We start from the raw sequence: 72,089 nt of genomic DNA, 5'->3' as shown, positions 1-72,089 counted from the left end.
AACAGCACCTCCCACACCTTTCCCTTTTATCAGCAGTCCCAAGGCGTGGCTTCTCATTGCCTTCTACTCCTCTCACTGAATTGCCTCATTGACTTTCTCTGTTCTGCTTTGCTGGATTGCCTCCTGCTTCTAGCATCCCTGAATAGATCCAGCTGTGAATCCTCTACGTTGTGCTCACATGGCTGAGTCTGATGAGGAACATGATGGGAGGGACCAGTCTGAGAGTCCTACAGTGCATCAGAGCCTCCCTCTGACACCAAAGGTTCTCCAAACCCCTCCTCCTCCTCCTCTTCAGAATCATTAGACTCAGCTGCCAGTACCACAGGCTGACGCTGAATCATAACAAACACCAAAGGTCAACACTTACCCCAAACTGCAGGCAATGAACTCTGAATACCCCTCTGTGGGTGATTATTGTCTGTGCCTCAGCTGTGGCATCGTCAACTGGCAGCTGTTGGTAGGCTTGTGCAAGGTCGAGTTTGGTGAACAAGCGACCTCTTTGAAGTGATGTGAGAATGTGACTAACCACTGGCACTGGGTAAGCATGTTGCTGTAGTGCCTTGTTGATTGTACACTTGTAGTCTCCACAGATATGGACTTCCCCATTGGACTTCACTGGGGTCACTATGGAAGTCTCCCACAGCGTGCTGTCCACTGGTTGGGGCACTCCCTGTTGCACTAATTTGTCTAATTCTGCATCAATTTTTGGTTTTAGCGCAAACGGCACTGCACGGTTTTATCCTGATTGGCATGACAGCCGGATCAAGATGAAGGGATATGGCTGCCCCTTTATATTGTCCTAAGTTAGGACTGAACACATCAGCATACTCTTGGCATACTGCTGCCAGGTCAGCTGTTTGAGTGCGATTTATGCCAGTTTGATGCCCAGGGCCTCGAACCAGTCTAATGCTCTTAGACTTGTACATTGTCCTTCAACGACCACAACCTTGGGGGGGGGGCCTCAAACCCTTTGAACCTGACTCTCATGGTGGCTTCACTTTTCACCGCAATGCAGCAATTTTGAAAATCTGTCAGAACAAGGCTTGACAGTTTGAGTTGAACTCGCTTCTTGCCTTGTCTTCAGATGTAACTGAAAGTCTTGTACGAAGTGATAGACTGAGCTGACACTGTGTCGAGCTCCATGGATCAAGGAACCCCTTGTATTTTGACTTGAAGTCTCAGCTTCTCTTTAATAGGGCGTTGGGCTCCCATCCGCAGAATGCTTCTCCTCCCAGAACAGTATCTGACCCTGTTCTGCCCCAGGGCCCATATACCTTTCTGCTGGGCATCTGCAGTCTGAGCATCTCTCTGGCAACCTCTACAGACTCTGCTTCCCACAGGCACGGCACACTGCTGTGCGAAACCTGCACTCAGTCCTTTTGTGTTGGCCCCCACAGCTTGCGCAACTTTGAGGACTAGTTACTTGTGCTGTAGGACGATGTCGTCTAATGGTTTCCCTCTGCAACCGGTTGATCTCATCATCCTCTACCGCATCTTCCAGCTCAATGGACTCTTGGTGCATGGCCACCTGGCTGGGGGGTGTCTTTTGAGGCCGTAGAGCCTTCATCGCTCCACTGACGGCCTCATCTGCCATGATCTCCTTCAAGGCATCTTGGAAGGACAGCTTTTCCATGGCAAATAGGTAAATCTCTATTCATCAGCCTGCATCCTCCAGGTCAGGAAAATTGCAATGGAATGATGCTTGCCGGAGTGCGGCCACGAATTCAGCTACCGATTCCCCTGCCTTTTGCTCTCTCTGTTCGAAGGCATGACGCCAAGCGATTATGGACAGCTTGGGTTCAAAATGTTCTTTCAATCTTTTTTTTAAAATTCAGCATACATTACTGATTTGATGCTGGCTGGCGCCACCAAATTTTCTGCAATGTCATATGTGGCCATGCAGAGCAGGGTCGCCGCTTTCAACCCATCCTCTCCGACCTGGTTGGCCTGCAAGTAGGTGTCCACCCTGCAGACGTAGGAGCTCCATTGTTCTGGGTGGGAGACGTCGAACTCATTGAGTCTGCCCACCTTTGCCATGGTGGTTTAGTGGTGAGGTCTTGGACACTGCCTCTCTTGCTATGAAGGAAATGAACTGCCTAGATCCTGGGGATGGATCCCTCAGAACAATGTGCCTCCAGTTTGGCTTACTGGCAGACAGAGTTGGGATGTGGTCCTGCCAGAGCTCTGATGCCTGAGCTAAAAGCCTGTGACTTCAATTCTAATAGGCATCACTCCTTCGGCAAGATTCCACCTTCGTCACCACTGTTGCATAGTGGGTTCTTGAAGGCATTGACCAGACCAATCTAATGCAACATGGTTTATTGTAAGAATAACAGAACTGAACTCAACCAACAAGACTGACAGATGCCACCACTAGGTGACGACTAATCATATTTAAAGCTGGTTTTCCCGCTCAAATATAAACTTCAGTTTCCCTCCAAAACAATTGGAGACACTTTTAAACAAAAACACATTAACGGACAATATTAATGCCTGTCAGAAGCCTTGGCAGCCCGTCCAGAAAGATACAAGAGAGACTGTAGAATGGTGTGTCTGCTCTGGGTGAGATTCTTCTGATCTCTGTTAAGAAAATATTTTGTTCTCCCTTAATACTGGATTTGGATGAGAGTGGGATTAAAAAAGAAAGACTTTAAAGACTTTAAATCTTCCACCTCTGGACATGGCAGCGATTAGGCTGTGAAGTTATCAACAGGTTGGAAATATGAAGAAATATGAAGAAAGATCTATTATTCCTCTTTAAGTAAAACTATAATGGAGAGGAGGGACTAATTAATTGGACTGTATTTTTGCTTTAACAATGTGTGGAATAAGAAGGTGAACAATTCTAGACTCTATAAGGGGAAAGTTTAAAACTTCTCATTTAAAGGAGGTAATGAAGGCTAAAATACAGGAAAATAGAACAAGTCCGCCATCTATTGGTCCTTACTGGCAGAGAAAGACAATAAGAAGTAAAAGTGGCTGACCTTGAACATGAAATGTCGCTTGGAGTAGAAGCTGTAAATAATTAACTTTGGCACTTGCAACTTGTTTAGTCTGGAAAGCTGGAAGAGAGAGTGGAAGTAGTATGATTGTGTAAACCTAACAGCTTTCTGGCTTTAATAGATAAAAAACTCTCTAGCAGGTTGAAATTGATAAACAGTAGGAATTTATTTTCAGCTTGAAAAGAAGAATACCCTTGCCAGACTCTAATGGATTATAAGTGATTTTTGATGTGATACCTGTTGAAGAGGGAGAGAAAAAGAGACTAGAACTATCATAGAGAAACTCTTGGATTATTTTGTGAAAGACTACTGGGGATACAGCTGGGCCATTTGTGGATTATAAATAAATTTTGATATAATATTCTTTAAAGAAGAAGAGAAGAAGAGTTGAAGATGGTTCATGAAGGACACTTTGGTCTACTTCATAAAAGATATTTAGTGACATAGCTGAGACCTTGTGGTCTACAAAGAATTTCATATAGTATTCTTACATAATATTATTATAAGAAGAGAAGTGTGTAGAACTATAATTAATAGAACTTTTGCATTAATATATTGTAGGTTCTTTGGACAGAGGTTGTAATAAGAGTGAAAAAGGGATTTGGTAGTGAGATTGTGGACATACGGAAGTTATTGAACTCATTGAATTTATTGGGTGTGAGACTGTTGAATAGTTGGGAGATGGTTGGTTATTTTATTTTAATACTTAAAGATGAAGAAAACTGTGTCAGTCCCCTCAGCAGCAGCAGCTTCGAGCCTGGCCAGTCAAAGATCCTTGGATAGTATGTTGCAGTAGGAAAGAATAAGCGCGATGCAAGCGGAAACAAAAATGATGTTCCAATCGATTCAGGAATCAATAGCTAAGGTAAGAATACAAAAAGTGAATGCAAAGTAGAAAATATTCAACAAATAACAAATAATGACTAAAAATGAAGAAAGAATGAAGAAGATGAAAAATCAGACCAAACTGAGAAATTGGACCAGAGATTGACTCAGACTGATAAGAGTCTTGAGGAAACAGTAATTTCCTTAGAAATGGGAAAGGCTGACTTCTTCCTGAAATTTCAAAATATAGAAGAGGAGAAAGGGGAAGATCTTGCTGACAAAATGGGAGGGCTGCTGGCAGAAGTGTTGGACGTGACTAAAGAGAAGGCATTATCTGAGATGGATGAAATTTTTAGAGTTCACACAGGTTATGAAAGAAGGAACAAACTCCCCAGAGAAGTTCATGTTAGATTTTTTAAAAAGACGACCAGAATGGAAATAAAAAGGGAAGCCAATGGTCTACAAAGAGAAAGAAATAGTTATTTTAAAAAAGATACCTAGAAGAATGAAAGACATAAGAACACAATATCAATTACTGGGAAGAAAACTGATTAAATATGATATAAATTTTAGATGGTTGATACCTGAAGGATTATTGATGACCTGGCACGAGAAAAGATACAGGCTAGATTCAATAGACAAGGCAATGGAATTTTATGACCATCACTTTGGTAGGGAGGAAGAAAAAGAGCAAAGAGAGAAAATGGATGATAAGGGACAAGGAGAAGTTATTGGAGAGGAAATTTTACAGTTAAAAGAAAGTGAAGCAGAACAGAAAGAAAGGGCAGAGTGGGAAGGGACCCATGCAAAGGAACACAGAGAAATAAGAACTACTAGGACGACTTTTCACTTATTTATAAGTGAAATGATGGAAGAAGAAATCACCTTAGTATCAGTGACTGTTAATGGACTGAATTCCACAAAAAGGGGAAAAAACTTCAATAAATTAAAAAAAATTAAATTTAGATTTGATTTGTCTTCAAGAAGTACATATTAAAGATGAACAATACTGTATAAGCTACTGGAAAGCCCCCAAACTGGGAAATTATATGCTTCTTTAGCACAACAAGGGATGCAGTGGTTCAGTGGGTTAGGATGCTGAGCTTGTCGATCAGAAGGTCGGCAATCCCGAGTGCCGCATAACAGAGTGAGCACCTGTTACTCGTCCCAGCTTCTGCCAACCTAGCAGTTCGAAAGCACGTAAAAATGCAAGTAGAAAAATAGGGACCACTACGGTGGGAAGGTAACAGCGTTCCGTGTGCCTTTGGCGTCTAGTCATGCCGGCCACATGACCACGGAGACGTCCTCGGACAAGCACTGGCTCTTTGGCTTTGAAACGGAGATGAGCACCGGCCTCTAGAGTTGGAAACGACTAGTATGCATGTGCGGGGGAACCTTTACCTTTACCTTTTTAGCACAACAAAAAAAAGATGGGTGGCTCTATATATTAAAGAAACAATAAAAATTTTGATGGTGGAAGCAATAATAAATTATAAACAGACACTATTAATAGTAATATATTCACCAAATAGTAATCAAGTGGTCCTTTGCTAACAATTACACAAGAAAATTTTAGAAATGGAATATGACAATATTTGTATCGTGGGAGACTTCAATGCAATTGTTGATGTAAAATTGGAGTATAAAAGTAGTAAAATAAATAAAAAAACTAGGAGAACCTTACCAAAGACTTTTTTTTAAATGGTGGAAGAAATAGGAATACAAGATGTATGGAGAGAATTAAAACCTGAGAAAAAACAGTATACCTTCTATTCTAATAGGCACAAACCGTGGTCGAGAATTGACATGATATGGATATCATTGGGGCTACAAGAAAATGTACAGGAAACTGGAGCCAAATTCCTGGGCAGACCATAATGCAAAAAAAGTTAAATGGAAAGGACAAATAAGAAAACCAAGATGGACATTAAAGCAGTCAATATTAAAAGATAAGGAGAATAAAAATGAAGAAATGTCCTTACAGAATGCATGGGACACTGCCAAAGCCAAGCAAAAACAAAAAGGGTTGGAAGAAGAATATAAAAGATTAGAACTAGAGTTACAGAGAGAACAGCAAAAATCAAATCTTAAAAATCAAATGGGATTAGTAAAACATAAACTAAATTTATTAGTGAAAGAGGAATTGGCACAAAAAATTAAGTAGCAAAACAGATTTTTTTTGAAAATGCAAATAAGCCGGGAAGATGGCTTGCTTACAGACTTAAAAAAGAGAAAGAAAAAAAGCTGATAACAAAGATTGAGAGATGAGGTTGGTATTATTCAATACCAAAATGAAACTAAGAAAAAAATAATAAAGGAATTCTGTGAAAAATTATATAGCCGAGAGAAAATACCAGAAGGTAAAATAAAACAATACTTGGAAAAAGCTAAATTACCAAAAGTGCCTGAAGATGTGAAGACCATGTTGAATGAAAGAATAACAATGATGGTGCTAACAGAAGCAATTAGGAGACAACTGACTGGATGAACTATTGGGGTGGGGTTTGCTTGTTGCTCTTTTAATCTATTGACCTGAGTGAGAAACCCTCAGATCCTGCTTTCTATGCCTGCTGTCAGCTTCTCCTAATAAAAGTTCCCTTTGGAATGGAAATATTCCAAGACTCCTGCTTTCTTGGGATAAGGTTTTGAAGTGGGTCCTTACAATTAGATACATATGGGAGCATTGAAAGGTGTGCTCTGGATGAATTTGTTGCTGGTTAAGAAGCAACTGAGGTAGCAAATCCTCCTTCAGGGATTTCTTGCTTTGGTTTCAGCCCTTTTGTTTCTCTGGAAGAACTTTCAATTCTCGCATCAATGCAACTGCTGTGAAGGCTTTTTTATTATTCTGGGCTTCGGTTGATCAATCGTGGTTTACATATGTGTTCATTTCCTTCCTTCCTCAGCAAGGAAAGGGTGCTAATTTGATCTGGGCAGTAGCAGCAGTTGGTGCTATTAGCAGCTGCTGGGGTTATTTCTCATAAGCTTTTTCAGAGCAAAGCTGGACAAATGTGGCATCCACCTTTGGCGAATAAGCTTCTGGAAATAGAAATTAAACCTGTAGAGTGTAGAAGTTGTGCTACCCTGCTAAGCTTCCTCCGGAGAACAGCTGCATTGCCAGCCCCTTGTTTGTGGCAAAGCACTTCATGCTAAGATGTAGCAATGTGGCTGCTGAAAATTGTACATCAGCTGTTGACCCACCATCCTTACTAATTAAGAAAAACCTCTGGAGATTTTTTTTAAAAATTAAAGATTATGAAAAAGAAAAGAAAGGCAAACAACAATGGAGGAAAATAGAGAAAAACATGAAGGGAATAAACAAGGGACTTAGAAGCTTCATAGAATAAGATTAGAGTTTAGTCTATTGGTGTAGTCACCAGGCTAGAAATCAGGAGACGGTGAGTTCTAGTCCTGCCTCAGGCATGAAAGCCAGGTGGGGAACTTTGGGTTGGTCCCTATCTCTCAGCGCAGCCCTCCTCACAGGGTTGAGGAAGGAGTACAGATATGTTCGCCACCTTGAGTTATTTATAAAAATAATAAAGGAGAGTAAACTAGTTGATTTTAAGTAAATAAATATATAATTATTTTGAAAAGAAAGAAATCAGAGGTAAAATCCTATCAATATATAAATATTAAAAGTAGTGGTTATAAAAAAGATAATAAAATTCTACCCAAGCTATCAAAGAAGACCTATTCTGATTTAATCTGTATTTTTGAGTTAGAATATTAAGAAATTATGTTTATTAACACCCCAAGTTTTGATATGGTACAAGCAAAAATATACAATACAATCCAAAAATGTTTTCCAAATTCTCTTTTATGTCAGATTTATTTTTGACATATTCTTGACATATTCTTGATATATTCTATTGAGGCGAAGTAGTGGTCAAGACACTCGGTTTTTGGCTGGAAAGCCGACAGTGCAGGTTTGAGACCTGAGCTCCATGTGATGGGTGCACTCCTATTCTTGCCCAGCTCCTGCCAACCTAGCAGTTCGAAACCAAGTGTCAATCAATTAATCAATCAGAATAGAGCTGGAAGGGACCTTGGAAGTCTTCTAGTCCAACCTCCTGTTCAAGCAGGTGACCCCATACCATTTCAGACAAATGGATATCCAGTCTCTTCTTAAAAACCTCCAATAATGAAGCATCTACAACATCTGAGGGCAAGCTGTTCCACTGATTAACTATCCTCACTGTGAGGAAGTTTCTCCTTAATTCCAGGTTGCTTCTCTCCTTGATTAGTTTCCATCCATTGTTTCTTGTCTTGCTTTCTGGTGCTTTTCAAAATAATTTGACCCCTCTTCTTTGTGGCAGTCCATGAAATATTGGAATACTTCTATCATGTCACACCTAGTCCTTCTTTTCTCTAGAGTAGCCGTACTCATTTTCTTCTTTGTGGCAGTCCATGAAATATTGGAATACTTCTATCATGTCACACCTAGTCCTTCTTTTCTCTAGAGTAGCCGTACTCATTCTAAGTATGTTTTAGTCTCCAGGCCCTTAATTATTAGCTGCACTTCTCTGCACTTTTTCCAAAATTCAAACATCTTTTTTGTAATATGGTGACCAAAACTGGATGCAGTATTCCAGATGTAGCCTTACTAAGGCTTTATAAACAGTTGTCAGATTCCAGTTATATTTCATTTCTATCTATCTTCCCTGATTTAAAAAACCAATTATTACTGTTTCCTGGATTCTGTCATACTAAAAAAGGGGAGGAGGTATGCATGGGGTTTTTACTACTTTCACTTCCTTTATACAATACAAAGTAACCTTTTGTTGATTCACTTCAGGTCTGCTAACCATAACAATGTAGCCATCTGTCTTTCATCCCATGCATCTCTGAAGCTCTTCTCCAGGGGTGTCAAACTCAATTTCATTGAGGGCCGCATCAGCATTGCGGTTGCCCTCAAGAGGCCGGGTGGGCGTGGCCAGGGTGGGCGTGGCCTACTGGGTGGGCGTGGATAGAGTGTGTATGGCCTACTGGGTGGGCGTGGCCAGCTCTACATTGTCCACATCAAGGGTGCCTATGGGGGCCTGGGCAGGCGTGGGACAGATCTGAGGGTCTCTGGCAGAAGGAGGGTCTCTGGGCCAGGGCCAAGGCAGTGGGGGCCGTTCCCTCACTGTTTCCAGGATGGCTTTGCGGGCCACATGAAACCACTTCGCGGGCCAAATCCAGCCCCCGGGCCTTGTGTTTGACATGTTTGCTCTTCTCTTTACCAACAGAGGGGGAAAGGGGTGGGGGAAAGATGCAACACTAAGCTTGTAAGCCGCCCTGAGTCTTCGGAGAAGGGCGGGATATAAATGGAATTAAAAAAAAAAAAAAAAACACTTGGAGCAGGGGCAATAAGAGAATTGGATGATCGTGCTGAGGGAGCCGGACTGATGTTATCTGTACTGAAGTAACACCTAGCAATCTGCCAGTTTGGATCAGCCGGAAGAACTGCGGGTGGGGTGGGGGCTGCTTGGGAACACTTTAAAACATTGAATGGTGGGGAGAGTTCCCCAGATCCTGTCTAGCATGCCTGCAATCAATTCTCTTAATAAAGACTCCTGTTGGAAGAAACTGCTTCCAAGAGTTCTGTTTTCTTAAGATGTAGATTGAAGTGGGTCGTTACACAGTACTAATACTTCATGTGATTTTGATTCTATGTCTCTATACAATCAAGGATTGTATTAGCTTTTTGAGCTGCTACCGCACACTGCTAGCTCATGTTTAAGTGATCGTCAACTACGACTCCAAGGTGCCTTTCACAGTTACTGTTTTTGAGCCAGGTTTCACCTAATCTGTACTTGTACCTTTGGTTTTTCTTGCCTAAGTGTAAAACCTTGGTTTTCTCCACATTAAATTTCATTTTGCTGAATAGGGCCCATTGTTCAAGTCTGTCAAGATCCATTTGGATCCTGTCCATGTAAATGCAAGTAGATAAATAGGTACCACCTTGGTGGGAATGTAACAGCGCTCTATGATGTCATGTTGACCACATGACTATGGAAATGTTTTTGGACTATGCTGTGCAGCCATGTTGGGACATCTGCTCTGTGTGTCCTTGAGATGGAGGTATTATCTCACAAGAGCCGATGGATACTTGGATTCCATTCCACCCCCATCTCTTTTACTGTCAAACAGTGAATGAAATAAATGTAGGTGAAAGTGTGAGTCAATCTTGACATGCTGACCCCCCAGACCTGAAACAACACCTCCCTCTCCTCCAACAGAATGGCAGACACAAAGGTGGATCTGACATGCAGCCCCCCTGAACAGTGACATTAGTCCTGCAGAAAAGAACAAAACAAATTGGGAGAGAAAATGTTAGAAGAAAAAAATCATTTGGGTTTGTCAGGGTATTGGGTATGAAAGCATTTGTCTTAGAATAGAATAGACCTGGAAGGGACCTTGGAGAACCTATACTATCTCAGACAAGTGACTGTCTATTCTCTTCTTAAAAATCTCCAGTGATGCCCATGTTTTCTGGTGGCAAGCTGTTCCATTGGTTAATTGTCCTCACTGTTAGGAAGTTTCTCCTTAATTCCAGGTTGCTTCTCTCTTTGATCAGTTTCCAACCAATTCCAATTTAATAAGCTTAGAAGCCCTAACACGGCGGTTTTAGGTTCCGTGTGCTTTTTGTCAGCTTGCTTTTTGTACAAGTCATGAGCCTCCTCCAGAGATCTCCCAAAGATGCTTTTTCATGAGGCAGCTGGACTTTTTTGTTTTTCTTTTGTTTTGCTTCCCATCCCAGAAGCTTCTTCAGCTCTGACTGGATGGTAGGGAATGGAAAGATTTATACTCCTGTAGATAGCTGTTCATTTGCATTCTTTTAGCGAGTCATTAAAGCTATCTGGAGGCTTATCTTTCTCTCCAGGATCACCTGAGTAGTGGAAATAGGTGTGATGACCGAGGGCATGGCACTGAGGCAACACAGTCAGCTGGCAGTTCAAACCACCCTTTATTTCTCCAAATGTTCCCCAAATGCTCCCACGTTTCTGGCAAGTTCCAGAACAAGTCACAACACACACACACCTTCAGCAGCTTCTGGCTGCAAGTAGGTTCAAAGGTTTTTACTCTCTCAGGCAGGAAAAGTGTGTGCATGGAACAAGCAATCCTCTTTCAGGTTTTGACACACACAGTGGCTAGAATAGAACAGTAATTTACTGCCCAGCACCAACCCCCAGGAAGGCACCAACTCCCTTGAAGCCAAAGACGCTAATGAAGAAGGTGAAGATGAAATCGTGAGCAGCACAGAGAGTGAAGGGGATGGAACTCTGACGAAAGAGAAGCCACCAATGATCCTCTCCAACAGCAAGAGTGAGGGAGAGTGAGGGAGAGTGATGGTGAGTGGACCTATCAACCACCTTGAAGTTAGGTTAGACATCAGGAGTGAGGGGGATGGTAAAGGCCCTCATAGACTCAGGCAGCACTCGTTGCCTAATTAGTCAAGCTGCAGTGGAGAGGCTAGGATTAGATATGAGGAAGCTCAAGAAACCTGTGAAGTTTGAATAGGATAATGGCATGCTGATAGGGGGCTTCCCATTTGATGGAACTGGTGCAGCTAGAATTGGGGGAACCACCAAGAGACTATTCGCTTTATGGTCACCCCAAACATGGTAGAGGACATGATCCTGGGCCTGGCTTGGTTAGCCAAGTGGGGGCCCCAGATCTATTGGGAGAAAGCCTCTAAATGTATGGTTATGAGGAAGAAGGCCCTGTGCCCTCTGGAAATGGAGACAAAGTAGCCTGAGAGGGAGGGGGCGTGAAAAAAAACCCCTGAGTCCAGCAAGGGAGCATTGGAGGAGGGAAGGAGCTGCAATCCATCCCGAGGGAGTACCAAGACCTCATGGAGGCATTAGTGAGAGAGAATGCAATGTCCTACCCCCTCACTGCCCCACAGATAGTGCTATCGAGATCCTGCCCATGGCAAAACCACCTAAACTGAAAATGTACTCCATGACTCTGAAGGAGATGAAGGGGCTGAGGGAGTACATTGATAAGAATTTAGCAAGAGGGTTTATCCAAGTGGTGAAATCCTGAGCAGCAGCACCAGTACTATTGAAGGAAAAGAAAGATGGGTTGCTGAGATTATGCGTGGATTTCCATGGGGTTAACAGTGTGTGTGTGTGTGTGTGTGTGTGTGTGTGTGTGTGTGTGTGGAGAACATGTACCCCCTCCCTCTCATGAAGGACATGCTAGGACATTTAGCCAAAGGGAAAATATTCATGAAATTAGAATATTGAGGTAGGCATACTACTGAGTGAGAATTAAGGAAGGTGATGAGTGGAAGAAAGCCTTCAACTACCAATTCAAAGTGATGCCATTTGGACTACAAGAGGCTCCTGCTGTGTTCATGCAACTCATAAATGAGATGCTACATGAGCATCTTATAAGGGGGTTCTAGTGTATCTGGTGACATCCTCATTTACATTGAAACCATGGATAAGCACGTGAAGCTCATATGACAGGTGCTGAAAAAGCTTTTGGATGCTAAGCTGTATGCTAAACTGTCAAATGCAAGTCACAAATCTAAACTGGACTACTTGGACTACCTTGTGTCATACAAGGGGATAGAAGTGGATCTGGGGAAGGTGAGGTCCATTTTGGAGTGGCAAGGCACTCACCCGCAAGCGGCTGCAAAGTTTCCTGGGGTTTGCAAATTTTTACAGGCAATTCATCCCCTCTTTTTCCACAATTGCCTTACCAATCATTGAGTTGTTAAACACTGGAAAAGGGGGAGGGAGAAGCCCCAGCCGAATCAGCCTTTGAACTAGCAGCATTTGAAAAGTTAAAGGGGCTCTTCACCGCTGAACCAGTGCTGAGACACCCAAATCCCGAAGAGCCTTTTGTGATCCAGGCAGATGCCAGCGATGTGGCTGTAGGAGCCGTCCTCCTCCAATGTAATGGGAAGGAAAACTTATAGCTTTGCGCATACATATCTTGCAAACTTAATGAGACAGAACGACGATGGGCTCTGTGGGAGAAAGAGGATTTTGTGATATGGTGGATGCTACTAACTTGGAGGCAGTTCCTGGAAGGAAGCAACCCCCTTTGAAATGTGCACTGATCATAAAAACTTAGAAACCCTGAAAACCCTCTGCAAACTTTCACCTAAACAAATCACATGGATGCAGTATTTCAAGAGATTTGATTTTGAACATTCCAGGAGGGAACAACTTCCTGGCTGATGCCCTGTCCCAATACAAAAGCACTCAGCAGGAAGTGGTGAGTTCGTCATTCCCGATAGGCAACAAGTGGTGCAAATGACAACCAGATGGCAGGGGAAGAGGAGGAGCTCACCCCCCACTGATGCATTTGCCCAGCAGCTGAAGTAAGAGCTGCAAACCAATGCACAGTTTGTGGCTCATTAGAAAGAACAAATTATGAGGGAGGGACTGGCATGGAAGGGAGGAACAAATTGTATGTCTGAGACCCCCTGTGACTGCAAGTCCTGCAATGCAGGCAGGCCACTGGATTCCTGAAGACACTGCATCTCGCCAATCATCAGTTCTGGTAGCCAAAGATGAAGAAAGACACTGATTTGGGGAGCTGTGCTGTTTGTGCGGCCAGCAAAAGATTACCACGGAAGAGTCTGGGGCTGCTGCAGCAAGTGGCTGATCCGACCAGACCCTGGGAAAAGATAGCAATGGACTTTATAGTGGAACTACCGGAGAGCAGGGGGACCACAGTGATTTGGTCTGTGATAGACCTGTTTTCCAAGAAAGCCGACTTCATTGTCTGTGCTGGACTCCCCTCAGCCCAGAAACTAGTGAACCATCTACTGACTACATGGGGTGCATAAGCACATAATTTCAGATTGCGGGGTGTGTGTGTCCAGTTTACTGCTAAGTTCTGGAAAGAGTTTGTAAGGATGATTAGGTCCTCCCAGAAGCTCACTTCTGCTTTCCACCTGAGTACGAATATGTCAACTATCAGCAAACGAATTGGACAGAGCTGTTGCTATTTGTGAGGCGGCATATAACAACACAGTGCACATTGAATGGATGTATTTATTTAATTTGCAGAAGTCTTAACCCGGCAATGGAATTCCTTTTGTAGTAGCCTTTGCTAAAACAGAAAGTGTAGATCGTGCTCATCACTTTCCTATACAGGTAGTCCTTGACTTATGACTGGTCACTTAATGGTTGTTAGACATTATGACAACCTCCCATCCAAAGCTACTTATGACCCAGTTTCAAAGTTACGACCACTGTATAGGATGAATGGAAATTTACCTAAGTTTTATTAGATTATTAATACATATTAGAGGGTTTATAAGCTATGGATTAACTTTAGCCAACCTTAACCATTGTGCTTTTGCCTGCTAGAAGCAATATTTATTTAATGCACCCCAGTAAGAGCTAAAGAGGTCAACTGCAGACACTCTGTAGGCTGACCACAAATGTCCCCTTCATAGAACAGCTGGCAGGTTGTGGTGCTAATGTTTGACAAGACACCTTGCAAGAGGCCCCATCACTTGAATAAAGGAAGGTGAGGGGATGGTTTACTTAATCAGTGGTTAGGGGCATTGGACAAGGGTCCAGAGCCAAGCAGAGTTTATTGTTAGCATACTAAAAACATGCCCAGAGATAGGTGACTTTTGTGATAGTGAAAGAGGATTAACTAATTAATATAGTATGGGATGGTTTTGCTTTGCGCCTGTGTGTGACTGTCATGTAACTTCATAACCAATCTATTCTACTTTTTTCCTGTGGTAAATTGTATGAAATAAATCAGTGAAATGATTGCCTCCAGAAGCTGTGGGTTCTCCTTCACTGGAGGCTTTAAGAAGAGACTGGACAGCCATTTGTCCAGAATGGTATAGGGTCTCCTGCTTCAGCAGGGGGCTGGACTAGAAGACCTCCAAGGCCCCTTCCAACTCTGAAGTTCTGTAATCTTGTGATGGAGTTGCTTGTCCTGACTTGGCAGAGCAGCCCTGCAGACCTTGCCAGCAAGCAAGAGGGTAAAAAGAAGGAAATATAAAAAGAAGGAAAATATAACCTTGTCAAAAAGAAGGGTTCTGTAGTGCCATCTTCCTGGCTCTGTGCCTGAGATGTGAAAATGGGAAATTAACCTCATAGGGGCCAAATTTGACATATTCTATTTTTATTCTTAAAAAATAAGAAAAGGTAAACAAACATTCCTTCATGAAAAATCATAGATAGCATCTGAATGTCCAACAGCAAAATATACAAGGGAATACCTACTGCAGTGGATGGGCCAGTCTGTTTTTTATGTCATGCACCAGCTCTCTGGAAGACATTCAAGAAAGGCTTACAAGGAACAGACACAGAAAGTGGCACAAAAAACGTCGCTGGGGTTATTTCTCCTGATTCTCCCAAGGTGCTTCCTCAACCTCCTGGCCAGAAAGGAGTTTGGTTGCACCTTGAAAGTTCTTTTGATCCAGCAATGTCCCTGAGAGACAGCCATGTGGGTGATGAAAGGAGGCCTTGGGGTGGTGGTACCAGCAAAGTCAACCTGCTGGTCAAAATCCAGTTAACCATCTGGATTTTTGCCTGACTTTCCTGGCTTGGCTTGATCTGAGCCAACGCTGAGGTCCAGGGGAGCCCCCATTCCCATTTGAGCTGCATTGTTCCTTTCCAGGAAAGAGCTTCTTTTTTTGCAATTTAGTCTTGATGTTTTTGAATAGATATACAATTAATTAAGAGCGTTCTGTGTGCCTGTGGCTACATGACCACAGACATCTTCGGACAAGCACTGGCTCTTTGGCTTTGAAACAGAGATGAGCACTGGCCCCTAGAGTCGGAAATAACTAGCACACATGTGTGGGGGAACCTTTACCTTTACCTTACAATTAATTAATAGCTAATTAATTAATTAGTGGTATAGGGTCTCCTGCTTGAGCAGGGGGTTGGACTAGAAAACCTCCAAGGTCCCTTCCACCTTTGTTATTTGGATCGTATTCTGATTTTTATTTTGAGGCTTTTATTTTAAGATGGGAGTCAAGTGGCATACATATATGATAAACAAGAAAGAATAAAGGTTTGGAATTTATGCATTACATTATCACATGTTTTAATTGTCTTTTACTTGTATTTACATTTCCTTATATAGGGTGCAATCTGGTACTTCTGTGTGCCCAGAGCGGGCACCTAAAGAGGCCAGGAAAAAGCTTTGACAAGGCGGAGAGCAGATCAAATCCCCTTTTGCCTTGAGCCAGACCCCGGACCTCTCTTCCCCACACATTTGCCCCAATAGGGAACATTTCATTCCAAAGGGCTCAGTCAGCGACCAAGAATGATCTCCTCCTCCTCCTCCTCCCCATCTGCCCTTCTCAGGAGTTGCTCCAAAGACAGCTGGCTCCAGAGGGAAACCTCCTCCTGGGAGACGGAAGGGGCCATTTGTTCAAGTGGAACCCGAGAACAGGAGCAGCCGGTGGGCTCTCAGCAACTGTTCTCCATTGAAGAAGAGAAGAGACAAGGAGGCATGCAAGTCCTCTGTCCTTGGTCCAAACTGCCCTTTCCACAGCACACCCAGGGCCTGGCCTTGGCTCCTCAGTCTCTTGGGCAGTCAGGGGGGTAGGAGCTGCTCTCCTCCCAATGGGCTCTTTAGCTGCCAAGTTCCTCCTGCCCACCATCAGCAGCCTTGCCTTCCTCCCCACCATCAGCATTGCAGCCCAAAGGCAGTTTCACATGGAGGCCATGGTCTACTTCTTCACCATGTTCTTCATCTTGGTAAGTCCTCCTTCCCACTAAAACTTTTGAATAAGAATTCTCATTCATAAAAAAGAGAGAGGGTGGCTTTGTATTCTTGCATGAAAATAGTATAAGTAATGTCGGTGTGCTTTTCTTTCTTTTTCCCATAACATATTTGGTTAGACCCCACCCCCACCCCAATTGCAATGCATGTCTGAGGCTTGTTCTTTTTGCTGTAACAGACTAAGATTGTTAAATTCTGGAGACAATGATATATTATGAACCAAGTCCCAGTTTAACCAGGGATCTTTGCCTTTCGGATCCTGAAAAAAACAAGTTGTTTAACAGCTTGAAAAAAAATCCTTTACACACAAGAAGAGAAACAGAATGCCAAGGATAGTTTTCAAAGAAAATGTTGGTGCCAGCAGAAACAACCAAGTGTTGCAGGACTTTCATGGGCAAGGTTTCAGGTTCTTGTGGAAAACATTCTATCTCCCTCCCTCCCTCCCTCCTCTATTGCTCTACAGCATATCAGTTACAGCTCTCTTCCAAGACAGTAATTTGCGCATCTGATAGAAATGGAAGGAAATACTTGTGGTTCCTGCATAGCGCTGACCACTTTTTCAGCATCTATACATCTATACTTTTTATCCAATGAATCTTTGTTGTTTATCTGAGTGGATGCCAATCAAAACACCAAGCTGTTTATTTCTGAACAATGCCTATGGTGCAGTGTGCCTAATTAAAGTATTAAAAAAGTCAGGACAGGCAAGGAGCCAGAGGTCCATCAAGTCTGGCATGGTTTAACATTTTTGTTTCGGGTCATTTCAGAGAACTGGTTTCAACTTTTAATGACATAAGTTGCGAAGAATCTTAAAACTTACTTCTGTCCTCTGAGACTATAGCCTTTGTCCACAGATGATTGGGATTTTTTCTGCAATGACACCAGCCCACTGGAATATCCTGACAAAGTAAAGGGGGAGGGTTAATTGTCTTTCAAACAAGAGGATTCTGTTGCAGCTTTTTAAAATTACAATTTTTACCATAGAAATCCTGGAAATAAACAAGCAACTGTTTCTCAACAGGTCTGCCATGCCTGTGAAGGCCCTGGGCTAATCTTCCTTTGTTTCATGAAGTATGATCTGCTGCAATACTTTAGCATTTTTGGAACCACATTATCCATGTGGGTCTCACTGATAGGTAAGCAAGAATGGCTGCTTCTTTTGAGTATATGTCTGGGGGGGGGAGCATTAAGGAAATCTGAAGAGGGGAATAATCAAAACTGCATAGGAAATCTTTGAACCTTATAATCTCTCAGCTTTTCAATATCTAGCATTAAGAAAAAGTGCTCCAAGACCCCCTCCTAATAAAAATGGCTACTAGAGAAGTCCATGTCCCCCTTATTCTGGATCCAAAGCCATTGTGCATTAATTAATCTCTTGATAAGACCTCTATGGTCTAGATAAGCAGATTTCCTTAACATTAACAGCTCTCTCCAGATAGTTTGAACTCGTGGAAACACCCTTTATCATATAGAAATACCTTTATTGCATATAGAGTAAGATGACTTGTACAGCATTTCCAAGATATTTCCAAGGTATCTCCAAGGTATCTCCAAGGTCAGAAAATGGTAATATTCCCAGCGACTGCATATCTGCTGTTGTCACATGTTAGCTGGACAATGCAGGATGGGATTCTCTCCAGAGACAAAGGAGGAGGAAGTCCATCCCAGAAAGGGGAGGGAAGAGGAAATACATCATAGGGTGGGAGGGTCTGACTGCCCACATTGTAGTTTCTCCAAAACAGCCATGTGGTGGCAGCACACTCCCCGTCTGGTATTACATAATACCACCATATAAACCATATAACGGTAGTTATACAAATGCAAATACATGTTTGTAGTTTGCTAGTTGTCATAAATACCTCAGAGATATAAGTAATAAACCTGAGATAGACATAAAAACCTGAGAAATATAAAATAAACATGCATACATATGAGGCATAAAACCTGATAATTATAAAAATCAACATGAGATATATGAGGTATAAAACCTGAGAAATATAAGATATAACATGCATACATATTGCAATAATAAAAACTGCCATTTCAGGCTGAGGTTTTGCTTGTTGTGTTCAAGACCTGAAAGATATAAAAGAACATGCTTACATATTGCAATAATAACAATTGCCATTTCAGGCCTCAATAGTCTGGATCAAGTTGAAGGCACTTTTCTTCTTGAAGGCAGGATTCAACAAGGAAAGGCGACAAGTTCAGTCTTCAAGGGCAAAAGCAGGACAAGTTCTGTGATGGTCTGATGAAAGTTTTTGGTGCCCTTCGATTCTTAAGGTCGTTGGTCCTTAAACAGAACAAGGTCTCTAACTTGAAGATAGGGTAAAGATGAAACATTGGTGACTGGAGCGTGACTTTGTTGCTCCCCGCCATGCTGCTCCCTGCCATAATTTGAAGCAGGGTTGGATACAGGTGGTTGCTCTGGATTGCCTGGAAGTGGATCAGGATGCGTAGCTGTATCGTGTTTGTCGCTATCACATTCTGTGCACTTGAGAAAGGCTTTACAATTTTTAACAAAATGACCACCTGTAGTATATTCCAAGTTTTATTCTTTCTGCTCTTGTATAGTCATTGCTCTAAGCTGGTGACATTTTCTAAGAGGGTGAGGCAGTTTGTGAATAGGACAGTGATGATTGGGATCTTTATCCCCACCACCTGAATCGCTCCATTTAGGAGGAGATGGTACAGGAGGTGAAATGCTACCACCTGAATCACTCCATTGAGGCGGAGATTATTCGTCTTTCTTGTAGACACAGCTCCACGTGAGTCTTTGTGTTGAGCTGCTGTGTTAACATACCTTGGTGATGGTGCAGGCACACTGGATTCAGGGTAGTTGAAGCTGGGGTCATTGTTCGTCCAGGCATGGTGACTGATGAACCTGAAAAAATATGAGAATGGGGGAAAGAAAAGGAGTAGAATGAGTTCCTCTCTGATGTTGAAGTTGAGATCAGCAATAGCAGGTTTGAAGGTTGCTTTGACCTTCTGGATGGTCATTAAACTTTGAGGGGCTAGAGTTGAGAAGCTCCTGTCGAATCATGTACCTGGCATGGTCAGAACGATCTGACCCCTCACTCCTTGATGCCAAAGAAACTTGTTGGGCCCCTTGGGTATGGAGGTTCTCTGGTGAATAAGGATGAGGTGCACCAGGATAGAGTGATGTTGTAAAGGCATTCAGCTGCGGTTTATTCTCTAAAGCTTGTGCTGGCTGTCGATTCAACCATTGATCATTGCTAAAAATTATGTTGTCATCAGCAAGAGGTGATGCAGTTTGAAGTGTTGGCGCACCTGCTTCTGGGTGTTGAAGAGGTGCAGGCTTTTGCAGGCTTGGGGTCTGTGTGCTGTCTGTAGGAAGCACAGCTGACGCACCTGCTTCTGGGCATTGAAGAGGTGCTGGCCTTGGCAGGCTTGGGGCTTCTGTGCTGTCTGTAGGAAGCACAGCTGACGCACCCGCATGTTGGCATGGAGAAGGTGTAGGCCTTGGCAGGTGCGGTACTTCTATGCTGTCCGTAGGAAGCACGGCTGATGCACCTGTGCTGTGTTGTTGAAGAGGTGTAGGCCCTTGTAGTTCTGTGGTCTCTGAGTGGTGAGTGAAAAGTGCAGAGAATGCACTTGTGTTGTGGTGCTGAAGGAGTACAGGCCTTTGCAGTTCTGGGGTCTCTGTGGTATTTGTAGGCAGTGTAGAAGATGGCTCTGCATTGTTGCAAACATTATGCTTTAGCATGTATTGGCTGGTGCATTCCATCGGATCTTCCACTACTATAGGGATGGAACACTCCACATCAGTGTTTTTCTTTGCTGCTTGTTCATAGACCTTCAGCTTTGCCAGGGCAGCTGCTCATTCCTTTTCTATTTGCAGAATTTTCATTCGGGCTTCCTCCTTTGCTTGACGGGCTTTTCTCTGGGCTTCTATTTCAGCTTCCTTCCTGACAAAAGAAGCAAGTGCATCCTTTTCTTCTACAAGCGCACAGGCCTCTAGTAGCTTGTGATATATCGTTGAAGCCCTGGAGCAAGAGGATCTAGCAGAGCGTACTGTGACTTTAGTTGATGTGGTTCAGCAATACAGATTTTTGCCTTATTCTTTGCATCTTGCACTAGGAGATCTCTTTGCTGGTTTAGTTCATCAATTTCCATGGCTAGGACAGGTACAGAAAACTTCCTAGTTATTTTTGACTAAATTCATTGAACTTTGCTCTTTGACCACCAGGGGGTGCCTTCTGTGTGGTCAGAGACTTCGGAAAGTTCACCTGTTGGCCACTAGGGGCACCCTTCTGCGTGGTTAGGGACTTAAGGAAAGTTCACCCTTTGACCACTAGGGGGCACTCTATACGTGCCTGAGGACAAGCCTTTACTTGCTGAGCAGCCACTGGGGTGCTGCTTGTGTAGGTGAGTACTTCAACGAAGTTCACCCCTTGACCACTTGAGGTCGCTGTTTGAATGCAAGCCTGTTATTGTCTCTAGCTTGAATTTGGACGCAAAGTGAGGCAAATAGTTCCTTCTTATGACCACTAGTCGTGAGCCGGTCTGGAACTCTCGAGGGACTTCCTGTCCGTATTAAGAGTATCAACCATAGGCTGTAAATTGTGTCTGACGAAGGTTAATTTGCTCTTTGTTCCTAGTTTATAGCTAGAGTACGATAAATCACTTGCTTATTCATATAAAATGCTTGCATAGCTTGCCATAAGTGTGAATCAAAGTCTCTCTCTATATACAAGCTTTCACATGCGTTTCAAATTTGCAGACCATTTAAGCATTTCAGTTTGGCCACCAGGGTTCGCTGCCTGCCTTAGCATAAATTCAAGCTGGCCTTTTGTCTCCTGGATTCCAAGAGTGGGGGTCTCTTTGACTGAGCAGCAACCAAGATCTAGGTTACCAGGGCAACTAATTGCTTTATTGCTCCTTATGGCTGCAGCAATCTTCAGGACAAAGAGAGCTTAGCAAACTAGCAGGCATAGCTCTGAAACAGATTGTTTTTCAACAGTAAATCTCTGAATTTACTCAATTTAGGTGAGAGGCAATGTTTTCTTTTGGAGAAGACAGGAAATTCTAAATCTTGCATTTGAGGCACTTAGTAAAAGTTCATTAGCATTTACAGCCACTCTAAAACTTGCTGGCAGAGAAGCAGTAAGATTTTAACTGGTCTTTTTTGCTGGTCTCAACAGGGAGACAGAAAGAAACAAGAGTTCACAGGATTTTAAATGCAGGCATGCACTCTTAACTGAGCTTTAGTTGCAGAGAATCACACACACTTTAGAAGCAGACAGAAGGAATTCAAATTACATTTTTAACTGTTTTAAACTTGATTGTAGAAAGCATACACATATATTAATTGCAGACAGAAAGGAATTAAAACACATCTTCTGACTATGCTTGATTGCAGAAATTTGCAGACAACAGGAGCTGGGAATATTACCATTTTCTGACTATTCTGGATCCAAAGCCATTGTGCATTAATTAATCTCTTGATAAGACCGCTATGGTCTAGATAAGCAGATTTCCTTAACATTAACAGCTCTCTTCAGATAGTTTGAACTCGTGGAAACACCCTTTATCATATAGAAATACCTTTATTGCATGTAGAGTAAGATGACGTTTGTACAGCATTTCCAAGATATTTCCAAGGTATCTCCAAGGTCAGAAAATGGTAATATTCCCAGCGACTGCACATCTGCTGTTGTCACATGTTAGCTGGACAATGCAGGATGGGATTTTCTCCAGAGACAAAGGAGGAGGAAGTCCATCCCAGAAAGGGGAGGGAAGAGGAAATACATCATAGGGTAGGAGGGTCTGACTGCCCACATTGTAATTTCTCCAAAACAGCCACGTGGTGGCAGCACACCCCTTTTTTGTCACATACATTTTTCCTCACATGCACAGTCTCTACCCTAGAGCCATGTTGGTGCACACAACATGCTTTTACTTTCTGTAAAAAAAGACAGCAGCAAGACAGAGCAGGATGTGCACTGTAATTAGAAAGCCAAGAAAAAGCTCAAGGAAAATGTAAGTAACCTTCTAAGACAAAATTCAGTGATATAACTGGACAAAGCATTGAAGAAACAAAGGAATAAAGTAAAACACCTGTCTGATCTTGACGAACATAAATCACCAGGATCCAACAGACTACATCCCAGAGTTTTGAAGGAGCTGGCAGAACCATTGCACCATATCTTTCAAAAATCCTGGACCACTGGGAAAGTACTGAGGATTGGGAAAGGGCTTCCCAATCAAGAAAGATTAAAAAATGGACCCAGGAAACTACAAACCAATCAGTTTAACCTCAATACCTGGGAAGAGCCTAGAAAAGATAATAAAAAAACAGATCTGCGAATAACTAGAAGCAAAAAAAGTTATAATCAGTAGTCAACCCAGGTTTGTTAAAAACAGATCATGCCAAACCAATTTTATTTCATTCTTTGATAAAGTGACTAAACTAGTAGACCAGCAAAATGCTGCGGATATAGTATACTTAGACTTCAGTAAGGCATTTGATACTCCTTGGTAAGCTAAAAAAAAGATGGAATAAACAACATCGCCACCAGATGGATCTGTAGCTGGCTGGCAAACCGTACTCAACGTGTAGTCCTCAATGGCACCACATCCACATGGAGAGGAGTAAGGAGTGGGGTACCACAAGGTTCTGTCCTAGGCCTAGTACTCTTCAACATCTTCATAAATGACCTAGATGAGCAAATAGAAGGGGAACTTATCAAATTTGCAAATGACACTAAACTGGCAGGAACAGCCCATACCCTCTTTGATAGGCTCAAGATCCAGAGGGATCTTGACAGACTTGAACACTGGGCCCAATCTAAGAAAATGAAATTCGGCGTAGAGAAAAGTAAGGTCTTATACTTAGTCAAGAAAAACCAAATTTACACATATAGATTGGGTGAAACCAGGCTTACTAGCAGCAACTGGGAGAGGGATCTTGAAGTCTTAGTGGACAATCAATTAAATATGAGCTAACAGTGTGACGCAGCAGTCAAAAAAGCCAACACAATCCTAAATTGCAGTAATAGAGAGATTCAATCAAGATCATGTGAGGGATTAATACCACTTTATAAAACTCTAGTAAGACCACACCTAGAATACTGCACACTACAAAAAAGATGTTGAGAATCTAGAAAAAGTGCAGAGAAGAGCAACAAAGATGATTAGGGGGCTGGAGTCTAAAACATATGAAAAATGGTTACAGGCATGGCTAGTCTAGTGAAGAGGACCAGGGGAGGACCAGGGGAGACATGATAGCAGTGTTCCAATATTTGAGGGGGCGTCACAGAGAGGAGGAGGGGGGCGTCAACCTATTTTCCAAATCACCCAAAGGCCAGGCAAGAAATAACGGATGGAAACTAATCAAGAAGAGATTCAACTTGGAAATAAGGAGAAATTTCCTGACAGTGAGAACAATCAACCAATGGAACAGACTGCCTTCAGATGTTGTTGGTACTTCATCACTGGAGGCTTACAAGAAGAGACTGGACTGCCATCTGTCAGAAATGGTGTAGGGACTCCTGCGTGGGCAGAGGGTTGGACTAGATGACCTACAAGGTCCCTTCCAACTCTGTTATTCTATTCTATTCTATTCTATTCTATTCTATTCTATTCTATTCTATTCTATTCTAAAACAAAACAGTTCAATGGTCAAATCAAAGTGCAGAAAATTGCAGCTGATCAAGATAGGAAACAATGTAGGAAGAGATTTAAAAAAGAGATGGGTCCCAGAAGGAATGGGGCATAGTTGAAATCTTAGGAATTAATGTTACTGGATTGATTCAGTCTCAGCTGCCAGCATTTATGTCCACAAGGTTCTTTATTCACCCGGTTCAGGATTCAACTGAGCAAAGCCTCAACTGCAGGAAAAGTATTCTCCATAGGGTTTCCAGTGTGAGGGTCTAAAGCCAATTAAAAGCAGTGACTTGTTAATGTTGATTCACCTAGAGTCCTTCTGTCTGCCTTGCCCCAACTTTCAGAAGGACCTGAAATTCCATTAGGTTGCTGCATTACAACAGGGCTTTTCAACCGGTAGTACGCATACCACCAGTGGTAGTTTGGCACATGGCAGGTGTCACATGACCCTCCTAGACAAGTGTAGCAGGGGAGGGGAATGAGCTGAAGTGACCCAAGCCTGAGGTAGAGGCAGCTGAAGCTGAAGGACTGTCTGGCTTGGCAGAAGACCCAAGAGCGCCAGCAGGGCTCCAGCTGATTGGCTTCAGTTGATTTGCACTTCCGTCCCTGGAGGTGAATTGAAAAGAAAAGGAGGACGAAGGAGAGGAGAGGCTATAAAAGGAGGTCGAGGTCAGTGACCACCTCATTGTGATTATCAGGGACGTTAAGCTCATTCTTGTATAGTTCTTCTGTGTAATTTTGCCACCTCTTCTTAATCTCTTCTGCCTCTGTTAGGTCCCTGCCATTTTGGTCCTTTATCATGCCCATTTTTGCATTAAACGTTCCCTTCATCTCTCCAATTTTCTTGAAAAGATCTCTGGTTCTCCCTATTCTATTGTTGTCAAGGTAAAAAGCACCTTTGTAGAGGGCGAAGGACCGTGCTTCAGAGAATGCATGATGTGCATGCAGGAAGGCAATAAAAACACAACACATAATCTTACTAAATACCTTTTACTTACAAAACTATAAAAACCAAATATATATTATAAAGAGAGCTAGCTGACTACATCCTAACGTAATAGACAGTAACAGCAAAGTGAATAAAACAATGAAGATAAACACTGTGAGAACCTTTTCTAGACATGCGCACTAAACAGACTGAAACCATAACATAACTAGTCATATGGGATTCACTATGGTTACCAGATAAGTTATCACAACAGGTGCAGAGAGCAGGGGAAATGTACAGTTAGAAATGAACTTTCTGACGAACAAAAAAAACGTGCAGTGACATTCCCCTTCTTTCATCAGCAAAGTGAAGACTCAAGTAAGGCACATCTTGTCACGCAGATACTCATGCTGGGCTGTAGGAAGTGGTTTGTTCAGCATATCAGCAATTTGATCACGTGTAGGCACATACTGTAATGTCACAAAACCTTGTTTAACCAGTTGCCTTATGTTTTGATATCGGATGTCAATGTGTCTGGACCTTGAACCTGTAAAACGTGTTTCAGAAATATAAACCACAGATTCATTATCTTCCATCACTGTGATCGGTCGAATCGGATGTGTCCAGATATCTGTGACTAAAGCATCAAACCAGGTTAAAGAATTGCATGCATCAGACACACAAGCATACTCAGCTTCTGTAGAGGAACAAGAAACAAAATTCTGTTTACGCACATGCCAGTAAACAGGACATCCATTTAAGAACATCATGTAACCTGATGTACTTTTCTGTGATTTCTTATCACTCGCCCAATCTGAATCTGCATAACAACATAACTCTGCATAGTGAGTATGTGTTGGTTCCAACAACAACTTCATGTCTTTGGTGTGTTTTAGATACCGCAATAACTTTTTAACACATGTCCAATGAAACTGTTTTGCCTTGCCTACGTGTCGTGATAACAGATTAACACTAAGTGCAATGTCGGGTCTAGTCCAACTACTAATATACAGCAACGACCCAATGAGCGATATAGTGTTTGATCTTCGAACTCAGGACTTGGTTCATGTGCCAAAACGTGAAAGTCAGTTTGCATGGGTATACTCACAGGCTTAGCGTCCTCCATGTTGCAGTGATGTAACAGTTGTTCAATCTTCTCTTCTTGTGTGAGACTAAACCCCTTCTGAGTTTTGGCAATTTGAACACCTAAATAAGTGTAAATACATCCTAAAGACTTCAATGTGAAAAACTTTTGTAAAGCTTTAGCAAAAACCTCACTCATCTGCTTATTTGGACCAATATAAACAATATCATCGACATAAACAAGAATTATCTCATACCTATTACCGGATCTTTTAGTAAACACGCATTCATCTGTTTCGGACTTAATAAAGCCCATTGAATTTAGTTTGTCAGAAAGACATAAATACCACATTAAACCAGACTGTTTCAGACCATAAAGACTTTTGTGTAGAAACCAGGTATCCCCTTCTTGCTGTCTGAAACCTGGAGGACCTTTCACGTAGATGTCCTCGTCAAGATCAGCGTGTAGATAAGCCGTTTCAATGTCGAACTGGAAAACTTCCAGGCCAAGGATAGTTGCAGTGGCTAATGCAATTTTCACACTTTCAGTCCGCACTGTGGGTGAGTATGTATTTGTATAGTCCTCAGGATAACGTTGAGCGAAACCCTGGGCTACCAGTCTGGCCTTGTACAACGACTCACCATTCGGCTTCTTTTTGATCCTGTAGACCCATCGAGTACCAATAACTTTCTTGTTTGCTGGAGGGCTTGCAGGCGTAAACACTTGGAGTTTCTTTAGACTGTCCATTTCAGCCTGCATTGCCTCAAACCATTTATCTTGCTCTGATTCAGGAAGATGTTTGATCTGTGTGAACTTCTCAGGTGGAAGTGTAACATTACAAATCAAAGGTACAGGTGTTTTTGTTACTTGCCACGAATACCGTTTTGGAGGGATTCCCTTTGTGGTCCTCTTGGAATGTCTTGGGCCAACCGTCCATTCTTCTTCCGTGTCGTCCTCGTCTTCATCATTGTCGCCAGCAGCAACATCGGCGGCTTGCGAAGACGGAACAGTAGGTTGAGAAGAACTCGTGGAAGGAACATTATCCTGTGAATCTTGATCATCAGGTTGCGTGGCATCAGCAACATCATCTCTAGGAAAATAAACTCCAGGATCGTTAGAATGAATCCTGGACCAGTCAGCATCTTCCTCAAAAGTAGCAGATTGTGAAACCACAATAACATGATGAGAGTCAATGTATTTGCTCCATTTTGAATTATCATCAATGCCCATAAATCTCATCCTTTTTGCTGCAGGACCCCCTTTCTTTCTTTGGGCTAAAGGAATATTGACCATAGCATAGGAACCAAATACATGGAGATGTGAGAGATCAGGCTTATATCCATACAACATGAAATAAGGGGTCTGATTTATCACACTACTCCAAGTACGGTTGATGATATGGTTAGCATATTTGATAGCTTCACCCCAGTATGGAAGACTGAGGTTAGCATCTTCAAGAAGGCAACGCATCATGGTTTGCAGAACTCCATTTCTTTCATAGGATATCCATATCCATATCTAGAATATTTATCAACGATTGTCAAGAAATATCTTTTACCACCAAGTGTTGGTGCAAAAGGACCAACTATGTCAGTGTGTAGCAAATCAAAAATGCGTGCTGACAGGCGTGTAGCGCGTTTTGGAATTGCTGCTGCTTTGGATTTGGCTTTCTTGCAGACAGCACAGTCCAAAAACACCTTACACCCCTTTAGATCCAAACCTCTTGCGAACTCTGGCATCTTCTTCAGAACACGGAAACTGGCATGACCCAATCTTCTGTGTCACTTATGGATACACCTGGAATGCAAAGGTTTACCTGTTAGTGAATTCTCAACATTAGCATTTTTATTAGGAACCCCAGGCTTGCTGTGAGCAACCTGTGTGTTTTTTGTATTTTTATTATTATTAGGAACCTTTGGAGTAGCAACAGGATCTCTCTCTGGGACGTCTCTCTCTGGGCCTGTGCTTTTTGGAACGTGTATACTTGCCTGCTCTTGCTGCTTAGACTTTGGTTTTAAATAATACACACCACCAATCAACATGGTTTCAGCAACAATATCTCCGTCCTTGACTATATAACTTTCTTTTTCAAGATGGTGGACCTGAAAATGAGAAAACCTAGACAAATGACTCTGACTAAGCAAATTACTACTGGCAGACGGAACATAGTAAACATTTGGAATGAGAGCACCGAGCTCTTCAATATAAACAGTTCCTTTTCCCATGACCTGAACAGGATGATTAGAAAAAGAGTAAAGTTCACGAAGTTCAGGTTCAGGCTCGTGCATCTCTGTGTAAAGCTCTTTTCTGTAGGTAACATGCTGCTCCGCTGTCCAAAGTCCAAAGAAGTCGTCTGTCGTACTCTGGTTGAGGCTGTGGATCGTTGGTCACAACCAATGTGACAAGTGGAGCTTGTGGATCACGCTTGGAACCACGACCACGACCTTGTCGTCCGCTTCTACCTCTGCCTCCTCTGGAATCTGTTCCTCTGGGCTGGTATGTGACGGGCGCTGGAACTCGTTGGGGACAATCCCGGGTGGCATGTCCCACACGATTGCAGATGTAGCATCTTGGCATCCTTGGAACGTAGGTCCTTCCACGGAAGGCACGCCTCGCTGAAGCTCTTGATGGAGGTGGTTCCCTTAAATGTGGCGCAGCTTGCATGAGTGCCTCTTCTATGGCTAAAATTCTGCATACATGATCCACTGTGCGTTGAGCAATAGGCACTTGATCTTGGAAATAGCATCTTTCCACTCATGATTCAAAGAATTGATGATAATGCTGATCATTTGAAAATCATCAATAGGATAGCCTTTTTCACCCAGTTGTTTTCTAATACCTTTCATTTTAGTCAAATGTGCTCCAATATGTTCACCAGGTTTTAATCTGGAACCATGGAACTCAGACAAAAGTAAACATGTAGACTCAATTGATGTAGGCCGATAACATGTCTCTAACTGAGTCCAAATTTGTTGGGCAGTTGCATCTTGTGAAAACGTGAGCTGCAATTCAGTGTCCATGGACATCAATAATGTTGTGCATGCTCTATTATCCAAGTCCCATATGTCAGGAGTCCATGGCCAGGCAGGAGGATTAAACACCATCAAGTGAGTACCTTCTCTGCGTAGCAAAAGTCCAACCTCACTGACCCATGCCCTGTAATTCTGTCCTGACTTCTTTAATTTTGAATCACCAGCCAGTGGTACAATGGAAGGTGTTTGATGAGGAATATACAATTGAGGCACTGGCTGTGCAGGTTGTGCAATCCGACCATAACCTGCAGGGGGCACCAGTGGCGTCTGTGCCTGGACATGCGGCAGTTGCATTGAAGCTGCCGGTAGTCTTGGTGCTGGCTGTGACTGTCTTTGAGCTGCTATTCCACCCTGGCCAGCAGGAGGCGCTGGCGCTGGGGGTGGTGCATTAGCATAACCTGCAGATGACACTGGCCTTCGCATATAAGAACCCGGTGGCAATTGCATGTGGAGTTCCTCAGGGGTCGGTTCTCTCGCCTCTCCTGTTCAACATCTATATGAGGCCGCTGGGCGAGATCATTCGTGGTTTTGGGGTGGGATATCATCAGTACGCTGATGATACCCAACTTTTTCTTTCCACCCCGAACCAACCCAGTGATGCCCTCTCCATGATGTCCCGGTGCCTGGAGGCGGTTCAGGTCTGGATGGGGAGAAACAGGCTTCGTCTCAATCCCGCCAAGACTGAGTGGCTGTGCATATCGGCATCTCGGGTTAACCAAGTTATTCCATCCTTAATGATGGGGGGTGAGGTGTTACCCCCCGTCGATAGGGCTCGCAACTTGGGCGTCCTCCTGGATTCACGGCTCAATTTCGAAGACCATATAGGAGCCGTGACCAGGGGGGCTTTTGCTCAGGTTCGCCTGGTGCGCCAGTTGCGTCCCTATCTGGACCCAGACGCCCTACGCACAGTTACTCACACGCTTGTGACCTCCCGTCTGGACTACTGTAACACTCTCTACATGGGGCTGCCCTTGAAGACCACTCGGAGGCTTCAACTGGTGCAGAATGCGGCCGCGCGAGTTGTAATGGGGGTTTCCCGATACTCCCATGTAACACCTCTACTCCGTGAGCTGCATTGGCTTCCGGTTGCCCTCCGGGTGAAATTCAAGGTGCTGGTTATCACCTATAAAGCCCTACATGGCCTGGGTCCGGGATATCTGAGGGAACACCTGCTGCCAGCATCAAACGCCCTTCGCCCAGTGCGCTCCCACAGGGAGGGTCTGCTCAGGGTCCCGCCGGTAAGAGATTGCCGGCGGGTGACACCCAGGGATAGGGCCTTCTCGGTGGGAGCGCCTGCCCTCTGGAACCAGCTGCCGGTGGAGCTGAGAACTGCCCCCGACCTCCGATCATTCCGCCGGGGCCTGAAGACCTGGCTCTTCGAGCTCTTGAGCCCAGACTGAGGAGAAATTTTTAATTTGGGGTTCTTTTTAATTGAGTACAGGGTCAATTTAATATTTTTAATTTGGTTCTTAATTTTTGTATTTTGGATTTTTAATTCCCTGTAAACCGCCCTGAGTCCTCAGGGAATAGGGCGGTATATAAATATAACTAACTAAATAAATAAATATGGCTGTGTTCTGCCAGGTAGAGGGACTTGCATAGAAGCAATATTAACAGGAGAAGCAACAGTAACAGGAATCCTAGCACCATCAGGGACTGGAGCCTCAGATAACGGCAGAAATCTTGTATCTCTGAGCAAAGATTCCTCCATGGACAGTTGCAAGAGTGAGAGCTCCAATTCATGTCTTAATGCAGCTTCACCAGTAGATGGTGCTATAACATTTGCTTCAGGCATCACTGTGGCTCTGTATGGCCTTTGGGACAGCCCATAATCATGTGACATAGGAGCCTCCGGTTCCCATTCGTCTTGCATGACACTCAATGATGGGCGTGTCTTTGGCTTTGGGAAAGAAGGAGGCAATATGGCTTCTCCTTGTGGGTGTGGCAATATGGCCGGTTCATGCTCATAATTCCTCTCATATTGCTGAACCATTGACACATATTCCTTTGCCTGCTGCAAACGCCTTTCAAAAACCCCAATTTGTTCACAGTAGCCTTGCATAGCCCTATCTCGCATAGTTTGCCTGGGGCTTGAAGGAGCAGAAGGAATTTCCTTCGGCTGAAATTTAGGTTTCACTCCAAGCCTTTGAAATTCATCTTGAGCCGCTGGAGTGTGAACATTTTCAAAAACAGCTGCCAGGGAGCTTGGAAAAGTAGAAAAAGGAGTGACTGACCTTGCATTGTCGACAGGAGCAGGTGCGTCTTCTCCAAGGCGTGTGGCTGAAGCTATCGGAGTTCTTAAAGTTGAAGGGAGATGCCCCACAGAGAGACTCCTTTTCAGCCGTGGCTTCCTTCCTGACATGTTTCAGCAGTTAATCACCGCTGCCTCGCTAGCACTAACTAACTGATAACAGCCGCAGAAACATGCATCTCTAAAAACATAAATCAAACCATCCTCGATACCAAAATGTCAAGGTAAAAAGCACCTTTGTAGAGGGTGAAGGACCGTGCTTCAGAGAATGCATGATGTGCATGCAGGAAGGCAATAAAAACACGACGCATAATCTTACTAAATACCTTTTACTTACAAAACTATAAAAACCAAATATATATTATAAAGAGAGCTAGCTGACTACATCCTAACGTAACAGACAGTAACAGCAAAGTGAATAAAACAATGAAGATAAACACTGTGAGAACCTTTTCTAGACATGCGCACTAAACAGACTGAAACCATAACATAACTAGTCATATGGGATTCACTATGGTTACCAGATAAGTTATCACAACAGGTGCAGAGAGCAGGGGAAATGTACAGTTAGAAATGAACTTTCTGACGAACAAAAAAAAACGTGCAGTGACAATTGTTTTCTTCTATTTCTTTGCACTGTTCATTTAAGAAGGCATTCTTATCTTTTCTAGCTATTCTCTGGAATTCTGCATTCAATTGGGCGTATCTTTCTTTTTCTCCCTTGCCTTTCGCTTCCCTCCTTTCCTCAGCTATTTGCAAAGCTTCCTCAGACAGCCATTTTGCTTTCTTGCATTTCTTTTTCTTTGTGATGATTTTGGATGTACAATGTTGTACAATGTTGTGAACCTCTGTCCATAGTTCTTCAGGCACTCTGTCTATCAGATCTAATTCCTTAAATCTATTTGTCACCTCTACTGTATATTCAACAGGGATATGATTTAATTCATACCTGAGTGGCCTAGTGTTTTCCCCTACTTTCTTCAGTTTAAGCCTAAACTTTGCAATGAGAAGCTCATGGTCTGAGCCACAGTCAGCTCCTGGTCTTGTTTTTACTGACTGTATAGAGCTTCTCCATCTTTGGCTGCAGAGCACATTGTCAATCTGATTTCTGTGTTGACCGTCTGGTGATGTCCATGTGTAGAGCCGTCTCTTGGGTTGTTGGAAAAGAGTGTTTGCTATGACCATCATATTCTCTTGACAAAATTCTATCAACCTGTGCTTCATTTTGTACTCCAAGGCCAAACTTGCCTGTTATTCCAGTTATCTTTTGGCTTCCTACTTTAGCATTCCAATCCTCCATGATGATAAGGACATCATTTTTTGGTGTTAGTTCTATAAGGTGCTATAGGGCTTCATAGAACCGGTCAATTTCATCCTCTTCAGCACCGGTGGTTGGGGCATAGACTTGGACTACTGTAATATTGAATGGTTTGCCTTGGATTCGAACTGAGATCATTCTGTCATTTTGAGGATTGTATCCCAGTATTGAAGGGACGCAGTGGCTCAGTGGGTTAGGACGCTGAGCTTGTCAATCAGAAGGTCGGCATTTTGGCGGGTCGAATCCCAAGTGCCGCGTAACAGAGTGAGCGCCTGTTACTTGTCCCAGCTTCTGGCAACCTAGCAGTTCGAAAGCACGTAAAAAATGCAAGTAGAAAAATAGGGACCACTACGGTGGGAAGGTAACAGCATTCCGTGCGCCTTTGGCGTGTAATCATGCCGGCCACATGACCACGGAGACGTCCTCGGACAAACGCTGGCTCTTCGGCTTTGAAACGGAGATGAGCCCCCAGAGTCGGAAACGACTAGCATGCATGTGCGGGGGAACCTTTACCTTACCTTTACCTTTTCCTACTGTTCTATTGACTATGAAGGCTACTCCATTTCTTTTGAGGGATTCTTGCCCGCAATAGTATACCTGATGGTCATCTGAATTAAATTCACCCATTCCTGTCCATTTTAGTTCGCTGATACCTAAGATGTCGATGTTCAGTCTTGTCATCTCTTGTTTGACCACGTCCAGCTTTCCTTGATTCATGGATCTTACATTCCAGGTTCCTATGGAGAAAAAATCTTTCCAGCATCGGACTTTCCTTTCACCACCAGACACATCCACATCTGAGCGTCCTTTCAGCTTTGGCCCAGTCGCTTCATTCTTTCTGGCGCTACAAGTACTAGTCCTCTGCTCTTCCCCAGTAGCATATTGGACGCCTTCCAACCTGAGGGGCTCATCTTCCAGCGTCTTATCGTTTTGCCTTTTGGTACTGTCCATAGGGTTTTCATGGCAAAGATACTGGAGTGGGTTGCCATTTCCTTCTCCAGTGGATCACGTTTTGTCAGAACTCTCTGCTATGACCTGTCTGTCTTGGGTGGCCCTGCACGGCATAGCTCATAGCTTCATTGAATTACACAAACCCCTTCGCCACAACAAGGCAGTAATCCATGAAGGGGATATTATAAACTAGCCATTTCTATAACAACAAATGAATCTAATCAGTAAAATCCAAAATTCTACCCCCCATTTTTTTTAGTCATCAGGTTTTTGACACCTTGCTAAGCACTGCTGCTAATCAAATATTATCATGTTCTAAAAGTGGTACAATATGTGAAAAGGTTGAAAAGCCCTGCACTACAATACACAACATCCAGAGCAATTACCACTTTTTTTACAACAAACTCACCACTTGTTGTTTGCATGTACACTGAGAACCTCTGCACTGGAGACAAATTCCTTGGGTGTCCAATCACACTTGTCCAATAAAGAATATTCCTATATTCCTATTAAGTGTTGGATTTCCAACATCTATACCTGAATAAAAATAAAAAGACTACAATCTTAAATGTATTTAGAAAATGAATGGGACTGATTTCTTTACGAACACTTGAAGACAACATTAAGGGCTTCCCAAAGTTTCTATCCACCATAGACATTGATTTATATTCACAATTCTTTTATCATTGACCTTTCCAAAACTACCAACACTCTCAATGATTCTGGGTGCCCTATGCATTTAAAGTAAAAGAAACTGAAAATGAAGGGATAGAGAGGAAGCTCATCAAATTTGCAGATGACACCACCCTGACGGGAATAGCCAATGCTTTAGAAGATAGACTCAAGATCCAGAAAGATCTTGACAGACTTGTGAAAATAGTTTTTCTTAGGGAAGGAAACTGGGTATGTCTAGTATAATGAAGAGAAGGACTAGGGATGGCATGATAGCAGTATTCCAGTACTTGAGGGGCTGCCACAAAGAAGTGGGGTTGACCATTTCCAAAAGCACCTGAGGGCAGGCAAAGAAGCAAAGGATGGAAAATTATCAAAGAGAGATCCAACCTAGGAGGGATTTTCTGACAATAAGAACAATTAACCAGTGGAATTGCTTCCCTCCAGAAGTTGGAGCGAAAAACCAACACTGTTGGTTTTTAAGATGAGACTGGACAGCCATTTGTCTGAAATGGTATGGAATCTCCTGCTTGAGCATGGGGTTGGACTAGAAAACCTCCAAGGTCCCTTTCAACCCTCTTATTTTGTACAGTGGGGGGAAAAAGATGCCAGACCACAAAAAAATTGAAGAGACACAACTACCCCTCAGATGGAATGTCCTTATCTGTAAGCCAAAGCCAGGACTTGAGTCAGGTCTTCAAGGTCCATCTAAAGGGGAGCGGAGTTGGGGCTGTTCAGACCTCTGGGTGCGCTGTTCCAAAGAAAAGGTGTCAACCATTTCGCATATTCAAGAAAAGAAAGTCCCAGCTGTTGTGTATTTACATGTTATTAATGTTAACATAATATTAATTGAATACAGGGCTGAGGTAAAAGCTGCGGCAGCTTTTGACAGCTGTCAAAAGCTGCCGGACAGAACCACGCAGGCGCCGCCGTCTGACAGCTCTCGGCTGTCAGAATCACCTGGCAACCGCACGTGCTACCGATGACAGCTCCGAGCTGTCAAAACCCAGCCGGCTCGGATTGGCGAAGCAGACGGCACGGGAAACCGGCTCAGCCCTGATTGGTCGATATGTTGACAGCTGCGAGTATAAATAAGAGCGCTGTTCTGCTGTTCCTTGCCTGGTTCTTAATAAAAGTTAAGTTGCTTAACTTTGCTGTCTCGCCTGCTCTCTTCTCTAAAGCACTGGCGACGAAGGTGGGATGCCTGCTTGCATAGCTGAAGTCACCGCCTAAGGGGAGAAGAGATTTTTCCCCTTAGCCTGAGCTAGTCACTCGCTGAAGTCACTTGGAAGCCTAGCTTCCACACAACGCAAGCAGCAGCACCCACGACTAGACAGACAGCATGACGAACCACGGCCATATTCGCGAGTTCAACACTCGCCACCCAGAATGCTGGGAATCTCATCTAGGCCAGGTAGAAGGATACCTGGTGGTGAAGAAGGTTACGGACGACTGGGCAAAGGCAGCCGCCCTCCTCTGGCTCAGCGGGCCCGCCGTCTACGATGCCGCTGTGGGACTCTTCAGTCCCGAACCAATCGCGACAATCTCCTATGCTGAACTCACCGAGGGGCTGAGTAAACACTTCATGCCCATGAAGTCAGAGCTCTTCTGGAGGGTGAATTTCGCCCGACGGGTACAGCTCCCTGACGAGCCCGCCAATGACTTTATAACCCGGGTCAGACACGCCGCACGGCGATGTCGGTTCCCTGATTTAGAGGACCGAATCTGGGACCAAATTGTCATTGGGCTTAAAGATGAGCGGCTGAGGAGGAAGCTGATCGCCAAGCCCGCACTGTCACTGGCTGAAGTGGCAATGGAAGTCATCGCCTACGAGGACAGCCATGGTGACAACCAACGTTCCCCTGATAGCAGGCCCAGTGGGTCCGTGCACCAGGAGGACGGCGGTTTCAGCGGTCCAGAGGATGACGACGTCTCCATGGACATCGATGCTGTGCAGCGGCGATTCGAAAGGCTCAGGCTGCAATGCAACAACCGAGGGGGCCCTGCCAACAACCAAAAGAGCGCCAGCTACCAGCCGAACAGGGCTAAATGTGCCAGCTGTGGCGGAAGCCACCCGAGAGCAGTGTGCCGGTTCCGCAGTGCCAAGTGCCATGGATGCGGGAAAACAGGTCACCTCAAAGCCGTGTGATGCAGCCGGAACCGAGAAAATCTGCATGAATTGGAGGTGACGTCTGCAGGTATGAACCAGCCCACACCCAGGGTCAGGCACAAATCCAACCCCCTAGTGCAGAATGTGAAGGAAAAAGTGAGGGAACACACAGTCCACAGCACCCTTAAGCCCAAAGTCAAGGTGGACGTCCTAATTCACAGAATTCCCTGTGAGATGGAAGTGGACTCTGGGTCCTCCGTCTCACTCATTTCTTGGCAAACTTACAGGGACATTTGTAACCGCAGCAGAAAATGGCCTGCCCTACGCCCCACTAAACTCCGCCTAGCGGATTTTCAAAAAACGCCCATTAAGCTCCGGGGAAAGGCTTCCATCCCAACGGAGTTTAAGAAATTTAAAGGACCCCTTACTATACTAGTGACCCAGGAAAACAGGACGAGCCTGCTAGGGCTGGACTGGTTTGAGGCACTAGGGATAGCGTTGACAGGCGTCAACACCACTCAGCTGTCAAACTTAGAATCCGTCTGCCTTCAATTCGCGGACGTTTTTGACAGCTCACTAGGAAAATACACAGGACCGCCAGTATCATTAAAACTAAACCTGAATGTAATGCCTGTCAGAATCAAGGCGAGAAGAGTTCCCTTCGCCTTGAGAGAAAAAATAGAAAATGAACTAGATCGGTTAATTAACTTAGGTGTCCTAGAACCAGTAGAAGGGGCAGAATGGGAGACACCCATAGTGACCCCAATTAAGCCCAATGGCCAAATCAGATTATGTGCTGACTATAAAGCGACCCTAAACCGCGCATTAAATGCCCATGCCTACCCGGTTCCGGCTGTCAAAGACATCCTCGCGGCCATTAAGTCAGGCGCCATTTTTGCTAAGTTAGACTTGGCGCAGGCGTATTTACAGTTGCCTGTCACCCCTGACACCGCCTTAGCACAGACAATTGTCACGCACAAAGGAGCGTTTAAAATTAACCGCCTTCAGTTCGGCATCTCTGCAGCCCCAGGGATCTTCCAAGAAATAATGGAAAAAACACTTAAAGGGATCCCTGGGGTCTGCCCATATTTCGATGATATCCTAATTGCAGGGGAATCAGAAAACGACTTAGCGGACAAATTAACAAAGGTGCTCCTTAGATTCAGGGAGGCTGGCCTTAAATTAAGACGAGACAAATGCTCCATAGGGGTGCCCTCAACGGAGTTTTTAGGGTTTAAAATTGACGCAAAAGGAATTCACCCCACTGAATCAAAAATAAAAGCCATTAAGACAGCACCAACCCCCAAAAATAAGCAGGAACTGCAAGCCTTCCTAGGTTTAGTTAATTTTTACCATACCTTCCTGCCTCACAAAGCCTCCATCGCTGAACCCCTCCACAGGCTATTAGATAAAGGCAAACCCTGGATTTGGTCACCTCAGCATGACAAAAGTTTTAAACTTCTAAAAAACTTACTGACTAGCAACGCTACGGTGGCACTGTTCAACGAACAGCTACCTTTATGTCTGGCTTGCGATGCCTCTCCCTACGGCATTGGAGCAGTCCTAAGCCACTTAACTAAGGAAAGAACGCAAACCCCAGTAGCGTTCTATTCTAGAACGCTGTCAAAACCTGAGCGCAATTACGCTCAAATTGATAAAGAGGCTTTAGCTATAGTTGCTAGCGTAAAAAAGTTTCATGACTACCTATATGGTCGTCAATTTACCATTTTTACGGACCATAAGCCTCTATTAGGAATCTTTACAGTAAACAAACTGACACCCCAAATACTATCTCCCCGCATCCTGAGATGGTCTACCTTTTTGTCAGCCTATTCATTCACCTTAGAATACAGACCAGGGAAAAGCATGGGCCATGCTGACGGACTTAGCAGACTGCCCCAACCAATAATCGACCCAGACCCTGCACCAGCTGGAAAGATACTGGCTATCTCTGAACTGCCTGAATGCCCATTATCTGTCAAGGACATTTCTGCAGCCACAGCTGCAGACAAAACACTGGGCAGAGTCTTAGGCTATGTCACGTCAGGCTGGCAATCCACACCCCCAGACCCAGAATTCCAACCCTATATTTCGAAACAAAAAGAATTATCCACCCATCAAGGATGTTTATTATGGGGCAGCAGGGTAGTAATACCTGAAAAGCACAGATTAAGGGTGTTAGAAAGCCTCCACGAAGGTCACCTGGGCACCGTCAAAATGAAGGCTCTGGTCAGAAGCTACGTCTGGTGGCCAGGATTAGACAAGCAAATAGAAGCACATGTAGCTGGATGTTATCCCTGCCAACTTGTCAGAGCAGCCCAGCCCCAAGCTCCCATACACAGATGGGAAACAACCAAGACACCCTGGTCATGCATCCACATAGACTTTGCAGGTCTATTCCAAGGACAAACATTCCTAATAGTCGTGGATAGCTATTCCAGATGGCTAGAGGTGGCCCCAGTTACTGTTGTGACTCAGGGCCAGCCTGTGGGTCCGACAGCCGGGTCCGATGTATCGGAGGACTCAGATGTGGGGGAGGAGGGAAACGAACCGGCTGATGATGATTTGGAGACTTTGCAGAGTCCTCAGCCGGGAACCTCTTCTCAGCTGTGTGAGCCCGAGAGTGCGGAGGATGATGACCCACAGCTGGCCCTGTTCAAGGACGCCCGACGCAGGAGGCAGACGAGCAGGGACAAACAAAGAAAGGCTATGGGACTCCTCGGGAGGAGGCACAGGGAGACCACGCCCTGAGCTCTCTATAAAAGAAGTGTTTGGGGAGGGGCTGGTTGCTGAAAGCAACTTTTCCGTTTGAGAAGTCAAGCTCTTGTATTCTTGTATCAGTGTAATTAAAACTTGGCAGAAGCCTTTTGGTCTTGGACGCTTTCCAGACTCTTCTTTTGATTAGGGGTGCGAGAAGAGGGCTGGTTCAGAACAGTTACAAGCACAACTTCTGCAGCCACAATACAGGTTTTAAGGGGGTTGTTTGCCACACATGGGCTTCTGGATGTATTATTCTCCGATAACGGCCCCCAATTTACTTCCTACGAATTCCAGAGTTTCACAACGGCGAACTCTATTAGGCACACCACCACGGCTCCGTTTCACCCATCCACTAACAGCTTGGCTGAGGTGATGGTGAAGTCAACCAAAAAGGCACTGTGGAAAATCATCACCGGCAACTGGCACCGCAGACTTGCTCAATTCCTTTTATCACAACACACAACCCCCTGCACAACTACAGGGAAGTCTCCAGCAGAACTTCGCTGGGGCAAAAGACTAACTACCAGATTGGACCGTTTACATCCTGACAGATCCCCACCAGACCCAGAGCTTCCCCTCCAGTACAGAACTCTCAGCACAGGGCAAGCTGTCTGGGCCAGGGACTACGGAGGGGGCAATAAATGGACACAGGGGGTCATCTTAGAACGAACAGGTCCCCTATCATATGTCATTGACACGGGAAATAATTCCCACATCCGCAGACACATAGACCAACTACGGCGACGCAGCCCACAAAATATGGGGGAGAGGGGGAACCTGGAAATGCAATCGGAACCACCGCCGCTGGCAACTGACACCACTACAAGACACCCCTGAACAACTGACACCACTACAAAACCCCGCACATCGAGACTTCTTCCATCAAGGAAACCCCGAAGCAAGAGGGTCAAGCCCCCCACCTCCCGAGCCTGATTCCAACACATACCAAGAAAAAGAACATACGGAAGAACCCATTCCCCGATGGTCCGAAAGAATAAAAAGACCCCCCACTTATTTAGAAGACTTCGAATGGGGCAAACCCAAAAAGAAACAATCGGGGAAACGGCAACTCAATCAGAGGGAGGGGTAAGGGGTGTTGTGTATTTACATGTTATTAATGTTAACGTAATATTAATTGAATACAGGGCTGAGGTAAAAGCCGCGGCAGCTTTTGACAGCTGTCAAAAGCTGCCGGACAGAACCACGCAGGCGCCGCCGTCTGACAGCTCTCGGCTGTCAGAATCACCTGGCAACCGCATGTGCTACCGATGACAGCTCCGAGCTGTCAAAACCCAGCCGGCTCGGATTGGCGAAGCAGACGGCGCGGGAAACCGGCTCAGCCCTGATTGGTCGATATGTTGACAGCTGCGAGTATAAATAAGAGCGCTGTTCTGCTGTTCCTTGCCTGGTTCTTAATAAAAGTTAAGTTGCTTAACTTTGCTGTCTCGCCTGCTCTCTTCTCCAAAGCACCAGCTCTTAAGAATGACGAAGAGTGTAGCTTTATTGAAAGATTCATCTAGGCACAGCAAAAACAAAGTCAGTTATGGATTTTCCTGCAAAAACCTACATAGGTAAAACCCCTTTTCCCCCTCCATGTCATCCACAATTCATAGTTCACCAATTGTTCAATTCTTTTGTTTTAGGAAAAACTGCTTCAAACATTCTTCATAAGTTGACTTTGGTGAATAATGTCTCACCAGCAACAGAAGGCACTCTTGTATTCCATAGCCTCCCCCCACCCTTAGGAATTCACCACTCTTCTCCTAACACTGTTTGGGAAACTGTGAGCAAAAAACAGGTGCAAGTAACTATGGAGGCAAGTTTGTTTGTTTCCTGGGTGCAATCACATAGCATTGTTTAAGAGACAGGACTGGACATGTTGGTTCTATCTGACCACATAGGAAGAAACAAGGGAACAGGGACAGTGCTTCAAATCACTAGGCTCTGTTCCAGGGTTTTGCCACCTTCTTCCACATAGGGAAGGTATAAAGAGACGCCAGGTAACCCCTTTCCTCCAGCTTCATTTCTGACTCAATAAAGAAATACTACCCAGCTCAAGTGTCTGTCTCTCTGTGCAACCACGCGACATTGCACCCACTGTCTCCTTTCCAGTCCAAGGAACCCGGGAAGCTCTTTTCTTCTGGGCCTCTTGTCCTACCCACTGTCCAATTGCAGGCTTTGCAGTCTCTTATCCAGCCATTTTTTGGCCCCGCCTCCCAAGGTCTTTCTCCTGTACAATCCCTCTTCTTGTGAGTAAATATATTGGTACTTGGGAGGATTCTGGGGGTGAAACCATAGAGATGTCTTTGTTTCATAAGGATAGTTGTGCTCTGCACTCTCAGGATGCAGACTTATAGGCCAGGTGTCTCTTTCTTTTTGGAACTATGGGTTCCAAAAGTGTGGTTGCTTACTCAGCTCTATACCATATAGGGTTTGGGAGTGAGAATATGTCTACCCAACCTGCAGGTCTGTGCCCCAAAGAACAGCACATCATGGTTTTTCCCTTTGACCTCCCTTTCTACAACTGGCTCCACATTTTTGCACTGACAATATAAGAGACAGCCTGTTATTTTAATTGCTTCATTTGGGGGGGGGGGAGGAATCACCTGGAAGTTGTGATAAGATTGCAAAAGCCCAAGTACAGAATGGGAAGTGAAACCTCATATGTAAAACTAATTGGATAATGTGATTTATGACGTGTAGATAAGGCCGCCCTTATTGTGTGTGTGTGTTATGATGGATTGTGTGTGTGTTATGATGGGTTTGGGGGGAGGAGATTTCAGATTCTGGCATCCCTCCATGAGTGCCGATGTTTCGTTTCAGTACTAAGACCTTTTAGATAAATAATATGCCTGCAATTTGTTTGAATTGTCTCATTTATCGGAACCATGACATCATGCCAGATCCTGCTTTTTTTTAACATCAGGTCAACTAGGAGCTGTTCCAAGGAACCTTTAAAAATGTGTACTGGTAAGAGTTGGAATTTTAAATGAGATTGTACTTCAATTCTTGTCATTTTATTAGCTTTGGCAGAGTTTGATGAACCCAAACGATCAACTTTGGTGATGTTTGGAGTGCTTACTATAGCTGTCAGGATCTACCATGACCGATGGGGATACGGTGTCTATTCTGGACCGATTGGCACAGCAGTTCTTGTGATAACAGTAAAATGGGTAAGGCCACCTCTTTGTCACAATAAAAAATTGCTGGCATATAAGAGTCACTTCAACCGAAATCTGAAAAGAACTTAAGAATAAAATTATCCCAATTTCAGGGAGGGGTTAGTTTCCTAGTGACAGTGTTATTGCTTGACAGATAGTGGACAAGATACTCCCAATCACTGCCAATTGCCATTCTCTTACAACAGTGCCCTATTGTGGCTTCGTGTCATGACTGGGCACCATTTGTAGCTTTTGCAGGCCCCAGAGGCTTCCTCCGAGGAATTCCATCTTGGTCAAACTAGTAGCAAAAATTATCACATCAACAATAGAAGGAAAAGGCCAAATAAATACATCCTATTGTTAGTGGGGGGAAATGCAAATGAAACTAGAATAAAATTCAAAATGATCTTGATGGGACCAAGAAAAGGATGATAATCAGAGGACTAGGAATGGTGAAGACACATTGAAGTCCTAAAGATGTTTCACCTCTAGAAAAGAGACTTTGATGGGGGAAAATGATGATATTCTCCTACTATCTGAAAGAATGCTATAGTGAGGAAGGTCAACATCAGCGTCTTTTCAAGAATAATGGATTTAGATGATAGGAAGCAGATTCTGTTGAGAGAGATGGAAGAAACGTTATAACAAAAAGGGCAATTTGAGCTGGGAACTGTAATTCCTTCATTGGATGTCTTCAGGTGGGAACATGGGATGTTCAGGATGTTTCAGTGAGAGGCCTGCAAAGAATAGCGTGGCCTTGCGCATCTCCCCCACTTGGGGACTTCACAAACTAAGAGATAAATTAGACCCCACCCCCACCCTAGCAAAATTGAATGGAAACTGAACTTTCTTAGTAGGTAGAAAAGATCTTAACCTGGCAATCCCACTGAAGCTTATTTCAACTAGACAAGTGTAACACTATATTCAAATAGTCACTACAAGCATAACTGTGTGATGGAATTATTCCTGGATTACTAGGGTTTAAAATTAAACTTGACTGTAGTGATTGGAGAAATTCCAATCTTGTAATCTCTCTTCTTTCTCCAGCTGCAAAAGATGAAGGAGAAGAAAGGGCTGTATCCAGATAAGAGCGTCTACACGCAGCAGGTTGGGCCCGGCTTCTGTTTTGGGGCCCTGGCTTTGATGCTGAGGTTTTTTTTTGAGGTAAGCTTGTCTGATCAACTGCAAAAGAGAAAAACCACTCAGAGCAAGCACAACCAGGAGACAGTTGTAGGTGAAGCAAAGAGTTAAATGTTTTCTGCATATGGATTTTGGCAACCAGACGTTGAACAGGGTGCCTGAGCTTCTGGTCTAACTGAAGGATGCTTCAGGTTCACAATTGATTGCCAGCCTAAGGAAGCGCTTTTTGAATCTGGATGTGCTGGTTTGGGAAATGCAAAATTATTATTGAGTTCATTTTGTTTACATGGCTGCCCACTCAGAGGGCTCAGTGGAGTCCTATGATCCCCACCTAACAGAAATGCTTTCTATTGGTGTGAGTGGAGCTGCCCCAGACAGAGAGGGAGGAGCTCCATGGACCACAAAGAGCCTGTTCAGACCAAATAATACAGCAGCCGACATAGTTTTTTTTAAAAAATCCCATTTATATCCCGCCCTTCTCCGAAGACTCAGGGCAGCTTACAATTTAAAGCACAAATCAATGTGCTTAGCAATAGCCTTCATTCTATGTATATGCCTGCTTATTAGGGCTTTCGGCCGCCCCCCAAGCGGCATTATTACAAAGTCAGTTTATTGCCCCCAACAATCTGGGTCCTCATTTTACCTACCTCGGAAGGATGGAAGGCTGAGTCAACCTTGAGCCTGGTGGGACGCGAACCTGCACTAATTGCAGGCAGCTGGTGTTACTTAAGGAGGCATTAGCCCACTGCTCCACCAAGGCTCTTTTAACCAATTAACAGTAAAGTCAAGGAATGGGGCTCTTAATTCATTCTGGGTACCCATTCATGCCTGGATACACAATCATGTTTTTGAAGCCTTGCCAAAGGTCAACATGATTGGGTCCATTCTTATCTCTGAAGGGAGTATATTGCACAGAGCAGGGGCTGCAGCAGAGAAAATGTGTCTTCTAGTTCCCACTAGTTGGCACTCTGGCTGATGAGATCTGCACCATGGCCAATCTGCTGGATCGAATCCCCAGGTAACAGTCCCAAGCCAGGTAGGGCTTTAAAGGTGATAACCAGCACCTTGAATTGCACATGGAAAGATACCCATAGTCAATGTAGCTCAGATGATGGTGTTGCATGTGCTGGGTGTCCATTTATTACCTTGCAACTGAAGTTTCTGAATGCTCTTCAAGGGCAGCCCATGTGGAGTGTGTTGAAATAAGAGCTGAGAAGGGCCTGGGGACAGGGAGCAAGGCCTCCCATCCAGGAATGTTAAGAAGCAGCCTCAGGCTGAATCTTTACACAACCCCTTCATCAACTCCAACTGGAACCGAACCTAGAGGAAAGGGGAAGACCAGCAGCATGCAGGGCCACCCAGCCCCAGCTCCCAGAGTCAGTCCAGAAGGACACCATGATCCATAGTATCAGATACCACTGAGAAGTCAGCAAGAGGCAGGATGTAAGAGCCAGAGGTCATCCATGAGCATGATCAATGCTGTCTTAGTCCAAAACTTGGCCTGAACCTTAACTGAAGTCCCCCAGGACCATACAGCCTTAACTCTTTGCTTTAGAGAAGAGACCCCCTCCTTCTTACAAGGAGGAGTTAACTATCACCCAGCCCCCTCCCACATGGGGGGGGGCATGGAACCAACACAGATGGTCACACTGAGAGGGTCCTGCCCACTTCCTCAGGTTTTGCAGGCTCAAACTCTTCCCAGGTCATCTTGCAAGATGTAGCCCCCTTCCCACCTCCCTCAGTTCTGTTTTAAAGCTGGAGTTCAACAAATAGCAAATGCAAGCAATTTTGTCTGCCAGCTGTGCAGCCTATAACTCACAGAGCCCCTTTAAGTGAATTTCAATATTGCTCCCTCCAAGGGGGGGGGCTACATCACCCAACACAGGGCGGCTGGGTGACCACAAGTGGACACAAGACACGTGAAGAAATAATTGCATTTTGCTGCCCTTGATGGTAGGCTCTAATAGTAGCTTAAGCTCGTGTCTTCACTTCTATCTTCCACCAGGGGCACTCTAGGTGTCTGTTAGCTCATTTAAGTTCCCTCCATTCTGTCTTAGACCATGGGAAATATTAGGGACATGGGCATAGAGAAGCCACTTAGGCAGGATCTGATCCTAAGCCGCTGCTGAGTAGCAAGTTTTCCAGAATAATCCCAAAGTCCCTCTGGAAGCCAGTTTGGTCCATTGGTCCTGCTGCTGAATGCCAAGCCCTCCAAATCACAGAGGAGAGGCATTATCAAGACTCCCAGTGGGCAGTTTCTTTCTCAAGAGATTCTGGGATAGGGTTCTGGCATTGTTTCTCGACTTATAGTGGTGCAGGAAGGTTTAGGGTCATTTGGGAACCCCTAAGAGTTACGCGAGTGCCGCGTAACAGAGTGAGCACCTGTTACTCGACCCAGCTTCTGCCAACCTAGCAGTTCAAAAGCACGTAAAAATGCAAGTAGAAAAATAGGGACCACTACGGTGGGAAGGTAACAGCACTCCATGCACCTTTGGCGTCTAGTCATGCTGGCCACATGACCACAGAGACGTCCTCGGACAAGCGCTGGCTCTTCAGCTTTGAAACGAAGTCTTCAACTTCCTTTTAGGTAAGTGGTTCTCAACCTTGTCTTCACCACAGACCTCCTTTAAATACCTTTTGTGGCCACTGGCCATGCCCACAGACCCCCCAGACTTAACTCAGGATTTAAATCATAACATTTCTTCAAACTTTCATGGATACACTGTGATGACATTGTGGCCCCCAGGGGTCCACAGACCACAGGTTGAGAACCACTGTTTTAGGTGATCATCACTTCCTGAGCTTCTGTTCAGGAGCTGAAATGTCAAAGGAGGTGCCTAAAGTGCCATAAATTCTCCATAGTCCAAATTTATGGTATTTGGAAGCCAAAATACTAAAAATGGATTGTGGGTGAAAATCCTTAATGGCTATCATGAAGTCTTAGAAACAATAACTAAGGGATGGGAATTTGTAGCTGTGATCCTTAAATTTTTCAAGGCCAAAACCTAAGCCCAGATGTTATATGCAACACAGGCAGAGCTGTTTGTCACGAAAACATATAATCATAGGATCATAGGGCTGGAAGGGGCCGTGGAGGTCTTAAAGCAGATAAATATGCATATTTATCTGCTTTAAGACCTTCACGGCCCCTTCCATCCCTATGATCCTATGATTATATGTTTTCGTATGCATACATGCATACATATATGCATACATTTCTCAATGACCTCCTGAAGAACAAAACGTGGTGCTGGTTGGACTACTTCATGAATTGGGAATACTTGAGCATTCGAGAGAAACAGAAGGCTATGAGAGTAAACGAAGGTCTAAATAGAAAAGAAATAAACCAATAAAACACGTTTAACATTTAAGGCATTTATAGGCATTAATGTGAAAGTGACTTAATAAGACTCATGCCATTGTTAGTTGACATTTTGCCCAACTTCCTATCACAAAAAATGACTTAAAATAGACTTAAATATGGTGAAGTAACTGTATTCAGTTTGGCACCCTAACTAAGCATGCAACCCTGTTTGGTCAGCACAATTGCTAGTCTCTGGGCACACACAAAAAAGGACCTGGCAGCTCAAATCTTACTACCAACAGAATCGGGTTTTGGATTCAGGGGCACTTTAATAAGAGGAAGCAGGGAAGGTTTTCATGGTGTTCAAGGCAGTTGAATCTCTGAAGGCAAAATGATTCATGGGAAAAAGTAGGAAATATTCAATTTGCCATCAGAAACCACACAGCTCAAGAATATTAATCTTCATATGATTCCCTTGGCAATTTTTGGCTTGAGCCAAAGTTACAAATATTGAAGTATGAAGAGCAGAGATCCATGCAGGGGCACTCAAGGCATTCCAGATAAGAAGTTAGTGATTTGAGAGCTCTGTGCTCAGGATGACTAGTAGAATAATGGATCTGTCCCTGGCCCCAAAATGCCTCACAGAGTTTCTGATGAAAAGACTGCTCAGATCTTTTAGCAAAAGATGGGTTGATATAAACAAGAGGATTGTTGGAGACAACAATGAGATATGCTTAATCTGAGACTTTTAGGGATGTACTTCTCTGAAAGTGACTCCTTAACAGAATAACAGAGTTGGAAGGGACGTTGGAAGTTTTCTAGTCCAGGGGTCTGCAACCTGTGACTCCAGAGCTGCATGCAGCTCTTTCTACTGCAGCTTTCAGTCCTCCGCTGCCATGTGCAGTCTCACAAACAAGAGAAGTGGGTCTAAAAAAGTTCAATCGATCAATTTCTCGTGGAAAAAAAAGATCTTGTGAAGTTGGAATTGATTGGTTGAACGTTTTTAGTCCCACTTCTTTTGTTTGTGGGACTGCCCACAAACTTCTTTTGCTTGTGGGACTGCACATGGAGTCAGAGGAAGTGATGGAGGACCATGGTGGAGCTGGAAAGAAGGTGCCACATGGGTCCGATTGGGGGCACAGGTGTGCAGGATTTTTGCCAAGTAACTTTTACAGAGCCAGGAAAATCGGCCAGGTGGGGGGGGGCTGCTAATGCCGCTGCCATGAGGCTTGGCAGAGGCCCCCTGAGCGGCCATGATTTCCCCCACCCCAGCCTGCCAGCCACCATCAGCAGTGGGATTGCTCTCAAACAATAAGAGCTCGCTCATGTGCATCCAACTTATTGAGAGCAAACCTGCTGCTGCAACTCTGCTTTCTTCAACTCAGATGGAGCAGAGGCACCCAAGCCCCTGGTGGCTGCTTGAGTGTTGAGGACAAGCTTTGCTGCTGGACCACACCTGGGATATGCCCTGCTACTGGGGGAAGCAGCAGCGAAGCGGTGGTGGTGGAGTGATTCATCGGGAAGGTGGGGGAAGCAGTGGCAGCAGGACTCTTCATGCAGGGGGGGAAGCAGCAGCAGCAGTGGAACACTCCGTTGGGGGGGTTGGGGGGAAGCAGTGGCTTGCAGCGGGTGCTTCGTAGGGAGGGGAAGCAGCAGCAGTGGAGTGCTCCATCGGGGGGGGGGATGGAAGCAGTGGCAGTGAGATGCTTTGTGGGGGGGGAAGCATCAGCAGCAGTGGAGCACTCCATCGGGGGGGGGGTGTAGGAAAGCAGTGGCTGGTGGCAGGCGCTTCATGCAGAGGGGAAGCAGCAGCAGTGGTGGAGGGCTCTGTTGGGGGGTGGGGGGAAGTAATGTTGAAGGCGGGCACTTTGTGTAGAGGGGAAGCAGCAGCAGTGGTGGAGCACTCCAGTGACGGAAGCAGTGGTGGTGGGGCACTCCATGCGGAAGGGGAGTTTAGCAACAGGGTTTTGGGGCTCCTGGTTTTTTTATTTTCTCTGGGAAATGGGTCCAAATGGCTCTCTGAGTCTTTAAGGTTGCCAACCCATGGTGTAGAATGATGTCATATGTGCAAAGAAATCACTGATCTCTGGGCTTAAATCTTGTCTTGTCTAGGACCCACATCATTAGCCTAAGGATGTTCCACCCCTTTCAAACTTTTTTCTTTTGTTCCACAAATGCAGTAGAGATCCAGAATATAGAGAGAATAATATGCAGCATCTATATGTGGCTTTCTTGATGCTGATGTGACCAATTCTGCCTTTTCCTAGGACTGGGATTACACCTACGTGCATAGCTTCTACCACTGTGCTCTGGCCATGTCTTTTGTCCTCCTCCTCCCCAAAGTGAACAAGAAAGCGGGCAATGGGGGATCCCCTGCAAAATTGGATTGCTCAACTCTCTGCTGCTGTGTATGAGGACTCAGCCCTTGGAGTGAAGGTTCAAGGCACCCTTTCCATGCCTGAGATGCAGCTAAAAGCAGCACCATGGGCATTATTTGGTAGGTCCGAATTTTGAAGCCTATCCAATTCTGGCAGCTTGCTAGGCTTGACTCAAATATTATGCAGATCTGCTTTGTTGTTAAATGATTCTAATGATACGGCCTCAGGTTGGCTTCTCAAGTACCAGTTGCATATAATTCTATTAAAGGAAAAGAGCCCTACATTGCAGTACTTTTCCTTTACTTTGCAGGCCAAAGTTAAACACAGTGGAAGAAAGGTTGCTGAAAGAAAGCCATGGCTTTCTTCTGAGGACTGGCCCCAACAAAGTTCTTACAGAAATCAATTAAAGCCATAGTGTCCAGGGCCTTAATTAATACTTGGGGTGCTTTGGAAAAAGGGGAATGTTCAGCCAGCAGAAAATGCATTTGCTAGTCAATTCTTGCCGTGTCTACTGGTGATCATATCACATCTGGCCATTGCTATCTGCTCTGTTCGGTAAGATGCTTAGCCTGCTTTAGAGCTCTTAAGTTCTCCCCTTTCTGAAACCAAGAGGTCTGAAGCACAACTGGGACTCAGGTGAATCTGCCTATTGTTCTTTATGATGCTTGTACATGAGCAGGGGCTGGGTAGGTCTGGCTTTCTGAGCAGACCACTTCTACTTGGGAAATTTCTGCACAAGAATTGAAGTTGGCCACATGCTGCTACCTTCACTCAGGCTCACAGGGGCAACTGGTGTCCTGTTTCTGTAGTTTTCTTTTGTGTAGCCTTTTAGAATCTGAATTTTTAGTGAGGTTCTTATTGTATAATGTCTGATGCCATGCAAAATTGTATTCACAAATGCAGTAATTATTGACACTAATAACATTTGCTTCTGGCCATCACAGAAATGTTATGTATGAAATCTGAAATAAACCTGAAATGAAACAATTGTATTTGATCCTAAATGCCTCTATTGTTGCCATTGCCATCAGTAGAGGAAAAAACAGAGCAGAGCAGAATGGTTAGGAGGAAAAAAGGGTCAAGAAATGGTCCAGGGCGTATATCACATTTGTTGGGAAAAATCGCTTAGAGCATGAAAAGTCAAAATTTGAGGTAGAGGTCAGCAAACATATATTCAGGTTCCCCTGGAGTGGGGAAGCCACTTGTTTTCTGAAAACAACCTCTCCATGAGGAGTTAGCCCAGGTCGTATCTCACATTTTTTGGTAAAAATACTATTAAGCATGAAAAATCAAAATTTGAGAGAAAGAACAAATTTGAAAAGCAAAGATAATTATCATGGTCCCCCGGGTTGGGAAAGCCAAAAAACCATTGGTTTTCTGGATCTGATCTGTCCCTGTAGAGTTAGCCCAGGGTGTATCTCCCATTTGTTGGGAAAAATCCCATTAAGCATGAAAAGTCAAAATTTGAGGTAGAGCTCAAAAACAAACATATATTCAGGTTCCCCTAGAGTGAGGAATCCAGAAATCCACTGGTTTTCTGAAACGACCTCTCCCTGAGTTGTTAGCCAAGGGCTTATCTCGCATTTGTTGCAAAAAATTCCTCAGAGCACGAAAAATAAAAATTTGAGAGACAGCTCAAATTCGAAAAGCAAACATATATTAAGATTGCATAGGGTGGGGAAGCCAAAAAACCACTTATTTTCCATATCTCACCTCTCCCTAAGAGTTAGCCAAAGATGTATATAACATTTGTTGGTAAAAATACTATTAAGCGTGAAAAGTCAAAATTTGAGAGAGAGTTCAGATTCAAAAGGCAAACAAATATTCATGTTCCTGCGGAGTGGGAAAGCTGGAAATCCACTTGTTTAAACAACCTGTCCCTGAGGTGTTAGCCCATGGAGTATTTCGCATTTGTTGGGAAAAATCCAATTTAAGCATGAAAAGTCTGAATTTGAGAAAGAGCTCAAATTTGAAAAGGTAACATATATTCATGTTCACCAGGGTTGGGGAAGCCAAAAAAACCATAGATTTCCAGATCTGATCTGCCCCTGTGGAGTTAGCCCAGGGCACATCTTGTATTTGTTACGAAAAATGCCTTTTACCATGAAAAGTGCAAATTGGAGATAGAGCTCAAATTCGAAAAACAAACACATATTCATGTTCCCAAGGGTCAGGGAAGCCAAAAAAACCCATGACTTTTCCATATCTGATCTGTCCCTGTGGAGTTAGCCCAGGGCATATCTCGCATTTGTTAGGAAAAATCCCTTATACCATGAAAAGTACAAATTGAAGATAGAGCTCAAATTCGAAAAACAAACACATATTCATGTTCCCTTAGCAGAGGGAAGCCAAAAAAAGATAACTTTTATGGATCTGATCTGTCCCTGTCGAGTTAAACCAGAGCATATCTCACATTTGTTAGCAAAAATCCGTTATACCAGGGGTATCAAACTCAATTTCATTGAGGGCCGCATCAGCATTGCAGTTGCCCTCAGGGGGCTGGGTGGGTATGGCCTGGGTGGGCGTGGCCTACTGGGTGGGCATGGCTAGAGTGTGTATGGCCTACTGGGTGGGCGTGGCCAGCTCTACATCGTTGTGCCTATGGGTGCCTGAGCAGGAGTGGGACAGATCTGAGGGTCTCTGGCAGAAGGAGGGTCTCTGGGCCAGGGCCAAGGCAGTTGGGGCTGTTCCCTCACTGTTTCCAGGATGGCTTCGCGGGCCACATGAAACCACTTCGCAGGCCGGATCCGGCCCCCGGGCTTTGTGTTTGACATGTCTGCCTTATACCATGAAAAGTGCAAATTGGAGATAGAGCTCAAATTCGAAAAACAAACACATATTCATCTTCACCCAGGTCAGGCAATCCCAAAAAACCCCGTGAATTTTCTGGATTTTTTTTTAATATTCAATTTTATTTTCCCATTTCTTACACAAACCACAAATATATCACCATACATAAATATATACACGTAGGTTTGGGTGCTGCTCGTCCATTTCCCCTTTCACTGTATCCACCATCCTTCTCTCTCTTCCCTCTTCTCTACTTTCTTTTTCCCTTTCTCCTTTCTTTCCTACTTCCCTCTTCTTCTCTCCTCTTTCCCTCACCACTCCCCTCTGGTTTCTCCCCACTTCTCCTCCTCTTTCCCTCCAACCTTCCTACTTCCTTCCCCCTCCCCTACTCTCTTCCCTCTCTCCTCTCCTTTCCCTCCCATTCCTCTTCCAATACAGTTCAGGGGTGATGTCCAAGCAGATCCTCTCCATCTTTTTTAATATCTAGATTGTATTTGCGTTCTCATGTACCAATCAATCTTTATTTCTTGTTCCTCTAATTGTTGTTTGGTTTTCAGCTTTCCTGTATCTGTTGGTAGGTCTTTATAATGTTTCCCATGTTAAACATATTGGGGTGTATTAACGCTTCCATTGTTGAGAGCCAATCTGGAATCCTCAAGTAATGCTTCCTCTTTATTTTCTCCCAAACCATCAATAAAGAATTCCTGATATAATGTCTCTGGAAATAGCTGTGTATTCTATTTTTCCCATACCATATGAACGAATGCCATCCCAACTGTAAATCATGTCCCTCTAATGTCAATAATCTCGTATTCCTCAGTAAAATCCATTCTCTCATCCATGACATTACTGCAGCCCGATAATATAATTCCCAATTAGGTAAGCTAAACCCATCTCTGAGTCTTGCATCCTGTAACATTTTTAAATTAATCCTTGCCTTTTTCCCCTGCCAAATATATTTCAAAATTATTTTATTTAGCCCCTCAAAATATTTCTTTTCCAATCTTATTGGTATTGTTGAAAACAAAAACAATAATTGTGGTAATATATTCATTTTGATTATTGCAATCCTGCCCATTAATGATAGTTGTACCTTTTTCCATTTATCCAAATCTACTTCGATTTGTCTTTTCAATTTGTAATAGTTATCTTCTTTAATTGTTGTACATCTTGCTGTCAGGTGAATCCCCAGATATTTTACCTTCTTTACAATCTGTATCTCTAACTTTCCCATCAATTCTTTTTTTGGTTTTTCAGTAATATTTTTCACTAACATTTTTGTTTTATCTTTATTAATCTTCAAACCTGCTACCTCACCATATTTTTCTATTTGTTCTATTAATACAGGTGTTGTCTCTAGTGGCTCCTCCAATATAAATACTAAATCATCTGCGAAAGCTTGTAGCTTATATTCTTCTCTCTTAACTTTCATACCTTTTATATCCTTATTCTGTCTTATAGTTCTAGTTAGTATCTCTAGTGTCAATACAAACAATAATGGGGATAAAGAGCATCCCTGCCTTGTTCCCTTCATAATGCTAATCTTTTCAGTCATATCTCCATTTATCATTATTTTGGCTATTTGCTTATTGTAAATTTCTCCCCAAAATCCATAATCTGTAGTTGTCTTATCATGAATTGCAAATTCACATTGTCGAATGCTTTCTGTGCATCCAAAAACATCAATGCCATCTGTTTTTCGGGATGTGTTTCATAATGTTCTAATGTGTTTAATATAATTCGCATATTGTCTCTAATCTTTTGGGCAGGAACCCATTTTGATCCATATGTATAAATTCGTTTAGGAACTTTTTAAGCCTTTTGCCCATGATTTATGCAAATATTTCATAGTCCACATTCAGCAAGGAAATCGGTCTATAGTTCTTTATTTTCTGTATTTCTGTTTCTTCCTTTGGTATCAGGGTAATAAGTGCTTCCAACCATGAATCTGGTATCTTAGCTTCAGAGAGGAGTTCATTATAGAGTTCCAGCATTACATTGCCTAACAGTTCCTGCAATGTTCTATATAGTTCCGCTGGTAGCCCATCTGGTACTGGTGTTTTGCCATTCTTTTGTTTTTTAATTGCTTCTGTTAATTCCATCATTGTTATTTTCTCTTCTAGTAGCTTTTTAAATTTCTCTGGTACTTTAGGTATCTCTGTTTTTTCCAAGAATTGTTTTATCCTATCATCTGAAACTACTTGTTGCTTATATAAATTCTCATATTCCCAAGCTATTTTTTTTCTTTTCTTCATTCCACTGTTGTAAAGTCCCCTCGGCATCTTCCAGTTGTTTAATCCATCTCTTCTCTTTTTTAATTTTATATGTCAAACATCTCCCTGGTTTGTTTGCATGTTCAAAAAAGCTTTGTTTAGCTGCCTTTATTTTCCTTGCCACCTCTTCATTTTCTATTAAGTTCATTTTATGCTTGTTCAACTCCATTAATTTATCTTTTTGTTTTGTGTATTTTTCTGTAAATCTTTCTCAAGAGTCTTATATTCTTCCTCCAATTTTTCCATAATTTGTCTTTTCTGTTTATTCTTTTTCCCCATATAAGATATAGCAAGTCCTCTCATGTACGCTTTCACTGTATCCCAGACATTTTGATGTGAGGTATCTTCTGTTTTGTTTTCCCGATCTGATGTGTCCCTGTAGGCCAGGGCATGTCTTGCATTTGTTAGAAAAAATTGCTTATAGCATGAAAAGTGCCAATTGCAGATAGAGCTCAAATTCGAAAAACAAACACATATTCATGTTCCCCTGGTTCAGGAAAGACAAAAAACCCATGAGTTTTCTGGATCTAATGTCTCCTTCTGGAGTTATCCCAGGGCATATCTCGCATTTCTTAGGAAAAATGCCTTATAGCATGAAAAGTGCAAATTGGAGATAGAGCTCAAATTTGAAAAACAAACACATATTCATGTTCCCCCGGCTCAGGAAACACAAAAAACCCATGAGTTTTGCAGATCTGATGTGTCCCTGTGGAGTTAGCTCAGGTTATATCTTTTGATGTGTATAAAGGGTGCTCCTCTGGCTGAAGTTCTTTCCACACTTATTAATCTCACAAGGAGGTTTCCGTTAATGAAAAGAGGAGCACAGGACACATACAGAAGAAAAAGTACAAAAGAACAGTTGACTGGATGGAACAAATCCTGTTAATCAGAAACGTGGACAGTAAGTTAAACATTCCATAATAAGGAGAGAAAAGGGTAAATTGACTCATTAATTGACTGAGTAATAACCAAGAGTGCAGTTTGTTCTCTGTGTGAAAGGAGGGAGTGTGCCAAAAGGTACGGAAGAGGCGAGAATCCAATTTCAAGGAGAAAATTAACCCAGGAGAACGCTCTGATTTCCATAGATAGAACCGTGGGCACAATGGAAATTGCTAAGTTTCTTCAGAACATTCCAGTAGCAGCTTCTGAATCTCAAAATGAAATCTCACCAATGAGAAGAAATTGTGATACGGGTTTGTGGAACTGAATACACTTCTACTCATAAGATTACGTACCCCTTGAAAAGTGTGTAAGATTCAAATTCAACTATTAGGCATCCCAGAATAGCAGAATCATTAAACAGAGTAGCAATAAAGGGAACAGTAAAATGTTGACACACAAAGAATGACGTGGCAATGAAGGGTAGGCTTACTTTTTCAGAGGTTTTACCAGTGTATAAGGAGCAAAATGGAAAAGGCCAGCATATAGCAGAATTTAATATGTGGCTAAAGGAGCGGTGTAAAGGAGAAGGCTTTGGTTATATTAGTCATGATGTCTGTAGCTGGTCCAATGAAAAAATGTATAAAAGAGATGGTCTGCATCCATCCAAGAAAGGGACTGAGTTACTTGGCAATAAAATCACAGCTTTTCTGGAGGAACATTTAAACTAAACAATGGGGAGAGTGAGTTATTTGATACAGAACATCACTGTCCCCGGCAATCTAAGAAAATAGGGGAAGCCAGGCACCACACAAGTTATGCAGCAAGTAAACACAGGGTCAGTCATAAAGGACTGTGTCTATACACTAATGCAGAGAGTATGAACAGTAAGCAGTAAGCAGGGTGAACTAGAAATTCAGGTAAATGAGGGCGGATATGATATTGTTGCCATTATGGAAACATGGTGGGACGAGACCTACAAATGGAAACACAGCTAGAGGGATTTAAACTATTTAAAAGAAACAGACTAAACAAAAGAGGAGGTGGAGTTGCTCTATATATAAGAAATAACTTTATCTCTACAGAAATAGAGCACAACAATGACGAAAACTGTAAACTTGAATGCATTTGGGTCAATATAAAAGAGGGAAAAATGACATTGCCATAGGTGTATACTATAGGCCGCCCAACCAAGCAGAGGAAATAGATGAACTTTTTACTAGTCAGCTAACTAAGGTATGTAAGAAGCACATCACAATAGTAATGGGGGACTTTAATTACCCTGATATCAACTGGGAGACAAACTCTGCACCAAGTGGAAGATCAAACAGATTCCTGACAAACCTAGCAGACAACTTTCTCTCCCAAAAAGTAGAGAAGGGAACTAGGGGATTAGCCATATTGGATTTAATTCTCACAAACAGAGATGAAATGATAGAAAATGTCGAAGCCACAGGAACCTTGGGGGGAAGTGATCATGCAATATTGGAATTCAACATTCTGGAGGCACAAGCAATAGAACACAGCCAAACTAGACTCTTGGACTTTAAAAGAGCTAATTTCAATAAACTTAGAGAGACTGTGGGAAGAATTCCATGGATGAGAATCCTAAAGGGGAAAACAACTCAAGAAGCTTGGGAAATTTTGAAAAGTTAGATAATAAAGGCCCAGTCTAGTACAATACCAACAAAGAAGAAAAATAACAGCTCTCAAAAGAAACCAGCATGGCTGCATAAAGAACTCTCTGATAAATTGAAAGATAAAAAGGACAAGTATAAGAATTGGAAAGAGGGGCACATAACTAAGTCAGAATATCAGCAAATAGCCCGTGCCTGCAAAGATGAAGTGAGGAAAGCTAAGGCTCAAAATGAACTAAGGCTTGCAACCAAAGTCAAAAATAACAAAAAATGCTTCTTTCAACATATAAAAAACAAGAAAAAAGTTAAGGAAATGATTGGTCCACTAGTGGGGGAAAGTGGCAAGAAGGTGACAAGCAATAGGGAGAAAGCAGAACTATTTAACTCATTTTTTGCATCTGTCTTTACACAAAGGGAAAAAACAGTCCAACCTACCAAAACCAGTGCCATAAAAAACAGAATAGAAACGCAAGTTAAGATAGGCAAGAAAATGGTAAGTGAGCACCTGTCCAGCCTAAACGAGTTCAAATCACCAGGACCAGATGGATTACACCCCAATGTTCTCAAGGAACTGGCAGACGTGATCTCAGAGCCACTGAACTATATTTTTCAAAATTCCTGGAGCACTGGGGAACTACCAGAGGACTGGAAGAGAGCTGATGTAGTTCCCATCTTCAAAAAAGGGAAAAAATAGATCCTGGAAATTACAGACCTATCAGCCTGACCTCAATACCTGGGAAGATTCTGGAAAAGATAATCAAACAACAAATCAGCGAACACCTAGATGCAAACAAAGTCATCACTAAAAGTTAACATGGGTTTGTCAAAAACAGATCATGCCAGACAAATCTTATCACATTCTTTGACCAAGTGACAAAATTAGTGGACCAGAGGAATGCTGTAGATATAATTTACATGGACTTCAGTAAGGCATTTGATAAAGAAGATCACAACCTACTACTTGATAAGATAGAAAAATGTGGGTTAGATAGCATCACCACCAGATGGATTCGTAGGCCGTACTCAGCGTGTGGTCCTCAATGGAACTGCATCTACATGGAAGGAAGTGTGTAGTGGGGTGCCCCAGGGCTCTGTTCTGGGCCCAGTGCTCTTCAATATCTTCATTAACGATTTGGATGAGGGGATAGATGGGGAACTCATCAAATTTGCAGATGACACCAAGCTGGCAGGAATAGCCAATACTCCAGAAGATAGGCTTAAAATACAGGAGGATCTGGACAGACTCGAACACTGGGCGCTATCTAACAAAACAAAATTCAATGGTGAAAAAAGTAAGGTTCTACATTTAGGCAGGAAAAATCAAATGCACCAGTATAGTATAGGTGGTACCTTACTCAATAGTAGTAACTGTGAGAGGGATCTCGGAGTCCTAGTAGACAATCACTTCAATATGAGCCAGCAGTGTGCTGCAGCTGCCAAAAAAGCCAACACAGTGCTAGGCTGCATTAACAGAGGGATAGAATCAAGATCAAGTGAAGTACTAATACCAGTTTACAATGCTTTGGTAAGGCCACACCTGGAATACTGCATCCAGTTTTGGTCACCACGATGTAAAAAAGATGTCGAGACTCTAGAAAGGGTACAGAGAAGAGCAACAAAGATGATTGGGGGACTGGAGGCTAAAACATATAGGGAACGGTTGCTGGAATTGGGTATGTGTAGTTTAATGAAGAGAAGAGCGAGGGGTGACATGATAGTAGTGTTCCAATATCTCAGAGGCTGCCACAAAGAAGAGGGAGTCAAGCTATTCTCCAAAGCACCTGAAAGCAGGACAAGAAGCAACGGATGAAAACTAGTCAAGGAGAGAAGCAACCTAGAACTAAGGAGAAACTTCCTGACAGTTAGAACAATTAACCAGTGGAACAACCTGCCTCCAGAGGTGGTGAATGCTCCAACACTGGAAGTTTTTAAGAAGAGACTGGACAGCCATTTGCCTGAAATGGTATAGGGTTTCCTGCCTGAGCAGAGGGTTGGACTACATGACCTCCAAGGTCCCATCCAACTTCTTCTTCTTCTTCTTCTTCTTCTTCTTCTTCTTCTTCTTCTTCTTCTTCTTCTTCTTCTTCTTCTTCTTCTTATTATTATTATTATTATTATTATTATTATTATTATTATTATTATTATTATTATTATTATTATTATTATTATTATTATTATTATTATTATTCACATCTTCCAAACTCTAGACATATGGTTTTTCTCCTGTGTGAATTCTTTGATGTTTACAAAGACCACTATTTTCAGTAAAGCTCTTTCCACACTGGAGGCATTTATATGGTTTCTCCCCTGAATGGATCCTTTGATGAACATAAAGGCTGCTCCTCCGGCTGAAGCTCTTTCCACACTCTGTGCATTTATTCGGTTTTTCTCCTGTGTGAATCTTTTGATGTCTATGGAGATGTCCCATCTGAGTGAAGCTCCTTCCACACTCCAGGCATTTATGTGGTTTTTCTCCTATGTGGATTCTTAGATGCATATAAAGGGTGCCGTTCTTAGTAAAGGTCTTTCCACATAACAGGCATTTAAATGGTTTCTCCCCAGTGTGGATTCTTTGATGTGCATAAAGTTTTCCCAGATGAATGAAGCTCTTTCCACACTCCAGGTATTTATACGGGTTTTCTGTTGTGTTGATCATTCGATGTACATAAAGGTTTTCCCTCAGACTGAAGCTCTTTCCACATTCCAGGCATTTAAATGGTTTTTCTCCTGTGTGGATTCTTAGGTGCCTTTCAAGAATTCCATTTGATTTGAAGGATTTTCCACTTTCCGGGCACTGATATTTTTTTCCTCCCTCCTGGATTCTGTGGCGTTTCCCGAGTCTCCCGCATCTCCCGAAGGACCCTCCGCCCTCCAGGCCCATCTCGGGGTCTCTGCCTGTTTCCTGCTCCCCACTTTGCCCTCCAGGCGGCCTCCTTTCGCAGAGTCTCCCTCGGCTCATCCCTTCCGGGCCTTCCCCGCCGTCTCCTCCCAGGGCCTCCTCTCCTCTTGGCCAGTGCCTCCTTCCTTCCTTCCTCCGCCAGGCTCGCCCGACCTCCTGCAGGGGCAAAGGGGGAGAGGTGGGTCACGGCTTCATCCCTTCCCCGGAGGGGAGTCCCAGCCCTGCCCGGGGAGGAAGCCCGAAGCTTCGGCCACTCAGTGAGACTTTCCGGGCAGGCCTCCTTCCCAGCACCCGTCCTGCCAGACCAGGCTTTTTCTCCTGTGTGAATCTTTTGATGTCTATGGAGATGTATTATAAACGGAAGCTGACTCTGAGCTCCCTCTGCCCAGAGGAAGGCAGTGCTAGGAAGGGCCAAGATCCTCTGCAGAAGCGTCAATCTCCCGGCCCTGCGATGGAAGAGTCAGACTGAGGAAGAGACGCAGCTGCCACCCTGGCAGGGGGGGAATGGAGCCCCCAAAGGGGAAGCAGTGTTAGATGTCGTAGGGCACCCCAAATCTCACCCCACCCCCTGGCCGGACGAAGACAACCTTCGCTACTGTGCAGGCTGCATCTGACTGATGGAGGGAAGGAGGACGCCGATTGGTCGCTCTGGTGAGGGCGGTGATTGGCAAGAGAACTCCTACAGGCGGTCCCTTCAAGCAAAGAGAAAGAGCTCCCAGCAGAAAGGCACACAGAGAAGTCCTCCACTTCCAGAGTCAAAAAGGACTGAGGCGCTTAATTGATTCGGCCGCGGACTGACTCTGAGCCAGGTAGGGTGCAAGGGATGCTGGGAGTTGCAGTCCGAGCCCTTCTCTGGCGGAGAAGGGAGGGAGGGGGGAGCCAGGGGGGAGCCCGAGGCTTGGTCTGGCGGAATGGGCGCTGGGAGGGAAACCTGCCCGGAAAATCTCCCTGAGAGGCCGAGGCTTCAACCTTCCTCCCCGGGCGGGGCTGGGATGAAGCCGTGACCCGCCTCTCCTCCTCCCCCTTCACCCTTGCAGGAGGAAAGGGGAGCCCGGTGGAGGAAGGAAGGAGGCCCCGCGGAGCAGCCCCGGGAGGAGACAGCAGGGAAGGGATGACCCCACGGGGACTCCGCGAAAGGAGGCCGCCTGGGGGGTGAAGCGGGGGGGGGGCAGGAAACGGGCGGAGACCCCTAGACGGGACTGGAGGATGGTTTTTTGGTCTTCGGGGAGGCGGGGGAACATGAATATGTGTTTGTTTTTCGAATTTGAGCTCTATCTGAAATGGGAACTTTTCATGCTATAAGCAGTTTTTCCTAACAAATGCAAGATATAACATGGGCTATCTCCGCAAGGAGACATCAGATCTGCAAAACTCATGGTTTTTTGGTCTTCGGGGAGGCGGGGGAACATGAATATGTGTTTGTTTTTCGAATTTGACCTCTATCTGAAATGAGCACTTTTCATGCTCAAAGCAGTTTTTCCTAACAAATGCAAGATATAACATTGGCTATCTCCGCAAGGAAACATCAGATCTGCACAACTCATGGTTTTTTGGTCTTCGGGGAGGTGGGGGAACATGAAAATGTGTTTGTTTTTCGAATTTGACCTCTATCTGAAATGGGCACTTTTCATGCTATAAGCAGTTTTTCCTAACAAATGCAAGATATAACATGGGCTATCTCCGCAAGGAAACATGAGATCTGCAAAAGTTATGGTTTTTTGGTCTTCAGGGAGGATGGGGAACATGAAAATATGTTTGTTTTTCGAATTTGACCTCTATCTGAAATGGGCACTTTTCATGCTATAAGCAGTTTTTCCTAACAAATGCAAGATATAACATGGGCTATCTCCGCAAGGAAACATGAGATCTGCAAAAGTTATGGTTTTTTGGTCTTCGGAGAGGATGGGGAACATGAATATGTGTTTGTTTTTCGAATTTGACCTCTATCTAAAATTAGCACTTTTCATGCTCTAAGCAGTTTTTCCTAACAATTGCAAGATATAACATTGGCTATCTCCGCAAGGAAACATCAGATCTGCACAACTCATGGTTTTTTGGTCTTCGGGGAGGCGGGGGAACATGAAAATGTGTTTGTTTTTCGAATTTGACCTCTATCTGAAATGGGCACTTTTCATGCTATAAGTAGTTTTTCCTAACAAATGCAAGATATAACATGGGCTATCTCCGCAAGGAAACATGAGATCTGCAAAAGTTATGGTTTTTTGGTCTTCGGGGAGGATGGGGAACATGAATATGTGTTTGTTCTTCGAATTTGACCTCTATCTGAAATGAGCACTTTTCATGCTCTAAGCAGTTTTTCCTAACAAATGCAAGATATAACATTGGCTATCTCCGCAAGGAAACATCAGATCTGCACAACTCATGGTTTTTTGGTCTTCGGGGAGGAGGGGGAACATGAATATGTGTTTGTTTTTCGAATTTGAGATCTTTCTGCAATGGGCACTTTTCATACTATAAGCAGTTTTTCCTAACAAATGCAAGATATAACATTGGCAATCTCCACAAGGAAACATCAGATCTGCTCAACTCATGGTTTTTTGGTCTTCGGGGAGGAGGGGGAACATGAATATGTGTTTGTTTTTCGAATTTGAGCTCTTTCTGCAATGGGCACTTTTCATACTATAAGCAGTTTTTCCTAACAAATGCAAGATATAACATGGGCTATCTCCGCAAGGAAACATGAGATCTGCAAACGTTATGGTTTTTTGGTCTTCGGGGAGGATGGGGAACATGAATATGTTTTTGTTTTTCGAATTTGAGCTCTTTCTGCAATGGGCACTTTTCATGCTATAAGCAGTTTTTCCTAACAAATGCAAGATATACAATTGGCTATCTCCGCAAGGAAACATCAGATCTGCACAACTCATGGTTTTTTGGTCTTCGGGGAGGCGGGGGAACATGAAAATGTGTTTGTTTTTTGAATTTGACCTCTATCTCAAATGGGCACTTTTCATGCTATAAGCAGTTTTTCCTAACAAATGCAAGATATAACATGGGCTATCTCCGCAAGGAAACATGAGATCTGCAAAATTTATGGTTTTTTGTTCTTCGGAGAGGATGGGGAACATGAATATGTGTTTGTTTTTCGAATTTGAGCTCTATCTGAAATGAGCACTTTTCATGCTCTAAGCAGTTTTTCCTAACAAATGCAAGATATAACATTGGCTATCTCCGCAAGGAAACATGAGATCTGCACAACTCATGGTTTTTTGGTCTTCGGGGAGGATGGGGAACATGAATATGTGATTATTTTTCGAATTTGAGCTCTTTCTGCAATGGGCACTTTTCATGCTATAAGCAGTTTTTCCTAACAAATGCAAGATATAACATTGGCTATCTCCGCAAGGAAACATCAGATCTGCACAACTCATGGTTTTTTGGTCTTCGGGGAGGTGGGGGAACATGAAAATGTGTTTGTTTTTCGAATTTGACCTCTATCTGAAATGGGCACTTTTCATGCTATAAGCAGTTTTTCCTAACAAATGCAAGATATAACATGGGCTATCTCCGCAAGGAAACATGAGATCTGCAAAAGTTATGGTTTTTTGGTCTTCGGGGAGGATGGGGAACATGAAAATGTGTTTGTTTTTTGAATTTGACCTCTATCTGAAATGGGCACTTTTCATGCTATAAGCAGTTTTTCCTAACAAATGCAAGATATAACATGGGCTATCTCCGCAAGGAAACATCAGATCTGCAAAAGTTATGGTTTTTTGGTCTTCGGGGAGGATGGGGAACATGAATATGTGTTTGTTTTTCGAATTTGACCTCTATCTGAAATTAGCACTTTTCATGCTCTAAGCAGTTTTTCCTAACAATTGCAAGATATAACATTGGCTATCTCCGCAAGGAAACATCAGATCTGCACAACTCATGGTTTTTTGGTCTTCGGGGAGGAGGGGGAACATGAATATGTGTTTGTTTTTCAAATTTGAGATCTTTCTGCAATGGGCACTTTTCATACTATAAGCAGTTTTTCCTAACAAATGCAAGATATAACATGGGCTATCTCCGCAAGGAAACATGAGATCTGCAAACATTATGGTTTTTTGGTCTTCGGGGAGGATGGGGAACATGAATATGTTTTTGTTTTTCGAATTTGAGCTCTTTCTGCAATGGGCACTTTTCATGCTATAAGCAGTTTTTCCTAACAAATGCAAGATATAGCATTGGCTATCTCCGCAAGGAAACATCAGATCTGCACAACTCATGGTTTTTTGGTCTTCGGGGAGGCGGGGGAACATGAAAATGTGTTTGTTTTTCGAATTTGACCTCTATCTGAAATGGGCACTTTTCATGCTATAAGCAGTTTTTCCTAACAAATGCAAGATATAACATGGGCTATCTCCGCAAGGAAACATGAGATCTGCAAAAGTTAAGGTTTTTTGGTCTTCGGGGAGGATGGGGAACATGAATATGTGTTTGTTCTTCGAATTTGACCTCTATCTGAAATGAGCACTTTTCATGCTCTAAGCAGTTTTTCCTAACAAATGCAAGATATAACATTGGCTATCTCCGCAAGGAAACATCAGATCTGCACAACTCATGGTTTTTTGGTCTTCGGGGAGGAGGGGGAACATGAATATGTGTTTGTTTTTCGAATTTGAGATCTTTCTGCAATGGGCACTTTTCATACTATAAGCAGTTTTTCCTAACAAATGCAAGATATAACATTGGCTATCTCCGCAAGGAAACATCAGATCTGCTCAACCCATGGTTTTTTGGTCTTCGGGGAGGAGGGGGAACATGAATATGTGTTTGTTTTTCGAATTGGAGCTCTTTCTGCAATGGGCACTTTTCATGCTCTAAGCAGTTTTTCCTAACAAATGCAAGATATAACATTGGCTATCTCCGCAAGGAAACCTGAGATCTGCACAACTCATGGTTTTTTGGTCTTCCGGGAGGTGGGGGAACATGAAAATGTGTTTGTTTTTCGAATTTGACCTCTATCTGAAATGGGCACTTTTCATGCTGTAAGCAGTTTTTCCTAACAAATGCAAGATATAACATGGGCTATCTCCGCAAGGAAACATGAGATCTGCAAAAGTTATGGTTTTTTGGTCTTCGGGGAGGATGGGGAACATGAAAATGTGTTTGTTTTTCGAATTTGACCTCTATCTGAAATGGGCACTTTTTATGCTATAAGCAGTTTTTCCTAACAAATGCAAGATATAACATTGGCTATCTCCGCAAGGAAACATGAGATCTGCACAACTCATGGTTTTTTGGTCTTCGGGGAGGATGGGGAACATGAATATGTGTTTGTTTTTCGAATTTGACCTCTATCTGAAATTAGCACTTTTCATGCTCTAAGCAGTTTTTCCTAACAATTGCAAGATATAACATTGGCTATCTCCGCAAGGAAACATCAGATCTGCACAACTCATGGTTTTTTGGTCTTCGGGGAGGAGGGGGAACATGAATATGTGTTTGTTTTTCAAATTTGAGATCTTTCTGCAATGGGCACTTTTCATACTATAAGCAGTTTTTCCTAACAAATGCAAGATATAACATTGGCACTCTCCACAAGGAAACATCAGATCTGCTCAACTCATGGTTTTTTGGTCTTCGGGGAGGAGGGGGAACATGAATATGTGTTTGTTTTTCGAATTTGAGCTCTTTCTGCAATGGGCACTTTTCATACTATAAGCAGTTTTTCCTAACAAATGCAAGATATAACATGGGCTATCTCCGCAAGGAAACATGAGATCTGCAAACGTTATGGTTTTTTGGTCTTCGGGGAGGATGGGGAACATGAATATGTTTTTGTTTTTCGAATTTGAGCTCTTTCTGCAATGGGCACTTTTCATACTATAAGCAGTTTTTCCTAACAAATGCAAGATAAAACGTTGGCTATCTCCGCAAGGAAACATCAGATCTGCTCAACCCATGGTTTTTTGGTCTTCGGGGAGGAGGGGGAACATGAATATGTGTTTGTTTTTCGAATTGGAGCTCTTTCTGCAATGGGCACTTTTCATGCTCTAAACAGTTTTTCCTAACAAATGCAAGATATAACATTGGCTATCTCCGCAAGGAAACCTGAGATCTGCACAACTCATGGTTTTTTGGCCTTCGGGGAGGATGGGGAACATGAATATGTGATTGTTTTTCGAATTTGAGCTCTTTCTGCAATGGGCAATTTTCATGGTATAAGCAGTTTTTCCTAACAAATGCAAGATATAACATTGGCTATCTCCGCAAGGAAACATCAGATCTGCACAACTCATGGTTTTTTGGTCTTCGGGGAGGTGGGGGAACATGAAAATGTGTTTGTTTTTCGAATTTGACCTCTATCTGAAATGGGCACTTTTCATGCTATAAGCAGTTTTTCCTAACAAATGCAAGATATAACATGGGCTATCTCCGCAAGGAAACATGAGATCTGCAAAAGTTATGGTTTTGTGGTCTTCGGGGAGGATGGGGAACATGAAAATGTGTTTGTTTTTCGAATTTGACCTCTATCTGAAATGGGCACTTTTTATACTATAAGCAGTTTTTCCTAACAAATGCAAGATATAACATTGGCTATCTCCGCAAGGAAACATCAGATCTGCACAACTCATGGTTTTTTGGTCTTCGGGGAGGTGGGGGAACATGAAAATGTGTTTGTTTTTCGAATTTGACCTCTATCTGAAATGGGCACTTTTCATGCTATAAGCAGTTTTTCCTAACAAATGCAAGATATAACATGGGCTATCTCCGCAAGGAAACATGAGATCTGCAAAAGTTATGGTTTTGTGGTCTTCGGGGAGGATGGGGAACATGAAAATGTGTTTGTTTTTCGAATTTGACCTCTATCTGAAATGGGCACTTTTTATGCTATAAGCAGTTTTTCCTAACAAATGCAAGATATAACATTGGCTATCTCCGCAAGGAAACATGAGATCTGCACAACTCATGGTTTTTTGGTCTTCGGGGAGGATGGGGAACATGAATATGTGTTTGTTTTTCGAATTTGACCTCTATCTGAAATGGGCACTTTTTATGCTATAAGCAGTTTTTCCTAACAAATGCAAGATATAACATTGGCTATCTCCGCAAGGAAACATCAGATCTGCACAACTCATGGTTTTTTGGTCTTCGGGGAGGAGGGGGAACATGAATATGTGTTTGTTTTTCAAATTTGAGATCTTTCTGCAATGGGCACTTTTCATACTATAAGCAGTTTTTCCTAACAAATGCAAGATATAACATTGGCAATCTCCACAAGGAAACATCAGATCTGCTCAACTCATGGTTTTTTGGTCTTCGGGGAGGAGGGGGAACATGAATATGTGTTTGTTTTTCGAATTTGAGCTCTTTCTGCAATGGGCACTTTTCATACTGTAAGCAGTTTTTCCTAACAAATGCAAGATATAACATGGGCTATCTCCGCAAGGAAACATGAGATCTGCAAACGTTATGGTTTTTTTGTCTTCGGGGAGGATGGGGAACATGAATATGTTTTTGTTTTTCGAATTTGAGCTCTTTCTGCAATGGGCACTTTTCATGCTATAAGCAGTTTTTCCTAACAAATGCAAGATATACAATTGGCTATCTCCGCAAGGAAACATCAGATCTGCACAACTCATGGTTTTTTGGTCTTCGGGGAGGCGGGGGAACATGAAAATGTGTTTGTTTTTTGAATTTGACCTATATCTGAAATGGGCACTTTTCATGCTATAAGCAGTTTTTCCTAACAAATGCAAGATATAACATGGGCTATCTCCGCAAGGAAACATGAGATCTGCAAAAGTTATGGTTTTTTGTTCTTCGGAGAGGATGGGGAACATGAATATGTGTTTGTTTTTCGAATTTGAGCTCTATCTGAAATGAGCACTTTTCATGCTCTAAGCAGTTTTTCCTAACAAATGCAAGATATAACATTGGCTATCTCCGCAAGGAAACATGAGATCTGCACAACTCATGGTTTTTTGGTCTTCGGGGAGGATGGGGAACATGAATATGTGATTATTTTTCGAATTTGAGCTCTTTCTGCAATGGGCACTTTTCATGCGATAAGCAGTTTTTCCTAACAAATGCAAGATATAACATTGGCTATCTCCGCAAGGAAACATCAGATCTGCACAACTCATGGTTTTTTGGTCTTCGGGGAGGTGGGGGAACATGAAAATGTGTTTGTTTTTCGAATTTGACCTCTATCTGAAATGGGCACTTTTCATGCTATAGGCAGTTTTTCCTAACAAATGCAAGATATAACATGGGCTATCTCCGCAAGGAAACATCAGATCTGCAAAAGTTATGGTTTTTTGTTCTTCGGGGAGGATGGGGAACATGAAAATGTGTTTGTTTTTCGAATTTGACCTCTATCTGAAATGGGCACTTTTCATGCTATAAGCAGTTTTTCCTAACAAATGCAAGATATAACATGGGCTATCTCCGCAAGGAAACATCAGATCTGCAAAAGTTATGGTTTTTTGGTCTTCGGGGAGGATGGGGAACATGAATATGTGTTTGTTTTTCGAATTTGAGATCTTTCTGCAATGGGCACTTTTCATACTATAAGCAGTTTTTCCTAACAAATGCAAGATATAACATTGGCTATCTCCGCAAGGAAACATCAGATCTGATCAACCCATGGTTTTTTGGTCTTCGGGGAGGAGGGGGAACATGAATATGTGTTTGTTTTTCGAATTGGAGCTCTTTCTGCAATGGGCACTTTTCATGCTCAAAGCAGTTTTTCGTAACAAATGCAAGATATAACATTGGCTATCTCCGCAAGGAAACATCAGATCTGCAAAAGTTATGGTTTTTTGGTCTTCTGGGAGGATGGGGAACATGAAAATGTGTTTGTTTTTCGAATTTGACCTCTATCTGAAATGGGCACTTTTTATGCTATAAGCAGTTTTTCCTAACAAATGCAAGATATAACATTGGCTATCTCCGCAAGGAAACATGAGATCTGCACAACTCATGGTTTTTTGGTCTTCGGGGAGGATGGGGAACATGAATATGTGATTGTTTTTCGAATTTGAGCTCTTTCTGCAATGGGCACTTTTCATGCTATAAGCAGTTTTTCCTAACAAATGCAAGATATAACACTGGCTATGTCCGCAAGGAAACATCAGATCTGCACAACTCATGGTTTTTTGGTCTTCGGGGAGGTGGGGGAACATGAAAATGTGTTTGTTTTTTGAATTTGACCTCTATCTGAAATGGGCACTTTTCATGCTATAAGCAGTTTTTCCTAACAAATGCAAGATATAACATGGGCTATCTCCGCAAGGAAACATGAGATCTGCAAAAGTTATGGTTTTTTGGTCTTCGGGGAGGATGGGGAACATGAAAATGTGTTTGTTTTTCGAATTTGACCTCTATCTTAAATGGGCACTTTTTATGCTATAAGCAGTTTTTCCTAACAAATGCAAGATATAACATGGGCTATCTCCGCAAGGAAACATGAGATCTGCAAACATTATGGTTTTTTGGTCTTCGGGGAGGATGGGGAACATGAATATGTTTTTGTTTTTCGAATTTGAGCTCTTTCTGCAATGGGCACTTTTCATGCTATAAGCAGTTTTTCCTAACAAATGCAATATATAGCATTGGCTATCTTTGCAAGGAAACATCAGATCTGCACAACTCATGGTTTTTTGGTCTTCGGGGAGGCGGGGGAACATGAATATGTGTTTGTTTTTCGAATTAGACTATCTGAAATGGGCACTTTTCATGCTATAAGCAGTTTTTCCTAACAAATGCAAGATATAACATGGGCTATCTCCGCAAGGAAACATGAGATCTGCAAAAGTTATGGTTTTTTGGTCTTCGGGGAGGATGGGGAACATGAATATGTGTTTGTTTTTCGAATTTGAGATCTTTCTGCAATGGGCACTTTTCATACTATAAGCAGTTTTTCCTAACAAATGCAAGATATAACATTGGCTATCTCCGCAAGGAAACATCAGATCTGCTCAACCCATGGTTTTTTGGTCTTCGGGGAGGAGGGGGAACATGAATATGTGTTTGTTTTTCGAATTGGAGCTCTTTCTTCAATGGGCACTTTTCATGCTCTAAGCAGTTTTTCCTAACAAATGCAAGATATAACATTGGCTATCTCCGCAAGGAAACATCAGATCTGCACAACTCATGGTTTTTTGGTCTTCGGGGAGGTGGGGGAACATGAAAATGTGTTTGTTTTTCGAATTTGACCTCTATCTGAAATGGGCACTTTTCATGCTATAAGCAGTTTTTCCTAACAAATGCAAGATATAACATGGGCTATCTCCGCAAGGAAACATGAGATCTGCAAAAGTTATGGTTTTTTGGTCTTCGGGGAGGATGGGGAACATGAAAATGTGTTTGTTTTTCGAATTTGACCTCTATCTGAAATGGGCACTTTTTATGCTATAAGCAGTTTTTCCTAACAAATGCAAGATATAACATTGGCTATCTCCGCAAGGAAACATGAGATCTGCACAACTCATGGTTTTTTGGTCTTCGGGGAGGATGGGGAACATGAATATGTGATTGTTTTTCGAATTTGAGCTGTTTCTGCAATGGGCACTTTTCATGCTATAAGCAGTTTTTCCTAACAAATGCAAGATATAACACTGGCTATCTCCGCAAGGAAACATCAGATCTGCACAACTCATGGTTTTTTGGTCTTCGGGGAGGTGGGGGAACATGAAAATGTGTTTGTTTTTTGAATTTGACCTCTATCTGAAATGGGCACTTTTCATGCTATAAGCAGTTTTTCCTAACAAATGCAAGATATAACATGGGCTATCTCCGCAAGGAAACATGAGATCTGCAAAAGTTATGGTTTTTTGGTCTTCGGGGAGGATGGGGAACATGAAAATGTGTTTGTTTTTCGAATTTGACCTCTATCTGAAATGGGCACTTTTTATGCTATGAGCAGTTTTTCCTAACAAATGCAAGATATAACATGGGCTATCTCCGCAAGGAAACATGAGATCTGCAAACATTATGGTTTTTTGGTCTTCGGGGAGGATGGGGAACATGAATATATTTTTCTTTTTCGAATTTGAGCTCTTTCTGCAATGGGCACTTTTCATGCTATAAGCAGTTTTTCCTAACAAATGCAAGATATAGCATTGGCTATCTTTGCAAGGAAACATCAGATCTGCACAACTCATGGTTTTTTGGTCTTCGGGGAGGCGGGGGAACATGAAAATGTGTTTGTTTTTCGAATTTGACCTCTATCTGAAATGGGCACTTTTCATGCTATAAGCAGTTTTTCCTAACAAATGCAAGATATATCATGGGCTATCTCCGCACGGAAACATCAGATCTGCAAAAGTTATGGTTTTTTGGTCTTCGGGGAGGATGGGGAACATGAATATGTGTTTGTTTTTCGAATTTGACCTCTATCTGAAATTAGCACTTTTCATGCTCTAAGCAGTTTTTCCTAACAATTGCAAGATATAACATTGGCTATCTCCGCAAGGAAACATCAGATCTGCACAACTCATGGTTTTTTGGTCTTCGGGGAGGAGGGGGAACATGAATATGTGTTTGTTTTTCAAATTTGAGATCTTTCTGCAATGGGCACTTTTCATACTATAAGCAGTTTTTCCTAACAAATGCAAGATATAACATTGGCAATCTCCACAAGGAAACATCAGATCTGCTCAACTCATGGTTTTTTGGTCTTCGGGGAGGAGGGGGAACATGAATATGTGTTTGTTTTTCGAATTTGAGCTCTTTCTGCAATGGGCACTTTTCATACTATAAGCAGTTTTTCCTAACAAATGCAAGATATAACATGGGCTATCTCCGCAAGGAAACATGAGATCTGCAAACGTTATGGTTTTTTGGTCTTCGGGGAGGATGGGGAACATGAATATGTTTTTGTTTTTCGAATTTGAGCTCTTTCTGCAATGGGCACTTTTCATGCTATAAGCAGTTTTTCCTAACAAATGCAAGATATAGCATTGGCTATCTCCGCAAGGAAACATCAGATCTGCACAACTCATGGTTTTTTGGTCTTCGGGGAGGCGGGGGAACATGAAAATGTGTTTGTTTTTCGAATTTGACCTCTATCTGAAATGGGCACTTTTCATGCTATAAGCAGTTTTTCCTAACAAATGCAAGATATAACATTGTCTATCTCCGCAAGGAAACATGAGATCTGCAAAAGTTATGGTTTTTTGGTCTTCGGGGAGGATGGGGAACATGAAAATGTGTTTGTTTTTTGAATTTGACCTCTATCTGAAATGGGCACTTTTCATGCTATAAGCAGTTTTTCCTAACAAATGCAAGATATAACATGGGCTATCTCCGCAAGGAAACATCAGATCTGCAAAAGTTATGGTTTTTTGGTCTTCGGGGAGGATGGGGAACATGAATATGTGTTTGTTTTTCGAATTTGACCTCT

At 43.2% G+C, this 72,089-nt stretch overlaps 1 protein-coding gene across 1 annotated transcript; it reads left to right on the top strand.

The window, feature by feature from the left end:
• Window positions 1-16,215: 16,215 nt before the first annotated feature.
• On the top strand, window positions 16,216-49,289 carry MYMK (myomaker, myoblast fusion factor; the record flags this gene model as incomplete). Its single annotated transcript, XM_083368825.1, has 5 exons — window positions 16,216-16,510; window positions 17,557-17,671; window positions 42,295-42,443; window positions 43,479-43,595; window positions 49,143-49,289. The coding sequence occupies exons 1-5, from the start codon at window positions 16,376-16,378 to the stop codon at window positions 49,287-49,289; spliced, it is 663 nt and encodes a 220-aa protein (XP_083224951.1). The 5' UTR covers window positions 16,216-16,375.
• Between the last annotated feature and the right edge of the window lie 22,800 nt (window positions 49,290-72,089).

The sequence above is a fragment of the Vipera ursinii genome (assembly GCF_947247035.1).
Source record: "Vipera ursinii genome assembly, chromosome: 8".
NCBI classification, from domain to species: Eukaryota; Metazoa; Chordata; class Lepidosauria; order Squamata; family Viperidae; genus Vipera; species Vipera ursinii.
Note: the sequence above shows the minus strand (reverse complement) of the source record. Positions and strands in the feature narration are given on the sequence as shown.